This window comes from Lycorma delicatula, chromosome 7 (genome assembly GCF_047948215.1).
Source record: "Lycorma delicatula isolate Av1 chromosome 7, ASM4794821v1, whole genome shotgun sequence".
In the NCBI taxonomy this organism is placed as follows: domain Eukaryota; kingdom Metazoa; phylum Arthropoda; class Insecta; order Hemiptera; family Fulgoridae; genus Lycorma; species Lycorma delicatula.
In genome coordinates this window covers 31,378,945-31,451,033 of record NC_134461.1, presented here as the reverse complement: position 1 = coordinate 31,451,033, position 72,089 = coordinate 31,378,945, and the positions used below count along the sequence as shown (strand labels likewise).

Here is a 72,089-nt window from a genome sequence, read left to right as displayed (position 1 = left end):
TATTCTTGACATAGATCTAATGGCTTTCTATTGCAGTTTAAAAACCCTTTCTAATTTTCCTTAGCTGATGAGCCCCATAACCAGTGGTGGCTTGTAGCTAAAATTAGTGGGGGTGCTGTTCAAGAAAATTTTTTTTGGGCCTTTTCAAGGCCATGGTTAAAGTTTTCTGTAAAATAAAAGAACCAAAAAAAAATGAATCAAATAGAATAGCTGGTGGCAGGATAATAATCTAATTCTACACTATCGCGTTAAAGAATATGATACACACAATATGGTTAAATACAATGTGCTTAAAAACCGTATTCGGTATAACTGAATAAATAAAAAAATTTCAATACAGATAATATTTTTTAGTATTATTAGATAATAACTTAATAAAATATCCACTTAAAAACAATATAGTCCAGTGGTGCTTAATTTAAATTTCTATGTACACAGAAACAAACACATATTTAGTTTTTATTAATTATCTTCTCTTTCACCCTTCCAGCGTGTTTTTGGACAGATTTGGCAATCAAAGAGCCCTTGCTTACCATCATCTTCTGATCACTACTGAAAAAACAACTAAACTGCTTTCATATTCCTTCCACCGACTAAACTAGAAAAGGGAACGAACAAAGAACGTTCCAAACACACACTGAGTAAACAAAAAACTACCTTCCACCAGCACGCCAGGATCGGCACTGCAGAAGCAACAATGCTCTCTCTCCCTCACAGCCGCGCATGAAGTTTCCTATGTGCCCATGCGCACAACAGCCAAACACCATGCTGCTGGAACTGTAATGCGCACAGTTCCATACAACAGTTTTTGTATCTTTTTCATAAACTGGTGATGCCGACTGTCATTAAGCTAGAATTATATATTATACAAGTATAAAGAAAGAATAAAATAAAAAGCGACTCATTATATTAAATATTATCGATATCAAGTGGAGATATAGGGTGCTGCAGTTCCACAGTGCCTATACGCGAGCCACTACTGCTCATTAACAATACTGTGTGCTGCACATGGGAAGACTATCATCACTTAGACTAGGTATTACTCTTGGATAAAAATATTTGACATTTTGAAAATGATTATTCCATGAGAACTGGTTATTTCAAGAGAAGTTATTGTTGATTTGAAGTTTGAATGATTAGAGACAATTATGATTAGATGATTTATGCAGTATTTATTGATTGAATTACATTTTGTAAAGATACATTTTTGATTAAATTCTGGTAATCTTATTTGTCGTAATTGCATTTTAGTTTAACACATTGAATATATTGAGTAGTATTAATGTAATAAATTGAATAGATAAATACATTGTATATAACCATACTATTACATATCATCATGTCTTGTGTGTCTACAATTGAGTCAGCTGAGCGGCGAGAAAAAGAATTACGACAATTAAAACTGCCATTACAATATTATTAAATAAAAACAATATATGACATTAAAATGTAACATGACTGCTCGCCAAAATCGGCGGATTTTGAATATAAACTATTGATATTGAATATAAACATAAATAATTAAAATATAAAGAATGTAATGTAATATAATGTAATGTAATGTAATACAAATATGATACAATTTTGAACAAAATATAACTGACAAATAATACAAATATTAGGTAGTATCATAACACTTAATAAGATATACATAAGTAATAAGTATAACAAAATGAATACATATAAAAATAACATTGAATAAAAACTTAACATTTTAATTAATTATCTGATAAGGGTAGCATTTATGTATTGGTCTACAAATTACACCATTTGATGTACGAATGTCAGCAACTCTAACTAAATTATCAGAACGCATGAAAGCAAGAGTAACAATTCCAGATTTCCAAAATAATGGAGAAGTATTGTCATCACAAATTAAAACTAAATCGCCCTCACAAAGATTTCTATTAGGAAAACGCCATTTATTGCGTTGTTGCAGTTGATGTAAATAATCTTTAGACCATCTTTTCCAAATAACTTGAATAAATTTCTGCAATAATTGCCATCTACCTAAATGATTTTCTGGAATTTCGTAAAAGTCTGGGACAGGAAATGAAGTAAGAGGAGAACCGATTAAGAAATGGCCAGGAGTAAGCGGTTCAGAATCTTTAGGGTCATTAGAAATAGCAAAAAGTGGGCGAGAATTAAGACATGCTTCGATTTGAGTTAAAATTGTATAAAATTCCTCGAAGGTAAGAATCATCATTTTTTACCCATCATAGAAGGGTAAAGTATCATCCCAATTGACTAGCCAAAGGCTTTGCATAAAATGTTTGCATCAAAATATAATGGGTCCAATAAAACGTAATGGATCATAGATACTAGAAATAATTGATAAAATATGTTTTTTAGTGAATATTTTAACTTTCCTTTGATTGACTTCATAAGTTAATTTATCTAAATAATTATTCCATAATATACCTAAAGTACGTATGTTTTCATTTTTATTTAATGATATAGGTGTATTTAATAGTACAGTATCATCAGTGGAGAAAACAATATTTTGACAATTGGAGAACCACTTATGAAGGGGAAAGCCATACTGTTTTAATAAGTTACATACATCAGTTTTTAACTGCTTAATTTCATGTACACTATCAGCTCCTGTAATAAGGTCATCAACATAAAAATCATTTAATATGGCTCTGCAGGCATTAGGAAATTGATCGTTATTGTCATTTGCAATTTGAACTAAACAACATGTAGCTAAAAATGAGGCACTAGTTGTACCATAAGTTACTGTTCTTAAGGCATAATGCTTTAAGTCTTGTTCAGGGTTTTCAAGCCACAGTATTCTTTGTAAATTACTGTCCTTTTGAGTAACTAGAATCTGTCTGTAAATTTTTGTGATATCAGATGTGATAACATAATTATGGACTCTAAATCTTAAAATTATTGAAAATAAGTCTTGTTGTACTGTAGGTCCTATCATTAGTGTATCATTTAGAGATAGACCATTGCTGGATTTGGCTGAGCCGTCAAACACAACTCTTAGTTTGGTTGTTAAGCTTGTTTCCTTGAAAACAGCGTGATGAGGTAGATAAAAAACTTCTGAGTCAGGTATCAATAAATCCTTTGAATTAAGTTCAGACATATGACCTAGGTCTATATATTCATTAATAAAATTAGAGTATCCCTTCTTAAAACTAGAGTCTTGAATAAGCTTACGTTCTAAAGACAAAAATCTATTTTTGGCGTTGTTAAGAGAATCACCAAGTTTGATGTTATCTGATTTACGAGGTAATGTAACTATAAATCTACCATCCTTATTTCTAATTGTATTTTCTATGAAATTCCTTTCGCATATTGAGTTACCATGAGAGGTTTGTTTGACTAAAATAGGTTCTTCTACCTCGCAGAATTTTTCTATCTGTGATGAAAGAAGTTTATTGTCATTACGAATGAGAAAGGAAGAAACAGAATTGTCGCAACAATTAATATATATTAGCTGGAAAGGAAGGTTTCCAGCTAATATATATCCTAGTCTTGTTTCTTGTATCAAGGGAAAATGCTGGTTACGTATAAATTTATTCGGCTGAATAAGGTTTAGGAAGTACTGTGCACCTAAAAGGACATCAATATTTGAAGAAATGTTAAAGTTTGGGTCCGCAAGAAATAAGTTTTCAGGTAAATTAAGATGAGATGAATAAAATGATTCAGCAGGAAGATTGTCAGTTAGGTTCGGTAATACAGCACAAACAATGTCTAATGTAAAGTTTTCATAGCGAGAGTATAGTTTAACTGTGACACTGTAATTTAATTGACATAAGGAGTTGTTAATTCTAGAAATTGGAAGATTATTTTTTGTTAAAGTTAGCCCAAGTTTACGAGCAAATTCCATTGTGCAGAAATTGGCTTGACTGCCTGAATCAAGCAACACTCTACATGTCTGATAATTTCCATGTTTGTCCACAGTATTGCACACAGCAGTAGACAATAAAACATTTTTATTTGTTTGTAATTTTAATGCACGATAAATATTATTTTCAGGCTTAGAGCTAGATTTATTAATTTCTTCTGTATGGCTTAAGGAATGATGCCTTTTGGAACATGTTTTACATACATGCTTATTCATACAATTATTTACAGAGTGACCTGTTCGAAAACAATTAAAGCAACACTTATTCTGGACTAAAAATTCCTTGCATTCATCTACTGTTAAATCAAGAAATTTTTTACATGTATATAAATAATGATTGGATTTACACATAGTACATTGAATAATTTTTGAATTTGCATGGTAACTAACTAAATTTCTTCTGTAAATTTTATTTGTATTGTTATATTTCCCTTGACCTTTAAAGGGTTTGTTAAATACTTGTTTGTTAAAAGAGTGAGTGTTATTTGATTGCGAATTATACTCAAGTTTAGCTGCAACATTTTCAAGTATTTGTCTTCTATTATTAAGAAACTCAACAAAGTTTTTGAAATTAAGAAAGTTTTCATTAGAAAGTCTTTCCTTCCAATTTTTGCAAGTATTTTTGTATCAACTTCATTGCCTCCAATGAACTTATACAAGAATTAATTTTATTAATAAAATGATTTAAATTATCTGCAGATTCCTTTTCAATGAAACCAATTTTTAAAATATTTTGAATAAGATGAACAGAGATTATGTATTTATTATCATATCTTTTTTTAAGGAGATTTAAGGCGACTGAATAATTTTCCCTTGTAATTGGTAAGTCTTTGATGATATTAAGGGCCTCATCCCTTAAAGATGACTGTAAGTAGTATAATTTTTGAATATCAGAAAGGTCATTTCTAGAATGAATTAAGTCATTAAATGTACTAAAGTAATGCTGCCAGTCAAGTAAATTTCCACTAAAACATGGCAATTTAATTGGCTGTAAAAACTGCATTTGATTATTAATTGGTTTCATATCGGTAGGATCTGATTTATCAGGAGGTTTTATAGACATTTTATCTAACAAAGATTTTAATTTACATTCTATGTTACATAGATTGTCTTCAGTTTGTATTCTGTCAGTATCCTCATCAATAGCTTCCAACTGAGACTGAATGTCATCATATTTAACTTGTAATTATAACAAATTTCTTAATTTTATTTGTAAAGAATATATTTAATTTTTTATGTGGTTAAAATTATCAGCATAGGTATTGATTCATGTGATTGATGCCTTAATTATACCACGTCTTTTAAAAAGTTCCTTGCTATTAGTCTACAAAGTCTTACTGTTGACTGTCTCCTGGTCAGTCATTTTGAATTTAATTATATTAACGTAAATATTAATAATAAGAAATTAGACATAATAATAAGAAAAGTAAAATTAATTAATAAGATGAACAATGGGTTACACATATGATGAATGTTGATATCCGTAGCTCCTAGTAGATTGTCATATACTCGGCGAACTAAGATAACATATGAAAACACTATTCAGTTCAAACTGGAAATTTCCGACACATCGATTCCACTATTGCTTACTACACCTTTATAGTTAAATTTCACTGCGTATAATGTTTGTATGCATTACAGTTTTTGGAGTAGCTTGTATAACTATACGAATAAATGTCTGTACGAATTAAGTCCATTTTGAAACGTACAATTTAAAATTAAATACGTCGTATCGAATACGTCACTGAAGTTCAATATCCGGATTGAAGGACCAATAAATATGCTGATTTGAAGTTTGAATGATTAGAGACGATTATGATTAGATGATTTATGTACTATTTATTGATTGAATTACATTTTGTAAAGATACATTTTTGACTAAATTCTGGTAATCTTATTTGTCGTAATTGCATTTTAGTTTAACACATTGAATATATTGAGTGGTATTAATGTAATAAATTGAATAGATAAATACATTGTATATAACCGTACTATTACATATCATCATGTCTTGTGTGTCTACAATTGAGTCAGCTGAGCGGCGAGAAAAAGAATTACGACAATTAAAACTGCCATTACAACATTATTAAATAAAAACAGAACATGACATTAAAACTTATCAGTTATTATCGATCATTATTTCTAACTTCATTAGTTTTGACTGACATGTACCATTATTACTAAAGTGTATCATATTATTTTCTATTCAGGTATGTATATAAAATTTAATTTATTCTCTTTTATTACACTGAAACATATGTTGAGCAGCTGAATGTATATCAACGAAAATACCTACAGCAGGCTCTAGATAATCTACATATACCAGGCAACCCTGCAGGTTACTGTGGGAGGCCCTGTGTCGGATTAATGTTATTACCCTAATTTCAATGGAATAATCAACAAAAAACATTAAGTACTTTCACATGCATTTACTAATATGAATAACTGATGTAATTTGATTAAGAAAATAACAATAATACAACTAACTACTTATTTGACAGAAAAATAATGGTCAATAGGTTTTTGTTCCATTCTTGGGTGAGATCAAACACGACGTCTTGAAGAGAAGATTTGTTTCTTTTAAACAGTTTAAATAGGCATATTTTCCGATTTACTCAATACACTGTACAATAGACTGTTTTGTAATTTGTTTTAACCATCTTTGATCCATCAACTGAATGAATGATAGCCATAACTTTTGGCGGAAGAGATAAAACCCATAGAATATTATGGGCTGGCCTAGTTGTTTACAAAGTTCAGCTTTGGCTGAACTTTGTAAACATCTAGTGGTAGTGTACTTCCACTTTGGGGATGAGAGACATAAACGAGAGGAGGGTCATAAAACTTCGGTCTGCCCAATTTGTGTTAAACGCATACATCTTCTGATGGATAATCAGCTCTCTTTAAATTGTAAGTATTGTGCGTGTTATGAGAGAGCTGTCATAATGAATTGCTGTCAATTCTACCACATATATTTCCCAATAACAATAATAATAACAAGTTTCGTGTGTCATCCTATAAACAATTTGACAATCGATTAATCATCAAAGGAATAGAATATCCCGTTTGTTTTAAAGATGTTGATAAATTTGAAGCACAAAACCCAAATATTGGTGTTAATGTCTTGTGTTATGATATTGAAGACGACAAAGAATCATTTAATCCTAATGATGTATATATAAAACGTGTGAATAATAATCGAAAAAATGTCGTTTTGTTATTATTATTAGCTAAAGTTAAATTAATTCGCTCCCATTATACTCTAATAAATAAGACAAACGAATATAAAGGTTTGTCAAGGATGTTGATTGGTAACAATAAAAGTCGTAGAAATTGTGAATATTGCCCCTACTGTTTTCATTGTTTTTAAATCATGGTCAAGTGAAAGGGAAGGTAAAGAAAAGCTTGCAAAACATATTGAAGATTGTAAAGAAGGAAATGTTAAGAGAGTTACAATGCCAAAGGAATGGATTGGCGTAGGAGAGAATCGTAGACGAGGAAATGTAGTATCGTTTAAAGACTATTCTTCAACATTACGGGTGCCATTTGTTCTATATGAAGATTTCGAATCATTTATAATTACAAGAAGAGATAACCCATCGAAGCGTTTTATGATGATTTAAAGAGAGAAAACATCTTTGATTATGATTATAGACATGTGCAAAACGTTTGGAATAGTTTTAAAATTGTTAAAAATATAATGTATAAGTATCATGGGGATGAAATTAGTATTGAGTGATTTCTAAATATTAGGGTGATTTGGAAGATTATTATTGACCCTAATGATATGGGGTAATTTAATATAGGTGATAGGGATTATATTTGGGATAATTATACATTTTGTTAAAATTCAGTAAGTATTTTAATGTAAAATATTAGTTTTGGACACTAAAGATGATCTTTCGTTACTGATGTTTGTTTAGATAAATTTTTTTTAAATTATGCTTTACAAGACCGTTGTTTTTTTTTTTTTTACTCTCTTAAACAGGTTTACTTATGATAATTATTGTATTGTCTATATATTGTCTACAGTATTGTCTTTTGGTTTTAGAATATTCGTTGATATATTCCTTTTTTATTTTTATTCTTATAGGTTATTTTATTTATGATTATTATTTTCTAGTTGTTTATTTAGTTTTTGGTGTATGTGATGCTGATTTTTTATCTAAAGTTTATATTTTTTGTTATTTTCTTTGATTTTGGATTTTATTTTTGTTGATTTATTTTTCGAGTGTAGATTGATTTCTTAATGTTTATTAATTTTTGGGTGAGGTTAACAGTCTGAACGTTTAAGAGCATGATTTTTTTAAATTTTCTATACCCTTTTTGGTTCTTTCCCAATTTTATTTCAATTTTTTATTTAAACAGCGTTTATAGTTATTTTAATTATTTATTTTTTGATTTTCTTGTTAATAATTATTTAATATTTATTATTTTATTTTATTTTTTAATTAAGTTTCCATTATTTGGATTTCATTAACCATTATTTAGGGCTCATGTAGAGACTCCTACACCAGGTTCTACAGTTTTAGCTGGTGTTGTATTAAAATTAGGGGGTTATGGAATTATTGTTCAGGTTATATTTATTATTTTTAAATAGATATGGTTATTTTTTTGTTAGTGTTTGTTTATTTGGTTGTTTTTATAACAGATTATTGTGTATAGTTCAAAGAGATTGAAGGTTCTTTTGAACCTTCAAATTTGCACTTAAATGCAAAGGGGGATGGCATTGCGCAGATTTAAGATGGCGAGATCGCCATGCGTAGGGGTTTGGATGTTGTATTGTTGCAACATCCTCTGTTGTATCCGGTGAACTGCTAAATTTTTCTGGTTTGATAAGTTTTTATATTTGTCTTATATTTGTTTTGTTTTGTTTTTATATTTGTCTGCTGCAATGTGCAGAAAGGAACTTCATTCGACAGTTTGCTAACGATCATAACATTGTTGACCGTGTGGATGAACACACCTTGCATCTGTATGTTGCAAGTTCATATTTGCGATACAGATATCCTGCTGATCACCATATTGAGTTCTGGTATAATATACTATGATTCTCAGGTGCCAGTCGATTATCTGTTTGTGTGGATGCGAACGCTATGATATAATTGAGGGCTTTTTTGCACAACATCATTTGGAGGTAAGTAATGTACCTGGTGAGTGTACCACGGTGTTTGGCTGTGAAGTGGCAAGTGGACGTAACTTTTTCTCAAACACGAAAAATATTCCAAGTCCTCATTGAGACAATCATAAGGGGGATCACTTTTTCTAATTTATCTCACTTCATGTTCGTCCCAGACCAAAGCCCTCCCTGATCTCTACCGATCCGGGCTTCTGCTATCTCCTGAACCCAAATTCAAAAAAACCCAAAAATTACCCCCACCCCCAAAAACACTTTGCCAGGAAAAATCTTTTCGTTTATAGGAGTTTCACGCCATTTCTGACTTATCCGATCATTGTCCCAAAATACCCTACCCAAAAAAAAAAGGTGAAATGCTTTGATACGACAAGATATGGCCTGGTGAATATTTTTTTGGGGGAGGGTGGAATTTTTGGGTTTTTCTGGATTTATGGTCAGGAGATAGCAGTGGCTCGGATCGGTGGAGATCAAAGGGGGTTTTTATGTGCGATGAACAGGAAGTGAGAAAAATTAGAAAAACTGATCTCCCTTATAATTTTCTCTGTGAGGACTTGGAATATTTTTCGTGTTCGAAATATCGATATGCCTACTCGCCGCATAACCATTTAGCACGAGTGTTCTGCATGCTTGAGTAGCTTGGACTTCAACCTCTGACCACGACCCTCCTTCTACCAGCAGGAGACCACCCTCAGCCAGGTTGTTGTCTTCGAGATGAGTTCTGAATTATTTTAAGGCGTCTTATTGTAGGGCAGATTGTTTGGTGACTTCTCTTCGCGTAAGATCACAGGTTATAGATGTTCAACGTTGTTACAAATGCAGCCAGTTTCGACACGCAGCTGAACTGTTAACACTGTTACACTGTTCTGGAGACTAAAGGTCATGTCTTATCAAGTACCATGTAAGTCTACGGTTCACCATTCTCTTTATTACTTTGCATAAGATGATAGTCAAGGAGATAGGGCGTTAGTTTGAGGAGATTGTTTTGTCTTTACAAGGTTTAAGTACTGGTACTACAACGGATTCAGACTTGTGCAAAGAACAAACCATTATAATTGCTCAATAGGCGTTGTAACACCAAATGACAATACTCCTATCAACAGTTTCACTACCGTAAAGCGCTTTTAAATGATGAAAAATATTCGTAGGATTTACATTATCTGCTGTTAAAAATTCTATCACTGTGCGCTCCTTTAACCGTGTTGACATATTGGCCGTACTTGACTCCATTTTAACTGCTACTGAAACAAACCGGTGAACCGATTTCAACGCATTATCAAAGGTTTGTGGAGGGGGATTTTTGCTATCATGTGTTGCCACGCCCAACTTGATAGTACATTTCGTTTCCGTGTAGCACGCAAGTGTACAAAATTTATCAGCTTAGCCTCGTATTATGAGTAAGATAAATGATTTAGTTTTTATAAATTACACAGTTAAAGTACAAAAATATTCCAGACTTTAAGTTTCATAATTTATGTAATAATTATTAAAAATAAACAAGTATATGTTATAATAACGGAATTATTGATAATTTACTCTGAAATTAATCAAATTTTTATGAAGTCAAATGAATGGTGAAGGCTATGTGAAATTCTATTCAGATATTTTGAGTTGACAATGCCTATCAACAATATGTTAATACATCCATCTATCACTGGACGCCTTTAGATTTGATTTTAAAATAGATAAGAGCATTAGAAATAATATATGTACGAGGAATAGGAATTCAGGATAATGAATGTAAATAAATCAACTTTGAAAAACCTTAATTTATTTTATCATATAAAAAGAGTGATATGAATTAATTTACTAATTAACAGTTATAAATAATTAATTATGCTAAAATGAAAAATGCAATGGTCTAGATGAAAATTAATTTAATTTAAAAAAATAAAAACTATATTAAAATTAATTTATTATTTTATTTACAGGTATTATCATTAACAATATATATTTTTTCTTTTAAATAAGAAGGTAAATAATTAATTATTTAATAAGACTTGTTATAAAGCATAGACATCAGAAAAAATACTCCTATAGAATAATATAAAATATTTGAAAGTTGGCATCATTGTTAATTTTTTATTCCGTACAATGATATTAATAATTTATAGAATAGTTTTCAAGTACCCACACCTTTAATCAGTTTAAATTTTACCCGATGCTGAATTATTATGCAAATAAATGCGTAGAACATTTCAGCCAGTTTAACCCGTATATGAACCTTTATTATTTCATGTATTTATTATTATACGACTTATTTACGTTATTATAATATTAGGCCTATTAAATAAGATATAATATTTATAATGTCATAACAGGCTATCTTAACATTAATATTATTATATACACACAATAAAGAAGGCACTAATAAACACACATATAATTGAAAAATAAGTATAAAACTAAATTTAAAACATATGACTACAAAAAAATCCAAGTGTATATAATTTTAAATATTCAATACTGGTTGAAAATTTTGAAATTGTTTATTATAAAATTATTTTTTATAAAATAGAAGTATTATTTTTAATTATTTAATTATATTTATAAAAACTTTAAAAGAATACATTTGAGTAAATTAAGTTCATATAATTATAATTCAATAAGAAGACTGCCTACGCTATTGTTACAACCTACAAACATTGCCATAGGATTGCCAAACCGATTTATATCTGTAATGCATAAAAAATAAAGTATTAGAAATGCCAGTCAATTTCTGTTACTGACATTTATCTGGATGATTCAAGAATGCCTAAGGCTGCTTCAGCAAACTGTGATTTACCAGATTCCTTAGTTGACTGATCAGTTTCATTAATGAGGCATAAGTGTAAATATAAAAAACTGGTTATCAGTATGGTTCTAAAATGAAACTAGTCAATGAAATATAATTTATTTTTTTAAAAATGATTTAATATTCTATTTACTTTACTCTTAATAAAATAAACTAATCATTAAATTTAATACAATAAAAAATGTTTTTCCTTCTACCTTATAATTTCTGTGAAAGATTTATTTTAATATAATGGCTTAGAGTAGCTTTTAATTCAATTATGTTGCATTTGGTCTTAATTATATTTAATTTGAGCTTTTACACTATTAGAGGACTGAAAATTGAACAACTGCTAAGTATGTATAAGAAATTTTTTTTTAAATCTGTTGGTAAGTCAGTTAGTTATAATAAATTTTTCATTTTGATTGTACAAATTTAACATTAGTCTCTTATCAAAATATTTCTATTCCAGTAGTTCAGCTATATCAGATTCATCTCTATTACCCAGAAAGTGTCACAGGTATTCAAATTCAGATATAAACAACAATTTACTTGAATGTGAAACACCAGGGAGTTGTTTAACAAAAATCATAATATATATTTTTTTAAACACACCTGAGACCAGCTGATCTAGAAAAAATTACTTAACATTTAAACACTTAATTTAATATTAAGTTAATAGAGTAAAGAAAAACACACAAACTTTGAACTGATTTGTACAATCAGACATAAATTACAGACTGGAAAATATATGAAAATTTTCATCCTGTTTAATATGGATGCTTATCTACAATTTGTGTTAAAATTTTATTCTTACATTTCATAAAGCTAACTGAATAAATTGACTTAGGTGGAAAATTCACTTTTAAAATTGTTTTAACAAAGATTGAAACTAAGTTCAAATTAATCAAATACAAGTATTATGACAAGAAATTCTGAAATATGTAACTTAAATAAAAAGAGTTTAAGCAAAAAAGGTTCTCCTGATATCAAATGGCAAGTCAGGTAGAACCTAAAATAAATAAATCAACCCTTTCAAACAGCATACATATATTGATGAAATCAATCTATGTATGTTGAGATGAACCAGGTTTGTATAATTGTATAAGGGTTACTCTTTTTATTTATTATTTTTTATTCTTTATCAAATTTATCCTGATTAAGAATTTAAATTGTTAAATTCATAAAAATAAAGTGACAAACAAAAATAAAATAAAATAAAAATTCACAAAATAATCTTTACTTTAAGGTTACTACAAAGTGTCTATAGGTACTTTTCATTTAATTTTATTATAAAAATAAAATGACATCACAACCAAAAGTAAAAAAAGTAAAATTGAAAATTACCATTTAAAGCAGTTCATTTTTTAGATATGGTAAGCAGATTGATTGAAACATTTTTAGATTTTTTGAGGTTGTAAATTTTATTTTAAACATTTACATACTTCATAACTTTAGTATATAATAAATTGTACTTTAATAACCAGTTTTTCTGTACAGGATATAAACAGCACTTCATAATATTCTAGAAAATTTAAATAAGGGTATAAAAATAAGATTTTTAAAATTAAAAAAAGTCAAGAATTCTTTTTTGCATACATCTACTTACAAATACACTTATAATATACTTTGTGGATATATCTACTTACAAAATTGATTTGAAATAAATAGAAAACCTACAAATTAAAAAATTCATTTAAAATAATGTGATTTAATATTTTTAAGATTTTATCATTTACATTCAGAAACAGGATTAGAAAAAAAATACATACCAATTAATAATGCATAACAATTAAAAAAAAATTAAAGCAAGTACAACAGCTATAGGTTTCTTATTTTTATACTAAAAAAAAAAACGATGAGGAAAGTTTTGTATAAAAGAAAAGGTTTGAGTCTTGATACCACTTTTGTAAAAATAGTTGAAACTAAATAAACATTCCTTATAAAATGCTTACATTCTGAAAATATTACATAAATTTTTTCTTGGTAAAATATTTAATAATTTAATTTTTTATTGAATTGAACTTAAAATAAAACACTAATTCCAAATAAAAATTCTATTTTTCTTATTGTATCTTCAATATTAAAAAAGGAATATTCATATTATAACTTACTAGGTGAATATTTACCGAATTTTTGACTGAATATGTTTATTATATATAAACTGAGATAAATCTCTTTTAAAAATTTTAAATATATATTGTTATTTTCAAAAATTACAACAAAATTTGAGAATATTCAAATATTTACTGCTTTTCAGTCTACTTCATAGTTTATTACAAAGACGATTTCAAAACAGAAAATGAAAATTATATTAGAGGATTTTAATAAAATTAAAATTTAGCATTTTTGCATGTAAATGAAAAGACCTAATATGTTTTTAAAAAGGTGCAGGCATATTAAAAAAAAACAAAAAAAAAAACACATATAGATAAACACTGGTGTTAAATGGTACTGAAATAAGTAAAAATTATTCATAAAAGTAAGTAAATTTGATTAATTTCAAATTGTCTTTACAAGAATTATATCTAATCTATGGTCCATAAGTGACTGAACAAAAAAAAAATCAAGCCATATCAGAACGAACCTTAAAAGACAATGTCACTGTATGATTGAAAGGAATGATCCATTCTACTGTATGATTGGTGGATAAAAACAAAAATCATTCTCCAATAAGTGACAAAAATTTAGTATATATCCACGGGTTTAATTATAGTTATTTATACAGATACTTAAATAGTAGTATTTTTAGTAGAAAACAAATTCATTAACGTTTTAACAAATCAAACTTTTGTGGTCTCCCTAAAACCATAGAAACTGTCAGCTGGCTCTTTTTTTGATTAATTAGCAATAATTTAAATTATATTTAACAATTTGAAAAAAATTGCATGCTGTAAAACATGATGCAAACATTTTTTAATAAAATAAATTGTTTAAGGTTTCATCCATTTTAAAAATTATCATTAAGCCTATGTTTATGTAGTCTAAATTATATGGGAAAATTTCAAAATGTAGGCACTTATGATGGTAACCACTGTTTTTGGACAAAATTTTTTTTATGTACCAAAACACTACAGTATTAATAGTACTTTGTATTATACATTATTTTTACTCTTAATATTGTACATTTATAAATTCATTGAGAAGATAAATAAATAAATAAAAAAATAATAAATTTTTAATTTTCCAGTTATTTTAGGATGTATTGGTAAAGGTGTGGTATATACCTGATAAATATCATACATCTGTTTGAAACTTCATTGAATTAAATGCTCCTGTTAACACAGCTAAAATTTCATGTAAATAGGCTGTGGTTTTTTTGTTTTCTGTCTTTTTATTCTTTTAGTGGACCTCAAAACTAAATTGACAATTTGCTATATTTAAGTTGATATTACTACAAAAGTTATTATTTATAATCCTTGGCTTAACTTGCTATAAATTTTCCAGATTCTAGCTGGGAATACAGCCCAGGACCTTCGTTGTAGCAGGAATACAGGAATACACTAACACCGTTCCTGCTGAGGAGCCAGTTACAGTTTTTTAAAACTAAATTATTTCTAGTTATTATTTTATTAATTCAAACAAGATATGTTTAAAGTAAATTTACACATGATGATTACTAAATTTAAGTAGGTAGTTTTTACTGTTTTTAAGAAATATATTAAAAAAATTAACTAATAGAGTTTAATTTATTTCCTTAACACATTTTATTATCTTTATTATTAATTCCCTTTCTTGTTTGTTAAAATCTTAATAAGCATTTGTCTAAATCCAGTAGTCACATCACAATTTGTCTAATTTCATAATTTTCTCATATAAATAAATTTGATCATTTACTATATTTTTAATAAAAAAAAAGTAACATAAATACAACAGGCATGTATAAAGCTTATATTAAATAAATATAGCCTAATATAAATAAATAATACTGAAATAAGATAGAAATTAATTAATATAAAAACTTTAAACTATATATATTTTTTTTAATTACTGTTCCTAGAGTTGACAAATATATAATTATTTGTTTCTTTATTCAGTTTACAATGAAGAGGCAATACTTTAAGTAATAAATAAATTAAAATAATAAAATTAAATGTTACTTAAATATTAATAAATTATTTAACCTAAATAATACGTTTATATATATAAATATATACATTAATATTATTTCATGCATATAATAATTAAAATTAATACAAAACTAATATTAAAAAAAAAAATTGAAAATTATATAGCCTACACATGTATATGTATATTTTTTTAAGTATCGCATCTTCAATGTAAACAATATTCTAAAACAGCATTATATGGCTGTATTAACAAAAAAAAAAAAGAAAATGTTACAACAAGGTCGCTTATTGATAGTCAGTAAAGCAGAGCTTGTTGTAACATGGCATAATGTGCAGTATATAATTATTAAATCCTTCTCTGGTCACAAATCACATCACATCACAAGTATGTCACTGCATCATTATTAATAAATTATCATTATAATCAACATCAAAATCATCACGGGTTTGAGCTCTCTCACAATATCCATTTTTTTTCTTTTTTTTTTAATTTTGAGTTAATTGTAATTTCATTCAAATTGATCACACAAAACAAATTATATTTTACTAACACGCACAACGCACCATTACATGGAAAACTATGATTTATCATTATTATCATAACCTTATTCCTTCTTCACATTAGGCCATCATTTTTCTCGGTGTCATCCATTTTTTCATATAATAACTGAATATAGTCGTAATGTATATAAGTATAAGTAAAGCACATGTTACGCCTAATGCAAGGACTGATGTCTTCGTTGGACAAGGTTCGACTATTGTCACTGTTTTATCTGAAAAAATAAATTAAAATTCAGTTTAAAAATATATATGTACATAGTTGCAAATATAGTAGTTATAGGATGGAAATAGTAACAACTTTGACAGAAAAATAATAAACAGAAACAACTACAGTGCACTCTAGAGATACAATTTAATTATTTCACAGCAATATTTTTGTTCAACATAATTTGTTATTAGACATTGATTAAATAATGCATTTTCTGAAAATGTATCATTTAAATTTGTATTGCTTGACTTCTACACTTGGAGCTCTTTAATATTATTTTAAATGATCTAAGAGAGAAACCAAAAAGTACTACACATTTGAAAATTGTAACTACATAAAAATTAGGACCTGAAGGTGGAAACACTTGAAAATTGAAACGTAAGATAATCAGGACTTTTTTTCTGGGCAAACAAAGCTTTCATGTTATTATTGCCCAGAAACAATATATTTATTATAAAAAATAAATGTTAAACACGGACAATTAAAAATTAATTAAAAACTAATAACCCAAAAATGCAAAAATATAAAAAGCCTGTAATACATGATAAAAGCAAAATAAAAACACAAAGATGAACAGGAGAAAGTATGAGCCCATTACATTTGAATCATTAGGGTTCCAAATCTATAGTATATAATAAATATCTATTGATGTAATAAATGAAGAACATAGCTGATTTCTCCAAGATACAAACCAAAAAATCTATTGGAAAATCAGTTTTAAGTTCACATGCAGTATAGCAATCTTTATTTAAGGAACACATTGTTGATGATTATCTGCTAAATGCATTAGCATTTTAAAAATGAAATTTAATTCAATCAGGTTTTTTTTCTAATCAATTTCATTGCCTTATGTAGTAAATCACTATGGGGAAAAGTTACAAAAGTATATAAGAGCTTGTAAATATGTATTGTGTATACATTGTATACACAATACATATTATATTGCGTATACATATTTGTATATGTATTCTGAGTTTTTGGATGTACTTTAGTTTTTTCTTTTTTAGGAGGATATGAATAAAGCACCATCCATCATTACAAGAAGATTTATGTGTTCTATTAGATAATTATTATTCCATTAGTACTGTGAATTAAAGATTCAATTATTCAGTTAATGATAATAATTAGTCAATTTTACAGATAACACAAAGAAGAAAATAAATTAAAGAAAACAAATAATTACCTTTATCAAATTCTGAGAACAGAGCTTCATTTGATTTGAGATACTGTGATTGTTTCTCATCTCCAAAATCAAGTACAAGTATTTCTTGACTAAGTGTCATATCTTCCTCACTGTTTGATGAATTATCATTATTGGCTGTGGCTGATCTCTTTCGGCGACCCCATGATTCAACTGATTCTCGTCCCCATTCACAAACAGCCTAAATAATAAATTAATGTTTAATTACTGATCTAATTTAACAATTAAATAACATAAATTATTTTTTCTAATAGCTTAAAAAACTAGCGAAGTACTGCATGACTTTCCCAGCTATTAATAATACAAACTATTGCCAAAAACAAAAAAAACAAAATATATATTTTTTATAGGTCAGAAATAGGTTTTAAGAAAACTTTTTCTAAAAAATATTCATATGTAGGTTAAGATTAACAATTTGCTTAAAGTTTTCTCTAAATCTAACAACCCCTTTAATAAAGGCTAAAATAAGAAAAAGAGAAATTAAAAAAAAATGTTTTTTTCATTTTAGGTCAGGGATCTGTAATTTAAAAAAATTGTAGACAGTTCTTGGTAGCTCTATATATGAAGTATAAACTTCAAACATTTTTCTGAAAAATATTTAGACTGAAGGGAGGTAGAGCAAAAGAACAATAAAAAAACCAATATTTCATAAGCATAAAGCTCATAAAGCATTAAGTTTTTGTTGTTAATGTAGAGATTGAATCAATGAATATTTCACATTATTATTTCATAGGCATTGTTCTTCTGTTATTGCTCCTGAGGTTTAGATAAAAGACATCATTAAGTCATAATGCCTGTTCCCTTGTTACACTATTCTGCAGTAACAGCATTATGTATTATATAATATATGTATTAATACAGTTTTTGTTAATTGCAGAACTATGTTATATTTAAAATGGTATTTAAGTTTAAATTAATCAATTAAATCTCTAAATCATAAGAACTTGAATATTAAAAACAGTAATGACAGCTTTCAATCAAATAATACCTAACATAATGCTATGTAATGGTACATAGAAATTTTGAATCAGTGTTATTGAGTTAATCATATACAAATTAACAAATTATTGGTAATTTATTTTATGAATAATTGAGTAATGCTGAAAGAAATTTTCCAAATCATTTTAATAAATGAAAACTACCAGTAACACCATAATTAGTTGAAATTGTAAATACATTTATATACTCAATTTTTAAAAACTGTGTCTTACTGTGTTAACAATTCTTTGAATATAAGTGCTATCTTTTGGCAGAATAACCTTGTAACTTTTGAATTATGCAAATCTCATTTTACTTTAGTAAATTTTAATCTTACATCATACAATCTGCAGGACTGATTTACTTTTGCCAACTTTTATTATATTTACTACCTAACTATCTTGTAAAAAATTTAGACCTTTCAACTATATTTGATAGGTCTGTTTGAAATTTATTGCTGTTTGGTCTACACTTTTTTTTGTTAAATCATTTGATCTAAATCTGTATCACTATTGCTCTATAAAACATCATCTGAAGAGTTGTTTAGATAATAAGAAATATAATTTTAATATTAAAAATGTTACATTAATTTTTTATTATCTAGACAGTAAAAAAAGAATAAATAATTTAACTTTTTTTTTCTTTTGTAGAATGAAAACTAAATTTTAAACATGATTATACATACTTTAATGTTACAGAAACCATTTTATAAGCCACTAGAAAGAGAAAGATATAGTGCATGTATTCTAACCCCCAGGTTGGTCTAGTGGTGAACATATCTTCCCAAATCAGCTGATTTGGAAGTCAAGAGTTCCAGCGTTCAAGTCCTAGTAAAGACAGTTACTTTTATTTGGATTTGAATACTAGATCATAGATACCAGTGTTCTTTGGTGGTTGGATTTCAATTAACCACACATCTCAGGAATGGCTGAACTGAGACTGTACAAGACTACACTTCATTTTTTCAAATACAACTTCACTTTTCTTTCAAGTTTTGAAATAAGTGAATCTTCACAAAAATCACAAGCATTTTTATTAATGACTATAATACAATGATGACTGATATGTTGAAAGAAACCAGTAATAATTTATTAAAAAATATACTATAAAATAATATAATGAACTCACTGGCTCACATGGACCAAGGCAGTATTTAACATTACACTGGAATATTACACCGTATGATTCAGTGAATCTAAAAGCTTCATATACAGATTGAAGAGCATTTCCGTCTGGAGTAAATGCTGGGAAGATACTTGGGTCAACTGGACATCTGTAAACAGAAAAATAATTAAATATCCAACATTACATTGTATAGAATTTCATTAGCTTTTTTATAATTTTAATTAGAAAAACATATATGTTGCCAATGTAAGTTAATGTAAGCGAATCTATCATTTAGTATCTATGTGTTTTATTAGGTTCATTTTATTTTCTCAAAGATTTTGGAATATACATTACTTTACAATTTCTCTTTGTCTAAGAGAAGATTGCCTTTTCAACATTTTCTAACTCAGGATTCATATTAGCAATAAATCTTGAATGGATAAGTTAAGTTAATTGAGTGGAAATGAGATATACATCAAATTCATCAATGAAGAGACCAAATGATGTCCCAAACAGTAGATGCATGCATGTTCAAATAACTCCAACAGGTATAATCAGACCGTAAAGTGATTATGGTGTTTTGGGACATCAAGGTAATTTTTTTACAAAATTCATGAATCCTAGAATGGAAAATGTCAGAGGTTTATTATGAAATGCAGAAGAAACTTAATAAACTGAAATTAACAAAAAAAGTTGATCATGAAAGATGTTATTTCTAATTATGACATTGCAGACTCCACTTTGCAGGTAAGTTTTTACGTGAGTTGTTTAGGAAGGCAACGCTTTAGCATCCTTCTACATCACTGATTCAGTGCTAAGTAATGAAATTTATAATGCAGTGTTTAGAAATAATATCGAACTCATGGATAAGTTTAAAAGCTGGCTGGGTACCTTGGAACCAGAGTTTATTGTCAACCGATTTTTTGTCATAATAAGAGTTTTTTTTTCAAAAGCTGATATATACAAGTGCTGAATAAGGGTGGTAATATACGAAGAAGTAAAGTGAATGATTTGAGATCTATTGAGAAAATGACTGAACTTTATTTTTTTAATCTTTATTATTAATTTTATGTATTATTGGTCCTTCTCCCCTTCTAAGCACTTCCCATCCCTATTCACACGCTTTTCCCAGCGGTCTTTCTACTTTGTGAAGCAATCCTGGGTAGCTTCATCTGAAGTGGTCTTTAAGATCCATGATGAATTTGCTTTAATGTCATCAATAGTCTCAAAATGGCGTCCTTTCATCACTGATTTTAATTTTGGAAATGAGAAAAAATTGCAAGGATCCAGGTCTGGCAAGTAGGGAGGCTGAGGGAAGACAGTCATCTGATTTTTGGAACAAAACTGACAAAGCTGAGTGTGTGGACGTGCATTGTCATGCTGAAGGAACCATGAATTGTCTTTCCACAACTCCGGTCTCTTTTTGTGGATTTTTTCATGTAACTGTTGCAGAATGTGTTGATATTATGCAAGGTTCATAGTTTCACCTTGGGGTAAGAATTCAAAATGCACAAATCCATTAAAATAAAAAAAAGCATCATTTTGACAATGGATCGAGACTGATATGCTTTCTTAGGGCATGAAGATCCTTTGGCAATCTATTGTGATTGAATTTTTGTCTCAATTTTGTAGCCGTAAACCCAGTTTTTGTCTCCCATTATGATTCATTAAGTGAATGTTTCGTCATCATCGGCTTGTTCAAGAAGTTGCTGACAAATGTCCACCTGATGTTCTTTTGGCTGTTTGGTCATCAAATGAGAAACAAACTTTGCTGCAGCTTGATGCATGTTCAATTTTTCAGTCAAAATGTTATGGCATAATCCAATTGAGATGCTAGTTCTCTGACAGTCAATCAGTGATGATTTGCACACATCAGATCGTTGATTTTCTGATCATGGGTGTCATAAGTTGAAGTCAAAGGCCTTCCTGGTCAAAGGTTATCTTCAACTGACAGAAGACCACTTTTAAATCATGGAAACCATCCGTAACGTAATGCACGACCCACAGTATCATCTCCGTAAGCTTGTTTCAAAGTTGAAATGTTTCTGTGAAAGTTTTCTACAGTTTCACCCAAAACTGTACATTGTACTGTTGCTCCCGAAAATCAAACATTAAAAAAATTGCTACCAACAATTAAACATGTAGCACTCAAATAACAATATGAAAAAAATGGGATATCAACAATCAAAGAACATGTGATTACAGAGAAGGTTATGCGGAATATAATGCTGCCAACCACATGTCACTAAATATCTACATTGGCGCATAATTAAAAATGTTAGGTTACTTTCCGAACAGACCTCAAGTTAATTGTGTATAATTTACAAATAAACAAAACATTTTTTTTGTCATTTTTTACCAGAAAATTTGAAATCAATTTTAGAATAACCCTCTTATTATTAATAAGGCAATGAAACAAATATAAATAAATATTGTACAATATAAAAATTCACTTACCCTTCATCGTCAATAATTTGGAATGTGCTTTTAGAATCTTTAGCCATTGCCACACAACTTCTAGCAAATATTCCATATGGAGCTGGAAAAAAAATTTTTGGTTAAAAAAAAACCACTGTTACTAATTTTTTAAAGTTAAACTAATAATCTAGGTGCTGGTACTTGAATTAGGCTCAAATGGTTAATTTAATTTAGTTTGATACCTGAATCAGACTTTGGTACAGTATTTCTAATGAATAAAATTAAATCAAGAATTATAGCCATTCAGATTTCATTGATTAATTTGTATAGGGCTATATAAGAAAAAACCTTGAATTTTTTCATTAAAAAAAAAAAGAAAAAATTGGTTGAGAAGTGTCATTTCTAATATGGCCATGTTTTTTAATTATCTGTAATATAAAAGTACCGAAGCTTAATACTTAGAGAATTTGGAAATATTTGATTTCAAAATTGATCTTAATTTTGGCATTTCTTTTATCACAGATACTAAACTGTATTCATAATAAATAGATCTATATGTTATTAAATATGAACTAAAGAAAAACAATTGAGTGGATTTTTGCTCAAAAAATACAAGCATATGAAATTTTATTAATGTTTACAAAAAACGTTATTAGTCTGAATATGCTAGAATATTTAACAGTAAAATATAAGAGTAATAAAATCATTACCAAAAACTATTTAATGTATGAAAATATTAATTGTAAATTTAAGTTAAAAATGATCATTTCTTAAATATAGAGCAGTATGGTCTTAGTATTTTAACAAAGATATTGATCACACCAAACATTCAATATTAACAGCAGCTAATTTAACAGAATGGCTAAATAAGTATTATAAAAGAAGATTGTCAATGGTAAAATAAATAGATTGCCACTCAAATGCTAAGTTGTTTATCCATTAAAATTGAAAAATTCAATAAAGTATTTTAACAAGTATTTTTTTATTTTATATATACTTTACAAAAAACAATACAATTCTAAAAATTGGAAATTACATTTGTTAACTACAATATTACACTACATATTAGATATTATACAACTACATATTACTACACTCATTCACACATGATCATCAGTAACATCAACCCCTTATAATTTAATGAAATTCCATTATATCCCTACCTAAACAAAGTTAAGAAATGTTTCTGGTGAGTTCTAATATGATAATTCACTCTACATTGTAATTCTGTGCATTTCAATTTGTAAAATTTCAAAAATCTGAAATAATTAAATGGTAGAAGTAGTTAATATGGTTACTGAATAATATATTTTTTTTATGGCTTGTTAAACTCAGGATTCTTCTTTTACAACAATATTAATTAATACATTAGTACTTCTTTAAAAAAAGCCCCTTAAGTATAGTGCAGAGTTTAATATTAGTTAAATAAATAATTTAAAAAATATACACTTACTGTCTTCTGGTATTTCAATTCTGAATGTTAATTTATCTCCAATTCGTACAGTCTCAACTTCTCTGCTTCGTGTATCCAAGATACGAATACGAGGTGGTGGAGCTTCAGGAGCTGAAGTAATACTGATCATTTCTGGATCTCTGAATAAACAGATAATTATGAAATAAATAATAAATATTTTTTAAATTAAAAGAGCAATAATAATTATAAGTGTTTGTTGATAATTTTATGTAAAATCTTTACATAAATCTTTACAGTGATTTTTTACAATTATATAAAAAATAAAAGTAAACTCATAGATACAATAAGCTCATTTAGTCAACAATTTTTTGAAACATTACACATCTTTTGCTTTCAAATATAAAATAAAAATTTTAATTCTTTTTACTCTTAATACACAATGGTACATGATAAGTTGACACATTTATAAAGTTGATTGTAATTAAATGTTTTTTACCTGGTGTTCATATTGTGCACGCATAATACCTATTTGTTAAAAAATACCAATAGATGTAGCTCTTATTCACTTCTGATTCTGCAACACAGTTATTCTTGAGCTATGGCCGATCACAGCTGTTTTTCTAATTCACAACATGCTAAAGTTGTGCTTCTTTATGCTGAATAAAAAGTATTACAGTGACTAAGCACAATTTCAAGCTCATTTTAACACTCTATGAACTCCACACCATTCTCCATTTATACTGTAAATTTGAGAAGAAGGTAGCATAAAAGAAGAGGAACTACCTAAAGCTGCTTCTGTTTATTCTCCAGAAAATATCAAAGCACTCTGAGTTGCCATGCAACACAGTCTGGGAAAATGTAGTCACGGTGAGCTTCAAGAGAAATGGGAATATCTTATTGTAGAGTGCAAAGAATGTTACACGTGATCTCAAGATGTTTCCATACAAATTCACTGTCCTGCTTGCGTATTTTTTTCCTGTTTAGTCTCCGGAACCATCGTAAGGTATTACTTCAGAGGATGAATGACGATGATATGTATGAATGTAAATGAAATGTAGTCTTGTACAGTGTAACAACCGGGATTGTCTAGTGGTGAATGCGTCTTCCCAAATCAGCTGATTTAGAAGTCGAGAGTTCCAGCGTTCAAGTCCTAGTAAAGTCAGTACATGGATTTGAATAGTAGGTCGTGGATACCGGTGTTTTTTGGTGGTTGGGTTTTCAATTAACCACACATCTCAGGAAGAGACTGTACAAGATTACACTTCATTTACACTCATATATATCATCCTCATTCATCCTCTGAAGTATTATCTGAACAGTAGTTACCTCTAAACAGGAAAAAGAAAGAAAGTCTTATACAGTCTGAGGTCGACCACTCCTGAGAAGTGTGGTTAATTTAAAACCCAACCACCAAAGAACATTGGTATCCATGATCTGGTATTCAAATCTGAATAAAAGTAACTCTTGAATCTTAGAACTCTTGACTTCAAAATCAGCTAATTTGAGATGACAAGTTCACTACTAGACCAGCTCAGTGGGCTGTCCTGCATAAGTTAAGACAATCTAATGTTCAAAAAAGAATTGAGCTTGTACAATGGTCAGAAGAGATAGATGATGTTCTGTTCAACCCCTGGTTTTCAGATGAGGCTTATTTTCATATTGATGGATTTGTTAACAATATAAACTTTTGGGCAATGACAAAACCACAAATCGTGCATGAAAAACAACATGAGCCTAAGTACTGTTTCGGCAGCTTTATGCAGTCAGGGATTGATAGGGCCTGTGTTTTTGCTCAACGCTAAACGCTATTTGGATATGTTAGAGAATGATTTTCTACCCAAACTGCTTGCAACCCCTCAATGGTGCAACCCCTCAAGTTTCAGTTTTTAGTAATTGTATGATTTCAAATTGCTATTCAGGCCTACAATGGAGGTTTCTTTTGGCCACCTTTAACCCTGTTTTTAAATCCTTGTCACTTTTGTTATGGTAATATTTAAAAGAAAAACTTTTCTTGTTAAGACCTATAGATCTTATGGAAATGTGTGCATGGATACATCTGTGTAAAAAGATTCAAGAGAACTTGTGTAGCAGAATCATCAGAAACGGATATGCTTGCTTTAAAGAGGTTATTAGACCTAACAACCGCCATATTGGCATGCAGTAAAAGATTTCTCCACATACACTGTAATTTGTATGTAAAATTGTTATCATACTGAATTTAAAAATAAATATGTAATCCAAAATTCAAATGTATCAACTTATTATGTGCCACTCTGTATAATGAATAAAAGTGACCTTGTAAACAACAATTTTGATATCAAGATTTGTAGTAGTATAAATCTAAATGTTAAGCTAAATTTTTAAACTAATTTGTTGAAAGAAAGAACACTTTATTTTAAATAAACAATAAAAATAGATTTCTAGTTAGTTTTCTTAAGTCTAACAGGTTAGTTTATCAAAGCATTGTACATGCTTAAAAACGCTGTTAAAAATAATTTTAATATATAAGTTAGGTTTAATTGCTAATTTTTATAATTTTACGTAAAAAGTATAAATAAAAAACTAAAAATCCAAATACTTCAAGATCTTAAAGTCAACAAAAAGATTATTTCAATAAAGAACAATCACATCTATCTTGAAGCTTCAAACTTCATCAGAAGTAATACACAATTTAGTCAAGAATGCAGAGTGTGCGCTGATTACCAAAATTCTTGTCAAATCTTTATTTAGAAACAAAAATTTTGAACATTACTCTGATACACAGAAGAAACTCATTTCAAAAGAAGTAAGACAGATAAAACAAAAATTAAGAGATTCAAATTTATTGTCTATTAAACAATTATCAATTTTTTTAAATTAATAATCTGAACACTTTTTTAAATTTATACAATTTTTTATTTTCTTTTCACTGATGCAATTTCAGTTAATTGTTTAAAAAAGTTATAGTAGTATGGCTACAAAATGAAAAAAAGAAAACATGTATATAATAGTTTACTTCAGCAGAAAATCATGGAATGCATATTAATTGAAAATATAAACTGATATTTTGGATTTTGATTCATTAACAATGGTTAATGTAAAACTGCTGCCAACAAATTATAAGTAAACTAATTGTTTTTTAATTAACATTTTTTTGTGCAATGTATAGATTATTACAAATGTTTTATATGATATACATATGCACAATGTACAAGTACATATATTATGTAGTTTGTTCTCTCTTTTTAATGACAAATATAAAAACAGAATTACTCATATATTTTCAATTATATGGCTAAAAAAATTATATTTTTTATAGTTATATGAACATAAAAATTACTTTTAAAATATCCTTTTAAAAAAACAAAGCACATTTTATATAGTCCAAATGAGTGACTTTTGAAGTCACTTGAAGTTTAGAATCAAGAAAAATCTCATCTTCAAAATGTATTTTGAAGATTTAAAGATTAAAAAAAAATGTAATTTATTAAAAATATTTAAAAAATGAAGTGTTCTCTTTATACAATACAATTTTTAAAAAATTTTTCTAATATAAAAAAACATTTTTAAATAAAAACTGCAAACCTGATAGGCATCATTCCGAATGTAATGTTCTTTGAGGACATATCGTAAGTACATTTAACTTTATATATTTTATCTGCTTTAGTCATTACAACACTATGATGTTGTAGTACAACCGTATTAGAATAAACACCAGTCTATAAAAACAAAAATAAAATAAATAATAATAACTTGTAATTATTTTTTTAAAAAAATCAACTGCATTTTTTATTACTAGTATTAAAAATAAATGAATCACCAATTAAGTGAACAGAATTCACCAACTAAGAGGCACCTTTTGTTATGTATATCATTGCAATTTCAATTTTTATTAGTATTTACATATAAATGTTTTGAATTAATACAACATACAAGGACTATAAAGGAAAGTAAGGAAAAGCGTATAAATTTAATAGTGTCAAACATAAAATTATGAACTAAAAAGATTTTGTTTAACATTTGAATAAACGTAGAGGTATAAGCAATGAAAAATCAAAAAATAATAAAGCTGGAAGAAAAAGTTAAAAGTAGCGGATTTTGAACCGTAAACTAAAGAAGAATATTGAAATTTAAGGCGAGTGGAAAAATTTGAAATAATGAACTTAGATCAATTTTTACTAGAAGGGTTAAAAGGAATCAGTAATAGATCATGGAAACTAAGTTTAATTAATTTAGTGGTAGTAGGATAAATAAGTTTAAAATTGAAAGATTATTTAGAAAAGAAAGATACAATGCTAATTAAATTAAAAAACAAGACTGAAGAAATTCAGCAAAATCAAAACAAGTCTCTCAACTGGTGAATTCTACTTACTGTTAATAATCTTCTTTGTGATTAATTTATTATTAGTATTTTACTAAAACAAAGTGATATATAAAAATAATACAACAATAAAATAAAAATAACAAAAAAACAAACAAATCTAAGAAGAAAAAAGAAACATTATAACTTGATGTACTACATTCATTGTTTGAAATTATTTCAGTTAATTACTTAAAGCGTAATAAAAAACTTCTCTAAAACTATTTACTTTGTGAAGGTGTCATTGAAAACTGTATATGAATTTATTTAAATATTTATACATAGCGTTAAATCATTGTGCTATGGTTTCTCGTGATGCATCAAATGGCTTGCTGTAATGGTATTTATTTAATTTAGCTTTCAATATATTTTGTGCTTTGTCATGTTTTTCAAGATAAGTTCAGGTTAAAGAAGTTCATTACTTAATTTGTATAAAGAATTAAATTTTACATGCTTTTCGTTTAGTTATTTTACAAGCACTTTATTTTATACCCTTCTCTCTACAGATTTTAGTTTTGTTGTCACTGAATACATTCTCCAAGTTCTGTAAGAATATTTTTGAGTATATATAAGGGCGGTTCAGAAAGTAACCTTTGTTTGGCTATAAATAAAAAACCTGCTAGATAAAGATATTTTATTATATACAACTTAAAACTACATCTTTTTAACTATTTTTCAACATAGTTGCCACTTAAATTCAAGCATCTGTCATAGGTTTTACTAATTTACAAATACCTTCTTCATAAAATTCAGGCACCCGGGTTTTATGGCATTTTGAAGTTTGTCGTCGTCATCGAAGTGCTGCCATGCAAGCAGCTACTTCAGCAGTCTACTGTGAAACTGAAGAAACTTAGGTTAGCCATTGAAAATAAACATTGTGGTAGGCTGTCATCCGGTGTTATTTTTTTTTTGCATGACAACGCTTGTCCTCACAGTGCTCCAAGAACTCAAGAACTTCTGAATCAATTCCATTGGGGACATTTTTGATCATCCCCTTACAGACTGGACTTGGCGCCAAGTGATTTTCATCTCTTCACTCACATAAAAAAATGGCTTGCACTGCAGCACAAACTTCAAAATGCTGTGAAAGGTTTGTTAGGTACCCAGGTGCCTGAATTTTATGAAGAAGGTATTTCTAAATTAGTGAAATGCTACGACAAATGCTTGAATTTAAATGGTAACTATGTCAAAAAATAGTTAAAAGCTGTAGTTTTAAATTATATAAAATAAAATATTTTTATCTATGCAGGTTTTTTATTTATAGCCAAATGGAGGTTACTTTTCAAACCGCCCCTCATACCTGATAATCCTTTTAATAAGAAAATTTCTTTCTATTCATCCTCTCAAGGATAGACTTAGATATGTCTATGTCTGAAAATGATGTCTAATTTATGTTTTCAAAGATAGAAATCCTTCTCTTTTAATATTAGAAGAGAATTTAAGATATATATCATAACAGTATTAAATTAGAAGTATGAGTAATTTGTTCTTAACACTAGCATTTTTTTTTTTTAATTTGTGCATTTGTTTTTATTATTAATTAAGTTTTATTTCACGTATTTTCAATTTTCAATGGTTATAATACAAATGCTTTTCTTCTATTTTCAAAATGATGTATATCATCACTGTATTCCATTTCTTCCAAATTATCCATTCTTTTTAATTTACGAGGTACTCACTTAGTCCATTCAAATTAAATAAAGATTAATACTTTAAAATAACAATTAATATTTTTAATTATAAATAATTTAAAGAAATACTATTACTTACAACAGATTGAGTATTGCAATCTTGTCCGCTCATTGTAAGATCCAGTCTAAATAAATCGCTATTTAATACATCAATATTACAAGTTTCTGAACGTCCTAAAGCATAAATACGACCATTAAATGGTTTATTTGTACGCACTTGAACTGCAATGCGAGTGTCTTTACAATGAACAGATACTGAAACAAGAGAATAATATTGTCTTAGAAATAAATAAACAATAAATATAAAACAGAATTTATTTTAAAACATTAAAAAATAAAAATAACAAGTTAGGCAACGTGAATTGTTTCATTGTCTAGTACAAAATAACTGATAGTAATATAAACTAGCCAATAAAAAGGTTAAAATTAAAGAAAAATAGTAAAACATGAATGACAATTTCTATTGATTACATTTTATACAAAATAGATACAAATCCATTATTTAAATAAATAAATGTCTCGTAAAAATTATATGTATAGCTTCTGGTAATATTAACTATAGAAAAAACAACGTTTTTACCTTTGAAAGCCATCTGTAACATATTTTTTACAGTTAGACAGCAATATGTGACTATTTATGGTAAAACCATGTTAATTAATTTATGTAATATAATCAGGTGTAATTAATTTATTACAACACTTGCCCAAATAAAAGATCAGATTCTGATGCAGCTTGTGCCTGATGATTAATAATAATTACCAACATACTTTTAGATAGTAATTGAAATGATATGATGAAGAATTATAAAGAAAATTTATTAAAAATTTGTTCAAACTAAAAAGCAATTCAGTTACATCTGAGATATATTGAATTTATCAGCTGATTATATAACATTTGTTCCATTTACTATTTGATATGGCTAATAGTTACAGGTTTTGACATACAGAAATTTCTTCAATAATTATTTCTGCTGAAGTTTAATTTACATTTAAAAATAAGCCTATTTGGTAAGGCAAAAAATAAAAATAGTTATTATAGGCACTTCTTGACTAAAAATGAGTATACCCATTTTTCATGCAGTCCACTTCCTTGTCACAAAAGTCTTGAAATGAAAATTGAGTTTTTATCAATATTGCTAGATTTTTACTTATTTTAATAAATTCATACTTTTAAACTTAATTGTATCATTATTAATTTAAAAAGCAATGAAAAATTAATTAATACAAATTTTGGTTTTTCAATTGGAATAAACACACAAGAAGAGAATAATGGAAGACAGTTGGTCCCAAACAGCATTTCTGAGTTATCCTATTGACAGAAAAAAAGTTTGCCCATATAGGACCATTGCAGGGGATTCAGGAAGCAATACAAGATGTACAATCTTGTAAAGAAAAACTGGGAAAAAAGATGTCATTAGGTTCAACGATGCAGGAAGTGAAGAAATCTGTAGGATTTCTGTATAAGGTAAAGTAAATCAAGTAATAAATGAAACTAACAATAGTTAAATTTTTTTGTTAATAAATTTTAAATATTTACCATCATAACAAGTTCCAGTTTTATCACAGTTAATATCTGATCTAGTTAAGTTATTGATTGATGGATCATCTGTAGTATCAAACACAACTGGCAAATGCTCGTTTCCAGTATTAAGTGACTCTGTAAAAAGAAACAACAATTTATTGAAATATATTATAATGAACAACCATAATTTACGTTATTTATAAATTTGAAAATGAAAACTATGAAAACTCTTAGAAATAAATTTATCAAAGAATTTTATGAACAATAAAATTTTTTCTGAAAATTTACTTTGTATAAATTAATTCTATATAATTTTACAGAACTGAAGGAGAATTTTGTAAAACCAAAGTTACAATAACTTTGACTGTTGTGAATCATATCACAAATAATTATTAAAATATTTTGAGATTATCTTATAAATGTAAATTAATCAATAAATAAGAGTTTATTGATTTAATCTTGTTTTATAATTATTTTATCTGAGAAATGCATATACTGTGTCGCACCATAAAATCGCTACATATGAATGCCAGCTATTCTGATTAGACATTAAATTGTTCTAATACTTCAATCGTAAAATGAGCAAAATGTTTCTTTCATAATCATTTTACATTCTTATAAGCATATATAATCGAAAAGAGCTGTTGGCATCATTGTTTCATAATGAAACATTTTCAGCAGTAGCCTTTTGCTAGTGCACTGCATAACTATTGCATGGATTTTTTTCCCTAATTATCATAAATCCTTGAATTTGCTTTAAAAATTTTAAAACTTAAAGAAATCTAATCCAGGAGTTTAGTTTAGTTATTAAGAACAATATTATTGAGATGATAAAGGCATTACATAATAATCAGTAAATTTAATACATTTATCATGTAACCTAATGTTCAAGTTTAGATAAAATAATACTTATTTATAATACTTATTTACTTGCTTTCTACATTAAGACATGAACCATACCATAATCTTCAATTTCGGTCAACTATTGCCAGAAAATATAAAAATCAAATCTTTTAAAATATAAAAATTATATAAAAAATATTTCATAAAACAAAAATTTCTAATATGCAGGTAAACATTTACCTTGCAATAATGTTAAGGTAACTTACTCTCACAATAATTTTCATAATAAGATCCGACTCGCTGACCGTCATCAATTAGAGGTCGTTCAGCGTTAAGAAATGTACTTGGACCATCAGGAAGAGTTTTATGATCAAGATGGAAAAGCTGACAATTGTATTGTGTACCAATTGGTGGACCTTTGTAGACAAATGATCGGCATAAAAATTCATTTTCTATTTCACAAGCTAGTTTACATGCACCTTCACTCGTTACCTAAATTAAACATAGGAAAAAATGAATAAGTAAATTTACAGATAATCACTTAATACACAAATGTATATTACATTCCTTAATATGAAATATATAATTTAAAAAATTTATCTCATGTTACTTTCTGTTTTAAAATTATTCAACCATTTGGTTACATTTGGTTTTGTCAACCTAAATTAGTAAAAAAGGCAACAAATTATATACTGGCATTTAGTAAGATTTATTTTATATAATTATAATCAAATTTCTATCATCTTAGTATTTCTTTTCTTCTTAAAGGATGAATGATTAGAATGTATTTGCTATTTTAAGCTGAGTATCTGAAAATGCTCAACAAAGAGTAAAAGCAGTAAAGTTTTTATCATTTTTGACTTTAATTTGTTGTCATTGAGTTTTTAAAAACTTTTCTATTTATAAATTTTACTACAACTTTATACTTCAATTATATATGAGATGAAATATCTACTAAACATTGTAGATGAAATATGGGTTATCTATACATTTAAAATGCAATAGATAGTTTTGTGTGTGTATGTATATATATATATATATGTGTGTGTTTATGTGTGTTTATGTGTGTGTGTGTGTGTGTGTTTGTGTCAAGAGAAATATTCTCAATTTACTTTAGGTTTTTTGTCTGTTGATTTGTTCCATATCTGCTAACAAGAGATAAATATTAAGAATGAAAAACACAACTGCCAAAAAAACCATTGCCGGCAAACATTGCTCTTCAATGTAGAATAATTACTAATACAGGATAATTAAAGAGCGTGCGGGTGACTATTTTGTAACAAACAAACAAACATATACATACATTTTTTTCTGTCTTCAGTCATTTGACTGGTTTGATGCAGCTCTCCAAGATTCCCTATCTAGTGCTAGTCATTTCATTTCAGTATACCCTCTACATCCTACATCTCTAATAATTTGTTTTACATATTCCAAACGTGGCCTGCCTACACAATTTTTCCCTTCTACCTGTCCGTCCAATATTAAAGCGACTATTCCAGGATGCCTTAGTATGTGGCCTATAAGTCCGTCTCTTCTTTTAACTATATTTTTCCAAATGCTTATTTCTTCATCTATTTGCTGCAATACCTCTTCATTTGTCACTTTATCCACCAATCTGATTTTTAACATTCTCCTATAGCACCACATTTCAAAAGTTTCTAATCTTTTTATCTCAGATACTCTGATTGTCCAAGTTTCACTTCCATATAAAGCGACACTCCAAACATACACTTTCAAAAATCTTTCCCTGACATTTAAATTAATTTATGATGTAAACAAATTATATTTCTTACTGAAGGCTCGTTTAGCTTGTGCTATTCAGCATTTTATATCGCTCCTGCTTCGTCCATCTTTAGTAATTCTACTTCCCAAATAACAAAATTCTTCTACCTCCATAATCTTTTCTCCTCGTATTTTCACATTAAGTGGTCCATCTTTGTTATTTCTACTACATTTCATTACTTTTGTTTTGTTCTTGTTTATTTTCATGCGATAGTTCTTGCGTAGGACTTCATCTATGCCGTTCACTGTTTCTTCTAAATCCTTTTTATTCTCGGCTAGAATTACTATATCATCAGCAAGTCGTAGCATCTTTATCTTTTCACCTTGTACTGTTACTCCGAATCTAAATTGTTCTTTAACATCATTAACTGCTAGTTCCATGTAAAGATTAAAAAGTAACGGAGATAGGGAACATCCTTGTCGGACTCTCTTTCTTATTACGGCTTCTTTCTTACGTTCTTCAATTGTTACTGTTGCTGTTTGGTTCCTGTACATGTTAGCAATTGTTCTGCTATCTCTGTATTTGAACCCTAATTTTTTTAAAATACTGAACATTTTATTCCAGTCTACGTTATCGAATGCCTTTTCTAGGTCTATAAACGCCAAGTATGATGGTTTTTTTTTCTTTAATCTTCCTTCTACTATTAATCTGAGGCCTAAAATTGCTTCCCTTGTCCCTATACTTTTCCTGAAACCAAATTGGTCTTCTCCTAACACTTCTTCCACTCTCCTCTCAATTCTTCTGTATAGAATTCTAGTTAAGATTTTTGATGCATGACTAGTTAAACTAATTGTTCTGTATTCTTCACATTTATCTGCCCCTGCTTTCTTTGGTATCATTACTATAACACTTTTTTTGAAGTCTGACGAAAATTCCCCTTTTTCATAAATATTACACACCAGTTTGTATAATCTATCAATCGCTTCCTCACCTGCACTGCGCAGTAATTCTACAGGTATTCCGTCTATTCCAGGAGCCTTTCTGCCATTTAAATCTTTTAATGCTCTCTTAAATTCAGATCTCAGTATTGTTTCTCCCATTTCATCCTCCTCAACTTCCTCTTCTTCCTCTATAACACCATTTTCTAATTCATTTCCTCCGTATAACTCTTCAATATATTCCACCCATCTATCGACTTTACCTTTCGTATTATATATTGGTGTACCATCTTTGTTTAACACATTATTACATTTTAATTTATGTACCCCAAAATTTTCCTTAACTTTCCTGTATGCTCCGTCTATTTTACCAATGTTCATTTCTCTTTCCACTTCTGAACACTTTTCTTTAATCCACTCTTCTTTCACCAGTTTGCACTTCCTGTTTATAGCATTTCTTAATTGCCGATAGTTCCTTTTACTTTCTTCATCACTAGCATTCTTATATTTTCTACGTTCATCCATCAGCTGCAATATATCGTCTGAAACCCAAGGTTTTCTACCAGTTCTCTTTATTCCGCCTAAGTTTGCTTCTGCTGATTTAAGAATTCCCTTTTTAACATTCTCCCATTCTTCTTCTACATTTTCTACCTTATCTTTTTTACTCAGACCTCTTTCGATGTCCTCCTCAAAAATCTTCTTTACCTCCTCTTCCTCAAGCTTCTCTAAATTCCACCGATTCATCTGACACCTTTTCTTCAGGTTTTTAAACCCCAATCTACATTTCATTATCACCAAATTATGGTCGCTATCAATGTCTGCTCCAGGGTAAGTTTTGCAGTCAACGAGTTGATTTCTAAATCTTTGCTTAATCATGATATAATCTATCTGATACCTTGCAGTATTGCCTGGCTTTTTCCAAGTGTATATTCTTCTATTATGATTTTTAAATTGGGTGTTGGCAATTACTAAATTATACTTCGTGCAAAACTCTATAAGTCGGTCCTCTCTTTCATTCCTTTTGCCCAGCCCGTATTGACCCACTATATTTCCTTCCTTGCCTTTTCCAATGCTTGCATTCCAATCTCCAACTATTATTAAATTTTCATCTCCTTTTACGTGTTTAATTGCTTCATCAATCTCTTCGTATACACACTCTACCTCATCATCATCATGGGCGCTTGTAGGCATATAGACGTTAACAATCGTTGTCGGTTTAGGTTTTGATTTTATCCTTATTACAATGATTCTATCGCTATGCGTCTTGAAATACTCCACTCTCCTCCCTATCTTCTTGTTCATCACGAAACCTACTCCTGCCTGCCCATTATTTGACGCTGAGTTAATTACTCACATACTTTACATTACTTACATACATACACCTTAAATACATTACACTCCTTTTTGGGCAGTTGAGTATATAGTATAATTTTTTTTTTTTTATTTATTTAAATATATAGCATATGACACTTCTGGTAATGTAAGGATTCCAATGCTGGGTCATACAACTAAATTGGTTCAGTCGTTGTGCTGCTATGATGGAACAAACATACATACACCCTAATATATTTCACTCCTTTTTGGCTAGTCATGTCAAAAACTGGCTGAACCAGAATACCAGTACCTTTATCTTAACCTAAATATTTTGTTCCATCTCTGTAAAAAAAAATGCCTGAACATCATCTAACTTGATAGTCTAAAGATACCACTACGTTTATCTTAATCTAATTTTAATGCTAGGCAGTAGCGGTCTTTAAAAGTTTCTTTTTAATAATAAAAAATTTCTATTTGGAGCAAACCACCTCTTAATGAAAAAGTAATATTTTGTTTTCTCACTTATGTTGCATCTTTGAGTTTGCATACTTCACAATAAAATTTGTCATTATTTCTGTATTTAACTATTTTGTATTTTGAAGAAAGACTGTTTGGAAAAAATCCTCTTGTTAAATATTTAAATATTATATAGAATGGGGCAAAGTTTTTTTATAAATGAAACTAATGAAAAGATGCTTCAATTACCCTCGGTTTTTATAATTTAAGTTATATCAATTTAATTACATTTGGTAAAACCCAAGCGTAAGTTATAATAGACATTTTGCAATTTCATTGATTTAATGAATTTCTTCATCATGTACTGTATGAAATCTTTTTACTAAGAATGGCATTAAGAAAAAAAGGTTTATTCATAAAGTTTATACAACTTTCAACACCAACTAAAATATTTTCCAAGTTCGTTTCTTGGTTTTAACACCCTAATAATGAGATGTAATGTTTGTCAATTTACTAAACTTTTATTTTTTAATATTAATATAATAAAAATGGTATTAACAATTAAACAGGAATATGATTTGGTCTAATAATTTTTTTACTGGGGTAGTACTTACTAAGCCAATAAGATGGCTCAGATGACATGGTTTTGCTGTGTTAAATGCAACTTTACCCTGATTTATCAGACATTCTTTGTTATGAAACATGTTGTACATCGTAACTGATATAACATGTAGCCCATACAATGATATTCATATGCTCCTCTCAGTAAAGTATGTATTAACTATTTAACAAATGCCTACCTGTATTTGTTTTTTTTTGTTTTTTTTTTTATTATTATTAAATGATTTTTAGGTAATTGTAATACAGTAAATAAACTAAAAGGAGTAAAATAGTAAGTAAAATTGATTAAATAAACAGTGAAACTAAAAAGATTTTTCAGACTTTTCTTTTAAAATTTTATAAAATAAACTTTGAAAACAAAATGTGGTGCTGTTTTATTTACAAATTTTATCTGAGTTTAAAGAATAGGGGAGATCAGTTTTTCTTACATTAGAGAATAAAATTCAGCTAATATTTTGTCTATCACTTACAATTTGCAAATGAATATCATTATGAGCTTTTTTGTTCATTTTCTCAGTATTTGTTGTTATTTTTAGTTACCACTGGTCAAAAATATAAAATTAAACATTTTTAGGAATAGGAAATTGTGATAAACTGTGATAGGAGAAATAATTCATTTTGCAGCTTGCTCACAAATTGTTTTTAAAAAACTATGTTTAATACAGGTAAAAAAATATCCTCACAAATGTTAAATATGCTTGTTTTGCAAAAAGGGAACTTTTAAGTGTAAAAAAAAAATAAATTTTACTGCATGTTTTAGGAAGACTGAAAAAAAAAATAAAACTTATGAAATTTTAATTACTGGTGAAAGTAAAATATAATCATTATTAGGAATGTTACATACTACTTAGCATCAAAGATGTTTAAGGATGAAAGCGCTATATAGATCTAGCAATGTTACGAGCTAAGATTTATGTTTGTGACACATTTTCTGATCAAAATGTAATGATGATTTGGCTCTTATCAGTACTTATATACAGTTTTTCAATGCCAACTTTCCTCCAGCTTTTCTGAGATTAGGCAATAGGGATTTATTACACACTCCGTAATGCCAATCCTCTAAAAAAAATTGAGGTATTGACATTGTAATACATAAAAATGCCATGCTTGACCAGGATTTGAATTTACAAGTTTCTAGATGAATGGTTCTTAAATCACTACTAATATTTACCTGCAATTCTTTGTCAACATAATAATGTAAGCTGGCGTACTGTGCAACTTTATCATCTGCGACACCAATTCGTGGTATCTGATATACTCTATTTGCTTTACAAGCTTGATTACCTGTAATAAAAATAATTATAATAATATTTATAAAATTAATATAACTAAACACATTAATAATTAGTCTAATAATTATCATTAATACTGTAAATAGCAATTAAACAATATAAACATTTTTGTCAATTAATAAGTTATCATTAGAGAGATCCAAATACTTAAATTCTATTGGATTACTAAATAAAAATATAAAATATTTATCTTAATAATGATAAAAAAGAAATAGCAAACTTCATGGTAGTATAAACTAACCTTTCAAACATAAATTTTCAAAATAATCAACTCCTTGAGCATCAACAAATTGAACATATTGGCCAGTAGTACGACGATCAGAATCACTGAGGTGACATTGTAACGTAACGTAGTTGTATTCAACTGAACGACATGTGAATCGATGCTAAAATATAATCAAGAAAATTCCGTATTAGAAATTATTATAAATAAAACAGTTTATCTGCATGCATTTAGATATTTTACTGTTTTATTACATAACTTAACATATAACTAACTATAAAATAGTAATTAAAAATAGATTCAATGAAAATATACATCAGAATTTTATGAAAAAACATACATTTTGAGTATTCATTTAAATTACTACGAAAACTAATCTCAATTACCAGCATATTGGCGAACAGAAAATCTAAGAATAGTTCAGTTCACACTATGCAATCAGTGGATCAGTAGCTAATTGTAATGAACGAATTGTATATAGTAAGAAAAATTGAAAATGTCTTTTAAAAATTACTGTATTTCCTCAAATATTTTTTTCTCAAGAAATAACTGTATCACTCTGAAAACATTTATTTGAATATCTGTATTTTAGGAAAGATTAGAAATCCCCTGGCTTTATGAAATAGGCACTTCAGTTTTAGGCTTATTATACAGCCATCAGACTGTAAACGTTTCCCAAGTTGATCCACAGAAGTCCGCTGCCAAATAACACCAAGGATGCACAATGATGCATAATCTCCAGCATTAAACTACCAGAATCAGATCTACAGCCTCAAACCTAAAACTGGAGAAGGAAAAGTAAAGGGTAAGGAAAAGGGTGGTGGGTGAAGAAAAAGTTTTCTTCAAGAAAATACATATTCATCTCCAGGAATAAGTGTTCATGTCATAATTCCTCTGAATCGGGGTATTTTTACCTAAATGGGAAGAGTAAGGTTAATAATCATCGACACTGGATTGAACAACTTAAATGTATGATACAACAAAAATCACTTTTCTTCCAGAAATTAAACAGTAACTTAAGAATAGGTTCAGAGTTTATAAGGAATAACCTTAACCATTCCTGGAACAATTTACAGCATGTGAAAGTATCCAAAAAAAAAAAATTGTCTAGATTCTTCTGAAAGTTGCTGAAATGTAATGTAACTATTGAAATAAAAATTTAATAAATTCATGACGACTCATAAAAATTTTTTTTATAACTAAGTTATGATGCATATATGTTTTTTTAATAAGTAACTCAAATTTACACAAAGTAATGAAAAGAAAAGATTAATCGCATCTAACCTCATTTAAACAGGCTGCAAGACAAGCTTCTTTTGTAGATGTATAAATTAGTGCATTGTCTAAACCTCTGATCATTTTATTAGGAACTCTTTCAAAAGCCCATGGCCTCAAGCACACATTGTCTGCAACAATATAACATTAATATTAAAAAAAATTATTTTTACCAACCTATTCAAAAGGTATCAGATAAAAAATGTAATAAGTGTCAAATAATAGAGGTAATACTCTATTAATATAAAAAAATTAATAAATATTAAATAATAGAACTAATATTCTATTACTTGATATTTATTAAATTTTTTTCATTAAAGGCTGTAAATTAATATACCAATTATCTAATCAATTATTACATTCTCTTTTGATAAACCCCTGTATAACTGGATTTCATTAATCCTGATTTTTGGATGAACTTTTAAATATATATTTTTTTCATAAAGAGCAGAAACTATGTAGAATGCAAAATTTAATTTTTTTTTACAAAGATTGTATAGTTCATTTGTAACCATACATAAAGAGGGACTAGAAATAAAACAACATCTATAAAAAAAAATTAAGGTAAGACTGTTCTTGTTTGCCATTCATTCGTGTTTGATCCTTGGTGATTCCAAAGGAGAATGTTCTCCCGATGTGGAGAACATTTTTGCCACTGGAATTTTCCTGTCAGGTTTTATGGGTGGTTGGCCACTGCCTTGCCAATCCTCCTCCTTTATTCTTTTATCCTATGGAAAGGTGGCTAAATTTACTCAAAATAAAAACATTATGATGATCTTAGCAGAAAATTCTGCCAAGATCGCCATAATTATTATTAAAATAAATAACAATTCTAATTAGTTTGAGTGTATTCTTGATTCATTAGTTTGCTAATTTGAAATTTAAAATTTACAGAAAACTTTGATTTTAAAACAAATTATGCCAAGACCTAGAAGGCTGTGGTTAGTTTTGTTTTGTAGAGCTTGATTTGCTGGTAAGGTTATATGTTCTTCTATAAGGTTGAAGTGTTGAAGGTGTTGAAGTACATGTGTGATTTAGATTTTGTTTGTGTTAATGTTTTGGAAAGTGACTATTAGGCTGTTTGCTGTGCAACAGTTCTTTGTTATATTTTTTCACAAAGTAATTACGATACGATAACAAAACCTAAAGGGCATTTAAAAAATTGAAGAATAAAGTATCAGCATTACAGGACATATTCTGTAGTTGCTGCTGACATTGTAAATATTGTAAAAAAAGACAAGATGTTTCTACTCCTCCAAGTTTATCTGAAAAAAGAACTTGACAATTTTGATGTGAAGTATGAAAATATCACATATATGAGTAAAATAATTTTAGTTGTAAACTGTCAAGGGGGGACATAATTTTGTCAGAAATTTTGAGTGCTCGGAATGGCTTAGTTTGTAAGTTAACTGCTGACAGTAAGAAATGTAAAGCTAGCAAGCATTCAGAAAAATATAAAAACAGTGAAGTTTTTGAGACATGTAAGTTTTTTTTACAGATTGAGATGTGTAGGCAGTGGTTTTATTGCAGACCGAACATTATGCTGTATAATGAATCTGTGTTTTCCCCTGTAATAATAATAATAAGTATATGGAACTTAAAAAGAAAAGTGCAGAATACCTGACCAAAGAGTCTATGAAAGCTGCTGCAAAACCAGTTGTTTTGAATTATGGGGATTTTGACGTAAGTGTAGCTTACAACTGTACATGACAAAAGAGGGATCATGTTTCTAATAATTCTTGTTCATCGGTGACAAGTGTAGACAGTGGCAAAGTTTGTAATTGGTTGTAAAAGTATAGTCATACTATTGTTGTTAAAAAAGGTTCAATTTTATAAAGAAAAGTGTAAAATAGATTAATTTTACATCATCTTATATCATCTTCAGTCAGATCATCCAGTTTATTATTAAATAGTAATTAATCTTATCCAAATTATTAATCGATTACCCATATCTTTGTTTATCAGATTACTTTTGGTTATGTTTGATCTTGTTAAAGAGGGTTTTAATTGTACTTATAGTTTTAATTATCTAATGTATTCTTAACTAAGTGATTCAATTTAACAGAATTTAATTTCTACAAAGGAAACTTGATAACTTAATGTACTTTTTTTATAGTCAAGGAAAAAATTTCCAGTAGACTGTTTTCTTAACTACACTCATTTTCATTCTTTGATAATTGGTCTAGATTATTTTACTAAGAATGGTGCTGTTCTGTTTTAACTCAACCTTAGGGCATTTCACCTTATCTTATATGTTTGTGATGCAGTTACAGCTAAATCTATTTTCCAGCATTTACAAAATTTGTAGAGAATTCCTTGTTAGTTAGGTGAAATGACGTATGTAAAACTATACTAATAAAATTTTTAATAATGAAATGATTGCTAGTACAGCTTTAAGTTTTGTCATTTGAAAAATCATTATCTTTAAAGGAATTGCTTAATGATTGAACTGATTAAATTTTTTACTCTCTTTCTATTACTGAATTAAATGTTTTATAAAACTGCTTAGATAATAATTATGTAGTTTTAAAGATTAACTACTTTTTATGGAAAATGTGCTGATCAAATTTACTTTGTCTTAGGTTTATTGCATTTTTTTTTTTAAATACAGTAATAAAAATATTTTGAAAAATGCAAAATGTATTAAGTCGTAGACAATAATCAGTCAGTAATATCTAGTATCCTTGTAAAGAGTACTTAAAACACTGATAATCTTGTGCAATTAATTTTGGTACTGCTAATCTTTGCACAGTCAATTATGATTGACAAATCTGTTTTGAATTTTACTTTAATTTTCAATTTACTGACCAGTTTCATTATAAAATGTAATTTGTTAAATTTAATTGAAATTAGTGATCTACTACTGATATGGTATCAGTGATAAGTTAGGTATCTCAGTTTTTAAAAAAAAAAAAAAAAGAAAAAGGCTGTCATTACTTACATATTAACAGGGATTTACTCATAAATTTTTCAGTACTGGAAGTTTGATTTTGTATTGTAGCAGGACTGCAAGAATGGAGTCCACTGCCACAGCAGTTGGCTACATCACAATGTTATGAAAAGTGCACATGAATTTCAATGTTTACATTGATAAGAAACAAAAATTATGGTTTTCACATCAAATATTTAACTTTTTTTCATGGAATAGATTTTTAGTGACTTATTTTGTCACCGTTTGCCTATTGATATCCAAAAGAAAGGGCCATTTTCATGCATCTGATTTTTATAATTTAGGTTACATTTTTTTTGTTAAAATAAAATGTAGGTCAGAAAAGTTTTATGTGAAAGAACAATTTTTTATTTCTCCCAAAAAGGGGTACACCACAATGATGTTCCAACATCAGTATACCCCTTTCTTACGATACTGCCTATAGGAAGTTGTATAGGGAATTGATCGATTGTATTATATTCTTAATAAAGTGACATAATATAATAATAAAAGATTGGAGGTGTATGATTGGATATTTAACTTTCAAAACTATGAAGGAAAAATAATATTTCTGCCCACAGACTTAAAATATTTGTAAAACTTATTGGTTTAAATATGCTCTCCAGTATTTTCCTATGGTTTTCGGGTTCTTTTAGACCTGTAAAAATGAAAATTATTTTTAAAACTATTTTATAGAATACAGGAGACTCTCACGATGGAGGTGGCATAACATACATTGTTTATGTGTTATAAACATATTTCAAGTACTAATGTACGTTTTAAAATATCTCTGATAATCACCGTTTTTTAATGTTTTTGTACACAGGTATATTTAAATTCATACATTTTGTACTAATGGACATATCTAATAATATACAATATAATTATGGATAATAAGCCGAAATAACTACATGATTATGACTAGTAACATTAAATAAACTTATGACATGTTTAAGTTATAAAGTGCTCTAGAACTACAGCTGTCAGTGTTCACATTGCTGATTTTTTGTTTGTATCCACTGCTATACCCTCATATTATCTTTTGTTGATAAACAGTCATTATAATATACTGACTGACAGTTGTCATATCGAAAAAGAATTCTTTAAATGCAGCTGTCTTTTCTGGTACCAGTATATTATCTTTTTTTTTCATTAAAAAAATAATAAATAAAAACAGAAAAAAAATAAAGTTCATAAGTTATTTTGAAGTAACAAAATATTTTTTTGCCAAACATTTATTCCAGTCCAAAATTAGCACTTTCAAAATAATTAATCTTGAATGTTATAAAATCATACGAATGATTCTTTTATTGCAATACTTTTTTAAGGTAGTAAAATTTAAATTATTTAAAAACTTTCTTGTGTTATATCTGATTCACATATAATCAGATATACTTTTGGATTTTTTCTAACCACTTTAGGACTGGTAAATTAAACATAAGTTAAATTTATTAATGAAAAAAATGCATTAAGTAAGCTCTAAAAACTTGTTCAGGAAGAATGATTTCGACATAATTTAAAAGAAAGTTATTAACTATTTTCATAAGTTTTTGTGTTTTTTTCATGTTAAATAAAAAAGCTTTATTATATGTCTTAAAAAAATTAAGTAGCACCTGAACTCAGTACTTTTTCATTTTACGTCCCCCACTTTTTTCACATAAATTTACTTAACATAGCATGTTTTATAAGAACTGATGAATAATACATTAGAGAAAACACACTAACATGCTGTTTTTATACCGGTTATTTTAAATAATCAAAACATTACTATTAATTAGTCAACGTTAGCAAGCATAGGTTAAGTTTGGTTTGATTATATTTATAATTTCTTAAGGCGAATTTCTCCAAATACCAACTGATTTGGTAGAATTCTGCCTCTATTGTGCTTTCTTTTTGAAAGTGATGACTTGTTTATTTCTACCATCATTCGTGGACCGCTACTTTTTTTTGGGTTTTTTAATAAATGATCAGCACAAATACCTCTCTCAGGTTTTTCCTATTTGTTATTGCTTCACTTGACATTAACCTATGCTCATTTCACTCACTAATCTTGACCTAATATGTTAATATGTTTTAAATACCAATACAAAACAACATCTTAGTGTGCTTTACTCATCAATTGTTATAAAACATGCTATATTAAATCATTTTTATGTGAAAAAATGCAAAAAAAAAGTGTGGGGGTGTAAAACAAAAAAGTACCCTGAACTATTCAAATTGTATTACAACAAAACGTTTGAAGTAAATTTAAAAATTCTTCTAAACCTTTAATGTTACATTATAAAGGAATTTTGATTTTTGGGTGATTTATTGATAAAATACGATTATTTTTTTTTTAATTTCCCATCCTTAAATCTGAATTTTTTTAGAATATGACCCACAGGATATTATTTATAATGAGGTTAATATCAAAAAGGAAAAATTAATTTTACATTTCATTTTGCTGGCAACATTATATTAATAACTGCTAAGTCACTGGATACATTTCATTCTTCCTGTTAAGGTGGGGTGAATTTCCAGTTTTTATCTAGTTAATAGCTGAGGGCTCCATCTATAACCAGCCTACCATCAGTTGAAATTGTAGAAGAAATGTTCCGGGAAGAAAGACTTCCTTTCTACTGTATGTAGTAATGGGATATGGCTAGAGCTGTTCCTTATGGTAGCGATTTCCCTTAGGATTATTAAATGACTTTATAATGAGAAACCTTTTATAATATTGTTAAATAATGAAATCTGATACATAATAAAATGTTTATCTGCTAGTCAGCTTATGTACTGAACTCTTTTTGCTTTATAATTTTGATGAAACATAACTTATTAGAAATGAATTTGATATTAAATATCAAAATTAAATATTCTATTAAAAAATCAGTTTAAAGAATTTTTTTGCCAATTATTTATTTACCACTTCCCTGAAATATGATTGAATATTAAGTATTGAATAGTGTTCATGAGAAATTTTAAGGTGGTATCACATATTTTACACTTCTGAACTTTTGTAAATTTTTTTTAAGAAAAAAATAGGCTATTTTAGAAATGAGTATGAAAGTCAAAGTTACATAAAATCAATCTATTTATGTTTGAGATAAAGTTATAAACATTTTTAATTAAATGTATCAAAATACTTATGAGAAGAGTAAAAATAAAGCATAATTTATTTATATTATATTCATGTTTAGAAAACAGTATTAACATAAATGTGCAAATGGAAATTTTCAGTATAACACTAAGTTAAATAGTATTTTAAAAGTTATTTTAAATCTTTTGAATAAAACATTACCTGATCTGATTTGTAATTTGACCATATAATATAAATTAACAGATCTCTGAGGTGTAGCAGCTGGATTATTTGCTGATGATTCATTTTGTAATTGACATAATGTTTCTTGTACAGGCGTTAAAGGATTTAATACGAAACTGAAATATAAAAAAAGACATACATAAAAGCATGTATCATACGTTAGTGTAATATATTTGACTAGATTAAAAATATATTGTTAATGTTTAAAAAAAAAAAATTGTTAATGTTTTATCTTTTTATTTTACAATTATTAGGTTTATTAGATTATTATTTGTTGCTACTTATGAAGCTCTGTAAATAAGAAGCTGAGTAAATAAAATAACATATATGACCAAATATTAACAACTAAATATTAAATATTAAATTAAATATTAACAAAAAAAGCAATTAAAACAAAAGCTCAATTTAAAAAATTAGATTCCACTTCATCCCAATAAATAATAAAAAAGAAAAAAACTATTCACATAATAATAATATTATGGATGCCATAAATTTGTACAGAAGGCATTAGATGCTAATAAACATTAATGAACAGAAGGTAAATAGATTGCCAGTTAATCATTTAATCTGTCAAACATCTACTTGGAATGTATTTCATCCAATATCAATAAAATTATTGTTTTTAGAACTATCACTGAAACTGCCTGAATGAATTTACTGCTCAATAAATTATATGAATAATAATAACTAATGGACATCAATGTGGGAGGGGGAGACAATTTAGAGGCTGATTGTAGTCCTAGTAAGTGGGAAGGAAAAAAAGTGCAGAATAACTGTGATTTGTTATTGAAAGAAGCATCTTGAGAGATTTGATCAACATCCTAATTCCCACAGTCATAAAAATTCTGTATTAAAGTTTTACAAATTTTTTTTTGAACAATAGATGATACAATTTAATTACAGGATTGCGGGGAAGATGTGAAATGTCTTCTTTTTTATAATCTGTTTATTAGTTTCAACTGTAAAAAATGAAATAAAATATGTTACTTCGAAAATAAAATAATGTTTAGGTATTCTAGATTTTTAAAATGGTCTTATGAATTAAAAAAAGGTGTTTTTCATTATTTTACACATAAATAAATCTTTATGTTGATTATTACATTATAAATTACATCAGGAATGAAAATAGGTATAACGGTCTATAAATAAACAAAAGGAACTGCCCAATATTTAACTGGATGGATCAAGGGGAAACAATAATGATCACAGCAACATTACAAAAAAAAAAAAAAAACATATATATATATATATATATATATATATATATATGAGGTTAAATTTCATATTAATAATTTAAAATATAAATATATGATGTATGTATTATTAAATTAAATACTTGAAGACATTAAATGTACATAATAACTACAAAATAAATCAATTCAGAAGGCATTAAAAAATTATTTAGGAATACACATACACGTTAAATGGAAATATATTAAAATCTAAATTTTCTGCAACTATTAATATTTTTTGAACATTCATAGACAAGCGTTTATGAAGAAAGTTGTTTCAATAAAAGAATAAAAATTTAATTTATTTTAAATAAATTTGTAAGAAAAAATTTTAATCGGTTCAATAATTTATTAAAAATGTCAAAGGAAGGATAAAAAGGTCCTTTCTCATAGCCTAAAGACATTAGTATGATTAATTATGCTGTTTTCAGAGTTAGAATTACATTAAAAGTATTTTGCTGTTCTATTTAATAAACTAAAAATTAGAATCATGCTCTAAATTTTTTCAGTGCATTAGTGCTGTGAAAATTAATGTAAATGATACATGTAAATTTTGTGCACCATTTGGCATACTTTCATGTGGCAGTAGATGATCTAACATGAGAAAAAAGTCACTTAAAATAACAAATTAGGGCATAATTGTTTTCACTCATAACAAAAATCCTGATTTTCAAAGAAAAGTGAGAAATGAAGTGGTTTCCTATTTCCTTCTACAGTTCTAAAAGTAAAATGTTTATTCTATTCACCATAGCCAGAGATTGATTGTTTGTAGAGATCATTTATTATGCACATCATTTGTACTGAGTACACTGACACTAAGTAACCAAAAGTAAGAGAAAGACATGAATTCCATTAGCACTGATATCCGTATCAAAAAATATGGTACAAAGGGTTCAGAACTCCCTACTGGAAAGTGGTGGTCATTTCCAACACTTGCAGTAAGACATTACCAGTTGTACAGCTATGTACAACTGGTAATCAAATCAAATGAAATGTATGCATTATAGTCCGTAGTGGAATTATAGTGAATAGTATCATGATGTGCATGATAAAATGGTCACACTATATATATTAACCTTCATTGCTATCAAGGAAATTGTTCCTGGTAGCACACTTGTTCCTCAGGAGCTTTCATGAATCTACCTACAATCATAAAAAAGGCTGGGATAAATAATGTAAAACAAAAAATCTGATGTGGACAACTCATGACTTCCTTGTACACCTATTAAATTACATTTACACATTTAAAAAAAAAATGAAAAGTACATAAAATTATATTTCATTAAAAACTTATGTTATTTTTTCATATTTTTTTTGTTGTTTTTATTATTGAATTATTATTCATTGTAAAAATTTGTTTGCAATGAGAGATTAACAATTATTAATAAATCAATATATTTAAATTAAAAAAAAAGGAGATGAAGTCTGATTCGAACTGATGTGCCTTCCTCTCTTAAGATCCAAATATTTCATTAATTAAAATTTTATTTGGCTATAATTCTGAAACCAATAAAAATAAGTACTACTTATGAAAACTTCAGTTAAGAAAAAGTCCAAAATCCAAAATTTTGGATTTTTTTTCACTTTTGGTTCAATCAAAAGGGGAAGTGCACAACTCGATATTATAACTGTCCTAAATACAAAATTTCAACATCCTACAGCCAATTGTTTTTGAGTTATGCGAGATACATTTGTATATACAGACATCACGCCGAAATTAGTCGAAATGCATTCAGGGATAGTCAAAGTGGATATTTCCATTGAAATCTGAAAACCAAAATGTTTTGCAATCATAATACTTCTTTTACTACAAGTTATTGAAATGTTAAATTACCTAATTTTAATTCATAATATAAAAACAAAAATATATTTTTTTTATATATTCTTTTTTTAAATTTAACTCAAATGTCAATCATACATTTAGTATAATTAGAGCCTGAATAAAATACAGAAAGATTTTACCACACTGTAATACTTATGGAGCAAAACACTTAGGTGGTTCGGTGGTTTTAAGGTCTAATGATTCCACATTATTTTTTGTTAAAAAAAACCTTTTTGAGTGGTCTCATTGTTAACTATGACAAGGAAAAGCTGATCAATAAAACTTGATTGCCTTGTTTGTGTTGTTAACTACAAATAAAATTTTAAAACATTGCTTATAAAAATATAAGCTACATTTATTTTTTTTTAAAGATCTAAGTTATTTTAGTTATATATAACACAATAATTCCCTTTAAATTCAATTATTTTCACTCTTTTTTATCAATATTAAAATAATTTTGTAAGGAATATCTAAAAATATTTACCTGAATGATGCAGCTTGGCAGTCTGGTTCTTCTCTACACCATCCTTGGCACTCATATAATGATAAATTTTTAAGAGTAAAATATGTGTTTCCTCTATAATCCAATTCAGTTAATTTTTCAAATGCAACTCGTCCTGTAAAAAACAAACAATTAACTAAGATTGTCTAAGAAGAACTTATAAAAAATATATAAAACATAAAATAAGATGCTACGGAATAGTAGCTTCTCAATCTTTCATTTGGAAAACGCTAGTTCAAATTCTGGTCAATGATGATTAATTTGTTACGTATAAAAGTTTTATTTTATTTAGCTTTACTTTTATTTAATATAACTCTTAGGAGTATAAAAATTGCCTGCCCATAAAAATGATTTGTTCACAGAAATGCAAAATGTGAGAAATATCCATGTTGATAAAATTAAAAATTAATTAAATAAAAATGAGATACTAAGTGCGAAATCTCTTTATGGTGCTGGAATAAGTATTTTTAATTTACATTTTTTCATCCTAATAAGTTCAAAATCTGTTATGTGCTCAAAATGATTCTGTTAGTTACTTAGTTCTTAGATGACACCACTGAAATGCTATATTGAAACAAGAAAATAAATAAATAAAATTATAAATGTGATATAACCAAACTTAATTTACGCTCGCTAACTTCGATTAGCAAGCGAAATGAGCTTACGTTAAGTTTGGTTAGATTATATTTATAATTTTATTTATTTGTTTTCTTACTTCAATATAGCGTTTCAGTGGTGCCATCTAAGAACTAACTACAGAAGCATCGTGGGCATATAACTGATTTTGACCTATTATAAATTCATAGAAAATATGTGATTAAATTTTTTTCTTCAAATAATTTTTAAATATATTTTTTTACTTTGTGTATGTTAATAAAACATTTTCCAGTTAAATATCTAGACGTTTCTGTTTAAAAATATTTTGAATGCAAGTTTAAATAACTGCTATGAAAATGATCTAAAATAATATTACATCTATAGTAATCAAATACCAAGGAATATTGACATCAAACAGATAAAAAATAACTTTTTATCCAGATGAGTAGTATTTACTAATCCAGATTGTATTCATTACATATGATTGTGGAGTCAATTGTATTTCTTCTAAAGTAAATATTTTGTAGAAGTTTCTATCGTTAAGTTTTCAAGTCACTTCATACTTTGTAAATATAATGTAAGGGTCTTTTTTGTTATTCCTCATCAAATGTTAAATTTTTACCGTTTTTAATATTATATTTTTTATTTATAACTTTAGTTTTTTTTTGTGTTGGGTGTTTTATTTTATATATATATATATATATATATATATACTAAATCAAATTTAAAAAAAACAAATATACGTTCATTTAATTAATTGAACTATATAATTATTATTAATAAATAATTTACTTTATTCATTAATTTATTAACTACTCAAACGTGCACCTAATTACCAACCACCTATACATTTACATACCATAACTTTTTTTGATGGTGAGTAGTTAAAAAACTGACAGAACAATAAACAGTTACGAAAATTTTAAATAAATATTGGCTCGATAACGTTACCTATATGTATTTCAATTATTTTTAAAAACACAGTGTACAGTATAAAAAAATAATAGTTCCTGAAAAAAAATTATTTGTGTAGAATAATTCTCAGATAGACTATTAAACAAAGACCAGATTTAAATTATAACTTAATTAATTATTCTATAACGGTAAATATTAAAAGTAATTAATGAAGTGAACGTTGTGAACAAATTTTAAAACTATATTTTCCAATTAATTGATGGTAGTCGAGACTATTTAAAGAAACGTTGGTACGTATAGTCCGATTTAACAACGACTAAGTTTAATGAAGTAGATTCTATTTTAACGGGTCTTTTTTTTTAAAGAATGATGTAGATGGGAACGACTGACCTAGTCTCCTTTATTGTTTCTTTAATACGGTACGGTCAGAATGAATATTCAGCCGGCCAGTTAGTTGTCAAGTGCGATGCGGCGAGGACATTGTGCAGCATCGGCGACGATGCGACCGATAAAAGTTCGCATAGTTGCATTAAGCAACAGCGCACCTACAGGCCACCGACCGCACTATAATGATCGGTGAGTGGCGTGGCCAGTGTCGGCTCGGCCGCACTGCACGTTAACGGTATATAGTTGTCGAGGAACCCCTGCCTCGAAACAACTATTTAACTGCTCCTTCTGTTACCAATCTATAATACTAGCGGCTTGACTTCTAATTCCATTCCTACAATGACATTATTTTATTTCTTATGAGCGAGCGGGTGAAGCGATTTTTCATCACAAAAAATGAACAATCCGTTTGTTTCTTCGCTGTTATGTTTTTAACCGCTGTTACGTTTTAATGATAAACCTGCTCGATGCACAATGCCTGCAAGACCGAATGCAACTGCACCGTGACTTTTATAAACAGTGGTAAAACCCTACTTGAAACGTTCAATTACATAAATACCGCTGCGGTCTGCTATGAATTATTATTACGCATCAGCTGTCTGAATAATAACACATAAACAACGGTGATGAAAAAATTAAATAAATAAAAACATTACTGTAATTCAGAATATCTGATGCCATGTTGCCTTATCATTTTTTTCCTTATCTTCGTGTCGTGGTCGTAAAGTTTCGTGATATACCGTCACGGTGGGTAAGTGCGAATCAAGCTTGTAGTTAAACTAGTTTTAACTTGTTTTAACCTGGTTCCATTGGCTTCGCATAATCTTATTTTAAATTGTCCTAGGTCTAGCTTTCGTAGATAGATATGATTATTATTATTTTTATAATTTTTTTATTTTATTTTATGTTTCGCTCACGTAAGTGGTAGCTGTCTTACTAGCTCTTAATCGAAAACCAAACCTGCATTTTACATAGATCGTTCAACTAAAATGAAAACCCAATTTAAAATATTTTTGAAATCGCTTTAATTTTATACCTATTTAATTCAATAGAACATTTCTTTCATTAATAAGCCTAGAAATAACACTAGTAGAGTCATAATTAAAACGTTTGTTGGTTCAATTAAATATTTCAACACGCCATACAGTTTTCGATATTGGTGGGCGTTCTCCTTATGAATGTCTAATCCTGTTCTCAAAGTTACTGTAACTGTATCTGTATAACTGTAACAGCTTGTTATAATATATATATTTGAACGTAACATTATGAATCTATCCTGGATACGATAACACGATCTATTAAAGGATGGGAAAATATCCACTGCCTGGAACATTCCTTCATGACGTTTATCCTGATTCCACAGCCTAGAATCATCCCTTCCTCGCTATTTATTTTATTCTTGGTGGTATGTGTGATATTTGGGTTGTGTAATCATTATCCAAATATCTAAAAATCAATTTCTAGATTGTGTGAAACCTCGACCTTGAAAGGGGTAAAGAAAGGTAAAAAATATTTCGAACAATGATTGCAAATTTTCCCCCTTTTCGACTAAACTAACCGAGATATTCACTAGATTTGGGTTTGCAAATATTCTTCAGATGAATAGTTAAAAACCTTTATCGAAATTTTTTTAAATTTTAATATTTTTAAGGAAAAGAAAGAAAATGTTTTTTTTAAAGATTTTTCCCGTTTTACGCTTCCTCTATTGAATAAATTTTTATGAGATTTGGTAACATTGTGGTGTTGTAATTCTGATTGTAACATTGTATGTTTGTAATTCTAATTGTGTATTTCGCGAGTAAAGCCGCGACGGAAAATCTAAAAACCAATTAGTGAGTCCTTTTTTTTTATTTCTCTGGTTAGCCTTCGGAACCACCGTAAGGTATTACTTCAGAGAATGATATGTATGAATGTAAATGAAGTGTAGTCTTGTACAGTCTCAGCTCGACTGCTCCTGACATGACTGGTTAATTGAAACCCAATCACCGAAGAACACCGGTACCCACGATCTAGTATTCAAATCCGTAACTGGTTTTACTAGGATTTTAATCTTAGAACTCTCGACTTCGAAATCAGCTAATTTGGGATGACGAGTTCACCGCTAAACCACTAGTGGGTAATTAGTGGGTCCTATACTGACCAAACTGTTGCTCTGAAGAAATTACAATACACTGATAAATTGAATAGTGTTTAATCTTTGTTTACCATTATTACTCTCACAAGCATGCGTTTAATGAACTAGACAGGAAGGGCGAGTAAAGAGCGCCCTGACAGGCTAAACATACCCTGATCGCGACGGGAAACGCAAGTAACCACATAGCACAACCGAAACCGCGATGAAGATGCTAGTTTATATATAGTATATTAGTATATATATATATATATATATATATATATATATATATATATATATATATATATATATATATATATATTAAAATGCATTTATTTGAAAACATATTTACGAACATATCAAACAAAGACGCGGAAATACAATTTTTTTTTCTAATTAAAATTACTTAACATTTCTTAATTAAAGTCTCTTTAACAGAGTAATATTGTTTTACAAAAGAAAATTTTAATTTTTAAATAAATTTATGGGAAAATCCTTCAGAAGGTTCGATAATCACCATCCTAACACCATCAAAAACACCACCGTAAGCATAATAAGAGCCTTTCTTTTAAATCTAAGTGTTGTGTTAAGTTATACGAAGACAGTTACGTTGTCAGTACCTTTTTCTACTTAAACCCCCTTACAAAGTATAAACATAATAGCTGTAATGTAGTAATTTAGTTATGATATATATTCTTTCGTTCTTTATAAATTCACTGGTACGTTTTACGATTGGTTGAATTCTACTACCTCTATTAATCAATCATGTACGAGTTGATAATTGATTGGTGATTGGTGATAAGAGGTAGAGAAATATAAGTTAAGAATATGCCAGTCCATCACGGATAATTGATGACTTATACTTTTTGAATTGATTGCATTGAACATGGAGGGGGTTCGATTAACCAATAACATTTTTGTGATGTTTCATTCTATTTTATTTATTTATATTTTAAGGAATTGAGTTTTAATAAATTTTTTAATCATCGTCAATGGCAATTATTATTTTTCGATTGTATCTACAAAAGAAGTATAATGTTCAAATAATAATAAGAGGATTTTTCATTGGATCAAATTACAATTATTTCAATTGTCTGACATTTCTTATAAAAAAAAGAAGCAAATGGTGTGGTTTATATTTTACATACTTTTAATTTTACATACTAATTCTTTTAAGAATTAGTCGTTTGAGCTGGAGAAAGAAATTTTAAAGTTCATAAAAATTTTAAACAAACGAATATTTAAAAAAAGAAGACTTTTATGGAAGACTGTAATAAAACGTAATTGAATTTATATAGGAATTTCTAATATTTACTCTTTTTTTTATTTTTTATTTTTAAATTTATCTCAGCTTTTCTTTACATAAAAATTTATCAAATCATTCTGTAATTGTTTTTTAGTTGTAAATATACTAACTTTTTTATGAGCGAAACAAGGGAGATTATAAAATGAAATGCGAAATTGATGAGCTCAACCAAAAAAATACTTTAATTTAGTTTTATTAATTCAAATTAAAATAAAGATGATGTACATAATTGTACTTTTTTAATTATTAGACTATATAATAATTAAATTGATATTTTTTTACAACTTCACTGGTATTTTTACAATTTGTACAACACTTTATAATATTTTTATAAAATGAACCATGAACCGACGATTTTAACTTCGTCCGATTGTTTTGTCTAAGTACCACAACTTTAATGATTATGGTCGACCTGAGCTGAGTCAAAAATCATTCAGTAAACCGTTTTCAAAAAAAAAATCAGTATTCCGTACCGGGCGAGGTATATAGAAGTAGGTAATGAAATATTTTCCTGTTGCCTTCTCCACTGAACTGAATGTAATATTACTTGTTAACATACTAAGCCAAGCATGGCCAACATACGGCCTGCGAAAAGTTTTTCAATATTAGCTTTTTTTATAAGCAATTGAACAATGGAAAGTACGGAAATTTAAAAACTTAAAAAGTCACATTAGTTTTTTTATTCATTTATTTATCCCGTTAAAGCCTATCAGGGCTTCGAACGGGAGGGGGGGGGGGACGAACGGAAGCGTAACAAGGCGGGTATCTTCCCCCGACGAGGAAATTACTTATATTTATTCATAAACATCGTTTTTGTATTTAACATTTTTTTAATTTTAATATTTCGTTCGGCCCGTGAAAAAGTTTTCTTTACAATTCGGCCTGGAAACAAAAACTGTTGGCCATGCCTGTTCTAAGCCCAACTAAATGTAGGTGATATTTCAGCCTTATAAATTACACCTTTATTTACCATAAATTTTATATTGAAAATAATTACTCTAAGAGAAAGAGATTGTAATTTAATATATTTTTTTTACTTCGGTCGTTTACAAAAATCACAGCCATAACAGAGATTGGGGTGATGAAAATAAAATAAATTTATGTAATTTTGTCTATTAATAAATATTATAGCTTATTAATTCTTAAACTTTATAGGGAGCCAAGTAGATTAAATAGATTTAATCAATAAAACTTTAAAAATATTTTATTTATTTAAACTCTAATAGATTCTGTTGACTAGATATTTATTATTTTATTTAAAATAAAAAAAAATTAATAATAATAATAATAAAAAATAATATTTCAATACAAATTTAAATCTTACAAATCTTATTGTTAAAATCGAACAATTATTAAAAAAATTTATACGTGGAAAAAAAATTATTTTACAACAAAATAAAATGTATATTCGTGTAGTCCACATATAGTGTTTATAAACTGTATGCGTTTACCGCAATGAATTTCATAGTAAATGTTATAAAACTAGTAATGTTCTGGTGACATTGGTAAACCTAGTCGTCTGTTGCAGATACCGAATACCAACCACGTACAGTATCTATAAACGTGACTAGTAAAACAACAGAAAGGTAAAAAGATAAGACCTTTGCATAAGGTCTAAGGGCAAATCCGTGCCTTGATGAGACATAATATAAGAGTGTTGTATGGCAACAACAACGGGTACCATTATTTTGTTTTGCATATATATATATACATGCACACACACACACATATGCGCGCGCGCGGGCAAATTTTTATGTACGATGTATATAAATAGACTTTAATTATATTAATTAAATTGCAAAAATAATCAATAAAAAATTAATCAATTAAAACGTTCCGTAAAAGAATATTTAATTAACAGTTAGTCAAAATGCATTCAATTTTAGGAAATGCCATGAATCACGATTTTTGTTTTATCTGAATAGACAATAAAATAGGTCATTAAACTCTAATGTCCTAAAACTTTTCGATGTCATTCGAATTAAAAAATCAACAAATTCAATATTAGAAAAAGAAATCTTAATTAATTTATATGTAATTTTAATATTAAATAAGTCGGAATAAATACCATCTATTTTTATTTTATATAAATAAAAACTGCATTCAAGATTAAAATTAAATCGGATCTTTCTATAAATCGTAGGCGTGGTTTTATTATATAAAGTTTTATATAATTTTCTATTCGGAATATTTTTATAAAATACCATAACCTAAAAGGAACTTACAAAATTTTAAATTAAAAATAGAAGATTAAACATTTTTCTTTTGTATTTTTTATCTGTAATTAAAAAAATCTAATGAGGACACTATATGACTTCCTTGTACGCCTATTTTATTACATATACACATTTTTTGATGCACTTCATTTAAACTTATTTCTTTTGAAAGTGAGATACGATCATCCAATTCTTTAATAAAGTTGATAGATATACAATTGTATTGTGGTAGATACCACATTGCATCACATTATTTTGTGGTGTCCGCATCTACATTTTATATTAGTTTTTTTTCACGTCGCTCAAGTAGTTATGTGGTGTAAGTGAGAACGTGTCAGATCCGTAACCACGCACAAATCGGTTCGAAAACGACTTCATATACATATATTTTTTTAACCCTTTTTTTAATTTAAAAATATTATTAAAACAATAATATAAAGAATTAAAAAAAGGTAATGAAGTCAGATTCCAACCGATGTATGCCTTCCTCTTGTAAGATTCAAATATTTCATTAATTAAAATTTTATTTGAGTATAACTCTGCAATGAAAATAAGTATCCCTTACGATATATCGTTGAAAATATCTTAATAAGGGCTTATTGCTGCAGTTAAGAAATAGTCCAAATTCAATTTTTTTTTGATTTTGGGCATTTTTGGTCCCGTCGCTCAATGCAATCAAAAGGGGAAGTGCACAACTAGATGTTGCAACAGTCCTAAATCCGAAATTACAACATTCTATGGCTAATAGTTTTTGAGTTATGCGAGATACATACGTAAGTACGTACAAACGTCACGCTGAAACTAAGTCAGAATGGATTCAGGGATGATCAAAATGGATATTTCCGTTGATATCTGAAAACTGAAATTTTTCGCGATCACAATACTTCCTTTACTTCGTACAAGGAAGTAGAAATAGTATAACCGTTCGTTCGACATAAAAGCTTTATTGTATTTGAATGTTTTCAATTTATAATTAAAATAAGACGTTTTATTTTATTTTACATATATGATTTGAAATATTAAATCATATCGAATGTATTTACCAATCTGTTAAGAGTTATTCTTAAATTTTTACTGAGATAATAGGTTAGTTTTTTTTTTTTTTAACTGAATATACTGTGGTGTGGTTACAGTTTATTGTATTGTATTCCTTGACGGATTTTATTTATTCAGATTGCCTTTTTTTTTTTTTTTTTTTTTTTTAGAAGTAATTAATGAAATTAAATCTGTTTTTAATGATAGGTCAAAGATTTTTAAATGTTTATACGAGTTTTGAACACGTACGAGATCAAACACCTACCGATATTTGATCACGTAATGTCTACTATAAATACATTAATTATCGGTTTTGTTTATTTACAGCAAGTTGAAAGATAATTATGTTTTTAAAAAATGTAATTAAAAAAATGAATTACTAGTCAATAAAGACTCGCTTCGCTCACCCGACCTAGCCAGGGAGCTCCGCCCTTTGGACCGTCAACGCATACGTATACTCATTGAGAGAATATTAAGTATTTTATTGATATTCATTAAAGGAAAAAGATTAGTAATTTTAGTTAATTATATTTCTGTTACCGTGGTGAGAAAATAAAATGTGAGCACATAGAGCAAACAAACAACGCACCTTACTTTTTTATTGGATAGATATAAAATGAAATCTTAATTATTTTTGCTGCTTAACAGAAATTCTTAATAGAAGTGTTATTTATTGAAAATTAGTTTACAGCTTCTGTTCTAAAAATCTATAAAAAGCTTATTCTAAAATTTATAATTACTTCTCTTTTTATATTTTATATAAGGATTATATAAGGTGTCCGTATTACGGGTTTTGCTGATGATGTGTCTGTAGTGATCATCGGAAAGATGGAGGAGGAGGTGATGCGAAGAGATAATTTGGTAATCAGTATGGTGGACAAGTGGTTGAGAGAGAAATCTCAGTATTGCGGCAGAGAAGAAAAGGTTAGTGGTAATGGCAGGGAGGAGGAGTCTGGTAGTAATTATATTAACGGTGAAGCCGATGAAGAAGGCAAAATATTTGGGAGTTTGGATTGACTCCAAACGCACCTTTCAGCCGCATGTGATTGAGGCAGTTGATAAGGCCAGTAGGACTCTAACAGCTGTCTCCAGGCTTATGAGTAGGGTTGGCGGGCCGAGTACATCCAAACGTAGGACGTTAGCTGCGGTGATGCGGTCCGTCAGCCTGTATGTGGTCTCTGTATGGAGTAGAGCCTTAGAGAGGAAGAAGGCAACCAGGAAATTGGAGGGGCTGCAGAGGCGGCTGGCTATAGGGGTACTTTGTGCATATCGCACAATCTCTACGGAGGCCGATTTGGTTGTGGCATCGTTGCCTCCTCTTGAGTTATCGGCTATAGGAGAATGAAGAGGTCGAAGGGGAAAAGTAAGAAGACTGCAACAGAAAAATTGTTAGAGAGGTGGCGATGGGAGAGAGCAGAGGTCGGGCAGTGGACGCGGAGGTTGATCCCTTCCATTAAGCCGTGGTATAGGAGACATGGGGGGCTGTCATTTCAGCTCACCCAATTTCTGACGGACCACAGCTCTTTTAATAGTTAATATTTAAAAGGAAGAGGAGGAGGGTCGATGTATCTCTCTACTGTATTGAAGAGGATACAGTAGAGCATATAGTTTTTCATTGCCAGAGATTGGATGAAGAGAGGTAAGCATACCCACTATGCGATAAACCAGGAGGTTTATCGCATAGTGGGTATGGTTACCCCAACTAATATAGTAGAGGCAATGCTTCACGGGAAAAACAATTGGAGGGTGGTAGTGAGATGATAAACAATATCCTTAAGAGGAAGACAGCGGAAGAAGTTGAGGATGTAAGGAAGTCAGATTAGGACTGGACGGACAGCCCCGTTCAGGAGGAGGGAGATGCTCCTGCGTTTCATTTCCGATGAGTGAACGGGTACTCCTGGGGAGGATAGGGAGGGTTTGGTTAAGACCGGAGTCCCGGCGGAGAGGCCCTTTGGGGCAACCCCATTTGAGGCATGGCAATTAAAGGATGTAGACCCGGCGGATCAGGTGTTACTGCCGAACGGCATAGGCGGGTCTAGTTTGGACATCTGTGATGTTAGAGGCTTTGTAGCCTCTGGGGGTAGGGCTGCCACAAGGCAGCCCCAAGACAGAGTAGTGCCTGATGGCGGGGACAGTCTTGGGAGGTAGGGGTTATTAAAAAAAAAGAGTACGTGTTAGTATTCTATATTCCTAGAATTACTGCTGAACTTCAATGTGTTTAGAACTGCTTCAATGAAGTTGAACAACTGAATATTCTAAAAAAAATTTAAAATGTATAAAACCAAAAATTTTAACGAATTAAAAATGGACGTGACCGTTTTAAATAAAAATAGGTTGTAGGAAATACGCGGGGGGGGGGGGAAGCATAATCAATAAAGGTATATTGATTTCAATTTTTACGTTACACTTAAGATATATTTTATCAAATTACCATTGTCTTTTTAGGAATGACAAGCAAAGTAATAAAAATATAAAAAAGTAATAAAATTCTATTAAATTATTTTTTAAAAAAACGAGTTAGTAAAATTCACAACATGGAGTCCAATAATTTTGTTTATTTCTAACTTACTGCAGCAATCAAATTTATTTTAAAGACCAACGTATTTAAAATAAAAGGATATAGAAATAAACAAGAAAGACGACGACAGAATAAATAAACAAGAGATCATAGAAGTTGGGGGTAAAAAAAGTAGTACAGTTGTCAAAATGTTTAATATAGCCAATTCACAAGTGTGTTCTTGTCATGCATAAATAATCTTATAATTGAAACAAACCGCTAAAAATAACGGGTACAGTTATTTAAAAAGAAAAAAAAATATGATAATCATATTTGAACGATAATAAAAATAAATTTTATGCGGAGAGTCAGGTATATACTTGAGTATATAAAATAAATTAAAATTTATGTAAAAAATCTGATGTGGACACCACTTGACTTCCTTGTACTCTTATTAAATTACAAATACACATTTTTTTAAAATGAAAAGTACATAAAATTTTATTTCATTAATAACTTTCGATATTTTTTTTTGTTATTGAATTTATTATTCATCGTAAAAATTTGTTTAAAATTAGAGGTTAGTAATTATTAACAAATCAATATATTTAAATTAAAAATAGAAAGTTAAAAAAAAAAGGACATGAAGTCTGATTCGAACCGATGTGCCTTCCCCTAAGATCCAAATATTTCATTAATTAAAAATTTGACTGTAACTCTGGAACCAATGAAAATAAGTACCACTTATGATACATCGTTGAAAAGCTCTCAATGAGAGCTTATTACTGCAGTTAAGAAAAAGTCTAAAATGCAAATTGTTTTTGGATTTTGGGCTTCTTTGGACATTTTCGGTGCAATCGATTGCAATCAAAAGGTGGAGGTACACAACTAAATGTCTTAGAAGTTCTAAATCCAAAATTTCAACATTCTACGGCTAATTGTTTTTGAATTGTGGGAAATACATACTTACGCACATACATACTTAACGAATTAAAAATGGACATGACCGTTTTAAATAAAAATAGGTTGTAGGAAATACGCGGGGGGGGGGAAGCATAATCAATAAAGGTATATTGATTTCAATTTTTACGTTACACTTAAGATATATTTTATCAAATTACCATTGTCTTTTTAGGAATGACAAGCAAAGTAATAAAAATATAAAAAAGTAATAAAATTCTATTAAATTATTTTTTAAAAAAACGAGTTAGTAAAATTCACAACATGGAGTCCAATAATTTTGTAACGAACGGCATACAACCGTTTACAGTCAACGTTTTTACAGTTAACGAAAACAGTCAACAAAAAATAGACCGACATTTTTCTTGAATTTTACAATTCTTAATTTATTATTTTTTAACTAAAGTGGTAAATGAAACGTCAGATCTTTAAAGACCCTAGATGAAAAATTTGATCTATTATCATAGAATTATTTTTCTCTTATGTACATCTACACCATACAATTATATAGCCGGAAAAGTAAAAATGGAATTAAAGTTTAAATATCCATATCTTTTTTACTTTAACAATCATTCATTTATAGTTTAAAAGTCTGATAAAGAAAGGAAAAAATAATTTTTTCCAAATATCTAAATAAGTAAACAATTTTATGGGAAAATGCTGAGAGTTTTTTAAAAATTAACATCAATTTTTTTTCTCTGATTGTTGCTTAACAAAAAAAATTACCAAAACTATGTTTTTTTAGGTATTATACTAATTTGTTCTTTCTCAAATTTTTGGTAATAGTTTTAAATTGTCAAAATTATCTACAACAATTAAAAATTGTTCTAGCAAAATATCTTATATAAAGTTTAAAAATAATAATCATTTCTAGAATTTGGTTCCGTATCCCTTTATTATATCATACAAATAGTCAATTAACAGCCAAATTTCTAAATTAATATTAACAAAATAATAAATAATTACTATGATCTTTTTAGAGCATAATTTTATGATTTTTTTTTTTTTAATCCAACCAGTTTTCCAGCTACTGCCAGGTTGGGTATGTGTGTATAGGCAAATTCAATTACTGCTACCGGCTTGCCAGGCTAACGTAGCAGCAGCTTAAATCTGTAAAGAGGCTTAGGTTGACCACAGACATGTGGTTAATTGAATCCGAATTAAACCACAAAACGTCACAGTCTAGCATTCAAATTCATATAAAAGTGTTTACAAGGACTCGACCTATAGATCTCTAGACTTCGAAAATTCAGCTGATTTTGCGATAACGAATTTAACCACTAGACTATCTTGGCGGGTTAATTTTTTTATTAATAAAATTTTATACAAATTAGATAATACTTCAATTTATTTATTATTATTATTTTTTTTAATAATAATTTTTGAAAATGATATGTTACTGAATTTTAAAGTTTATTTGATTCCTTTTAAAATACCGTTAAGTTTATTCATTTAACTATATGTTAGGTTATTTATAAAAATAATTATTTTAAAATATTAAAATTATCATTTTTATAATTCAAACGCAAAAATTGTTTTATTTTTAACAATTACTTTTGCAACTACTGCATTCAGGTCATTAAATCGTAATTTTAATATCAAATTGAAAAATTATAATAAAATATATTTTTTTCCTGTAGAATCATTTTTATTTTTTATAATTTAGGAAAAGTTGCGACCTAGATACTTCCATCATTATGACCCGAATTTCCTCGTTCCTCTAGTTCACAAATTATTAATGGAAAAAAAAATTACTCTAATTTAATGTTATATTTTTTTATAATTTTAACGCAATTTTTTCAAGCAATATTCTAAACCTATGTGTGAAAATAACCTTTTAATAACCATAAGACATAGGTTTATGAAACATTATGCAAAAAACAAGAAAAAAAAAATATATATATATACAATCCAACGCGATATCATTTTAAGAAAGCAACAAAATTTTTTTAATTTTTATTCGTTAACTATATATATTTCTCATTTAACAATTTTTTTTAATGCATTTCAAAAAAACCTTACTGTGGTTCCAATAGAAATCAATGCACTTGGAGAAACGGAAGGCAAAACATGAATAATGAATTAAAATTACGACACCAAATATTGTCAAGAGTAAATTAATATGCCTAAGTGAAACAACAATTTAAAACAATTTTTATAGTTAGTGGTCAATGAAAGTACCATTCGTAACACGGCACATATCCAGCCGATAGAATTCATCACATACTTTAATCAGCAAGTCTAGAGTAATTGATACGACAATCAATTACTCAATTATTTTCAAGAATGAAGATTGCTTCAATCTTGTGTCTCAAGATGGATAGATCAACTGGTAACAGTGGCACATACACTTGATAATTTGTAAACTCCCAAAGAAAAAAATCACACAGGGTCAGAGCGGGCGAACGTGAAGGAAAACAAGACCTGCAATCTGGATCCCGGTGACTAGTTCAGTGATTAGAGAGAATTTCGTTCAACCGATCACGTACAGCGTTATGACAGTGAGGAAGCGCACCAACTTGTTGTCAAATAAAGTTCTGTGGTTCGTATTGCACTTATGGAAAGAGCCATAGTTGTAGCATATCAAGATAGTTCATTCTAGACACACTTGCTTTCGCGAAAAAAACCGTCCAGTAAACTTTCCGTCGGGATACGCACGAAAAAACATTCAGTTTTGGGGAGTATCGTTCACACTGTAATATTTCGTGAGGATTTTCTGATCCACATATATGCACATTATGAGTGTTTACTTCTCTATTAACATCAAACGTTAATTCATCACTGAATATGAACTATATGAACGCACTTGAAAGCGTTTCCTTAAAACCCTCCATATAGATGTCACTTGAATTACTAATTCGCGGCTAGCTTTCCTAACGGATTCCCTAGGATAAAAGACTACCTTACGAGTTCAACATTGTCTTCGGACACACTCAGTCATCCTGTAATCTTCCCTTTACAAATACAGCCAATAAGGGAATCCTGAAGATTTCATGAAGGCGACTCCAGAATCAGTAGCATATATTAATTTTTTAAATCTTTTTTTTGTAATTTTGACTGTAATTGGTGTTGTGTTTTGGTTCCATACGCTAAATAAATAAATACAGCCAATGGTTTCAAAACGTTTACACCATCAATAAATGACATTGTCACTAGGGGGATCAAAGAGGAACTTCAAACGGAACGCATGTTGAACGGCAATTACAGATTCACACATTGCAAACTGCAAAACAAAGAACGCTTTCTGTTAGGGGATCACTCACTATCTTTGCTACTAGCGCTTGTAAGTGAAAGGTACAGCAAACAGTTTATGAGCATGGTAAAGCTAAAATTGAGTAACTCTTTCATTTTATATATAATTAATCGTCGTGAAACTTTAGAAATATTACATAGATTTAAAACCTAGATATTCATTGTGAAACACACGTTTTATATATATTAAAATATAAACTCTTTTTGAATTTGTATAAAACGATCATGACATGATTTCATTGGTTTTTAGCAAAAAGATAACTATAATACCCATAACTTTTTTTCAATACTGAAAGCTTTATTATGAAGCGTTTATTAACGTTTTAGTGTCATCCACACATTTTCTTTATTTTTCCTGAATTTTCTGTCTCTATCTCTCTTTCTTTAGCTTCTTAAGTTATATGAATATTAATTATATCACTAAACTAACATGCGTTTTTGCTTCCTTCTACGAAGTAGAGGAAGTATTGTGATCGCGAAAAATTTCGGTTACCAGATTTCAACGGAAATATCCATTTTGACCATCGCTGAATCCATTTTGACTATTTTCGGCGTGACGTCTGTACGTACGTATCTCGCATAACTCTTTCCTTTTTCTGTTTAGCCTCCGGAACCACCGTAAGGTATTACTTCAGAGGATGATATGTAAGAATGCAAATGTAATCTTGTACAGTCTCAGGTCAACCATTTCTGAGATGTGTGGTTAATTGAAACCCAACCGCCAAAGAACACCAATTCATGATCTATCTCGCCTAACTCATAAATGATTACCCTTAGGATATTGAAATTTTGGATTTAGAATTGTTGTAACATCTAGATGTGCAACTCCCCTTTTGACTGCAATCGACTGGAAAAAGCATCCAAAAAAGGCCAAATCCAATTTTGTTAGATTTTGGACTTTTTCGTAACTGAAGTAATAAACCGTCATTTAGAGCTTTTCAACGATTTATCCATAAATGATATTTATTTTCGTTGGTTCAGAGTTATAGCTACATAAAATGTTAATTAATGAAATATTGTTATCTTAAGAGGGGAAGACACATCGGTACGAATCAGACTTCATCTCCTTTTTTTTAAATTTAAATATATTGGTTTATTAATAATTATTAACCTCTAATTGTAAAAACATTTTTACGATAAATAATAATTTAATGATAAAAAAAAAAATTAAAAAATTTTATGTACTGTTCATTTTAAAAGAATGTGTATATGTAATTTAATAGGCGTACAAGAAACTTATGTGGTGTCCACATCAGATTTTTTTTATAATCTCTAGACTCAAAAGACAAATTCTAATTGTATGATTCATTACAGTAGCATGTCATTTTGGTTATGTATTTGAGCAATTTAATTCAGGAATGAGGAATAGTAAGCCAAATTTGATTTTTTCAACAATCAAATTTCTTATTGATATCTTCAGGCTGGGTTAACCGATCTTTACGAAATTTCGTAATATTTCTGAATATGAAAACTGATGCTATTTAATTTTGGTTATAGTTAATCAAGAAGATGTTGGGGAGATAAGGTCATCATGGGTCCCGTATCTTAAAATTCTACTCAAAGAGTAGAATAGTTTTTTTACATAAGTTTTTACTTGTGTACTTACGTTACTTTAATCGCATACTTTTCCTCCTATATCTGTCGACGCGGGAGCCCTCTGTTTATTTTTTTGTTTTCTTTTTAACAACTTTAAAAGAAAAAAATTCTTAAAAGTAACTTTCGTATTATTAATTATTTTGTTTATTTTTTTCGATATGAAAAATCTGTAAATAATAAAACTAAAAAAAAGCATAATTAAAATGAACATATGTTCATTAAATTCAGCAAACTGGTTTAATTTGATGTTGTTTTCATAATTTACCACATAATTACATTTACTCTACCTCAATATTTATGTTTTAAATATCTGAAAGGTAATGGAGAGATATTTGAAGTTTATAGATGTATAATGAAACAAGTGGTTTGTTCCCTTTAGCATAATTAAACAAGTCTTTCACTTGTTATCTGACCGGTTTTATAAGGTGCATTCACATACACACATTTCCATTTGTTATAACCCTTGCAAGCCGGGAAACTTGGTGTAGATGCGGGCCGTATCTATCATCAACTCGTATCATTCATTCCTTTAAATTTACCTCGAAATATGATTTTATTACCAACCAGTAATATCAATCGTAATTTAAGATGATGTAGATAAGATTGATACAAATACAAGTCTAGATAAACTTTATATGATTTATTTGATGGAAATTATATTTTTAATATAACAACGTTTTATTAGGGATCACTTTTCAATTTGTTGTATTCATATTTATAATAGGATAGATTAATTATTGATTTTAATCTTCGGATCTACGAAATATTGCTGTAGTTTTTTCTCATAAAAAGCTTTATACTGATTGGATACAAAAAAAAAAAAATGATTATAGGTAGATTTTTTTACACGACTGCCCTAAAAGAAGTGTATTATATTTAGGGTGTATATATGTATGTTTAACCGTAGTAACTCAACGGCCGAATCTATTTAGATGGATGAACCCGCGTTGTAACCCTCACGTTAACGGGAGTGTCATAGGTTATATAAATATATATATATACGAATGTTTTTAAAATGGTGGGTTGACTATACTTTTTCGGATTTCACTTGTAAAACAAAAAAAAAAAAAATCTAACACAAATGTCCTTTGAAAAAATGGCAATTTCTCCTTCGTCTCCACCTGTCCGCAATTTTTGAAAATCGGTCAACAAATAGTCGAGCTATGGGAGAAAATTGATGTAATTTTGTGTCATAATTGTTAGGTCTATCATTATGAGAAAATTATTATTAATTTGATACTAATTAAAATACTAGAATTAACAATAAATAAAAACAATATTTCATCGAATTGAACGTAAAGTGGTGGACATGAAAATAGACGCATAATTACAACATGAATTTTCTGCCATAACTCGGCTATTTATAAACAGATTTTCAAAAATAAAATGTCATTTTGTTCAAAATAAAAGGTTTAATATTTTAGTAACAACATTAATTTTGGTAAAAGTAATATTTATGGAAATATAACGGATTAAAAATAAACATGGCCACCATTTTGTAATTTGCAAAGGTATTTAAGTTCTAATTTTTTGCTAATTTTAAAACTTTATTACCAAGACGCTTACAAAATATTAATGTAATTCGTTTATCCAAACTTGAGATATAAATTATTATATAAAAATAACAAAATGGCGGACAGGAGGAAAACGAAGGAGAAATTACCATTTTTTGTAAGGATATTTTTTGTTTAGTTTTACAAATAGAATCCGAAAAAGTATAGCCAGCCCACCATTTCAGAAACATTCTGAATCTATATATCAATATATATATGTATATACAGAACGAATTGTGAACTGTGAGTCTCTCTAACTGTGTTAGCTGGGTTTGAATTATTGAACGATTCAAATCAGTCGAATGAGTAATATTACAAAAATAATAGAATTAGAATTACATTAATTAAGATAAAATAATATTAAGTAAATTCTAAAAAAAAATCTGCTTAATGATAAACAGTCCCCATAGATTCCCGTGGGACTGCGTGTGAGGCTAGAGGTAATGCGAGCACCTCGTGCGAGGCTAAACCAATCATCATCAACAGATGGTAACAAACCATCTGCAGCGTCCCTGGGGCGCTGCTTTGGGAGGTGAAATGGGGTGGTGCTCTTATAATATCTCTGCAAAAAGTCGTCCGATTATGAAAATTCAAACGAGGTATTTATTAGGTTGAAGGCTAACTTTTACATATATCAGGCACACTCTCGATCTAACAGATCACGGTTATTCGGAAATGTTATATCTTCGCAACCGATTTTCAAAATTCAGTCAGAGTATTTGCTAGTATAATACAAAATCACGATAGAACGAAAGCAGAACAAAAATTAACTGATATGCTCAGAAAAATTGATTGGCCTATGCGCTACGCCGAGACCAGCTTGAGGCCGGCGAGCTACCACAAACTGTCAATCAAATTTTTTAGACAGCTTTAATTTGTTTAAATGTATTTTTCATGTGTAAAAACAGCAGGCATTTAAGGTTGTCTAATGATTAACTTCTCACCAGGTCTTACATCGATAAGAAAGTTTTATCCTTCAACGAAAATATTTAAATGCAGAATAATTACTATTCAAAGTTCTTTAATATAGAACAATTACTATTAAAAACCCCTCCCCCCGGGGCTGCATTTAAATATTTTAGTTGAAGGACCAAAATTTTCTTATCCACGTCCTGACCTGGTAAGAACATCAACCTTAAATTCCTGCTATTTCTACAACGTGAAAAATATATTTAAGCAAATTAAAACTATCCGAAAGTCGGTTGGTCACCAATTATTTTATTTAATTATGTACTGCATAACGATAGTTAGTCCTTTATTTCCATACCTTGTTTTCTTATTTTTTTTTTTTAGTTCGATTTATCGTCGTTTTTTTAGTTTAGTTAATTTTTTTTAGTCGTGTTTTTTTAATTTTTATAATTGTTTTTATTATTTATGAGAAAAATTTATTTTTATGTATAATTTTTACCGGATTTTTTAAAAGGTAACAATTTTAGATAATAAGTTTATTTGTTCATCTGTAACACTAGAACGTGTCTGCACCAATTTTCATGAAATAAGTATATACTATTCATCTCAATTGCATGAATGACAGTGGATATATGAAAAGTTATTAAGAAAAAACATATTATAGACGCCAAAGTTGTTTTAAACTTAACAAATCAACTTAAGAGTGCTTGAAAGGAAGATTTTCAAATATTTGTTTCTTGTAAGTGTGTATGTATATATATGGGTAGTGGAAAGGTTTGTAACTAAAAAGGCTTTATAATTTTTTTTAGAGTATAAAAATACCATGTCTAACCGGGATTCGAAACGGGTCTCTCCCGGATGATATGTATAGGCGCTACCCATTCTACCACAGAGGTCGACATAATAGTTAAGTATTTTATGAAACAGTTATTGAGATTGCAAAGATATACGATAATATATGTTTATCCATATAGAGATGAGAATGGGGCCGACTTTATTATAGAATATAAAATTGCACCGTACAAATAGTCATGCTGCAATTTCAAAGTATATAATACTATAATAGATTATATATATGACATAGTATGTGAAGCGAAGAACACTATTAATACATTAAATCAGTATATTATTATACTAACTACATAATGCTAGATTATTCTTATATGGTCGTACAAGAATTTATTATAAAGAATACATCTTAGTATCTCCAATTGAATGATAATATTTCAGGATTTGGTCTGGAAGAGCTAACAATTTAAATGTATATTATAATTGAAAATTTGTAACTGAAATAAAACGAATCAAATTTTAGGTAGATTTCATGAGAAAGCTACCTATTGTAATGGGTACCATGATTCAACTTTCGGAAAATTTCCACGTATCTTCGCGTTTCAAATCCCCTAGACCCCAAAACCACCGTCAGCTCAAAGGTTTATATATTTCACTTTCTTGTAGACACGACAACTGCCGTAATTTTGCGCCAATCACTTTCAAATTGTTCCTTAAAAATAACTCATACCAAAATTTCGGTCGAGTTCGTTAACGGCCAAAATCGGACCATGGGGGTGGAAATGGGGGATTTAAAAAAAAAATCGATATAACTTTCTTATTAAGTAAAATATCGAATTAGTTTAAAGTTCTTACTATTTTTTGGATAAGGGCCTAAAACTTATCTAAGTAAAGTTTTTTGATATCACCAACCATTGGCCCAGGAGGGTGAAAAAAGTGGAATTTTGAAGACAAAAAAATCATACCTCCCTTAATAGGCACAGCATCAAATCGGTTTAAAGAGGTCATTAGTTCTCTAAACGTACCCTAAAACCTTTGTCTAAAACAATTTTTGATATGACCAACCCTTACGGCAAGGGATGACCAAAATGTTGCTGGAATTGTAACAAGATGGGACTTGTATGCTAAACATGTGAAACTTTTTTTAACATGCAAATCATTGTCGTATTGAATAAATTTGAAGTTTTTCTTAACTTTAAGGTGGAAATCTTTTTTATCCCCAACATAGCACCGGTGAAATCTACCACCGCTTTCCGGCGTGCCGAAGGAATTTTATGTGTTGGGTAGGAAATAAAATTGTAGAACGGTTAAATACCAATATTTATATAATAATAACGGTTTTTTTTACTATTAGATTGATTTTTAAACTTAGACGAAAACAACTGAAACTTGATTACTCACCTTTCTATAGCACATTAACATTTAACATCAAATATTTGACTAATTTGTTAATTTTCCGTTTGAAAGAAGATTAATGTAATCTTCTAACTGTTCTTCCGAATTATGTTGAATAAAAATTAAAATATTTACACCTGAGAATATTAATATTATTTTCACTTCCGTGTACGAAGTAAAGGAAGTATTGTGATCGCGAAGCCCTTATTGAGAGCTTTTCAACGATATATAATAAGTGGTACTTATTTTCATTGTTTCCAGAGTTATAACCAAATAAAACTTTAATAAATTAAAAATTTGGATCTTAGGGAAAGGCACATCGGTTCGAATCAGACTTCATCTCCTATTTTTTAACTTTTTTTTTTAATTTAAATAAATTGATTTATTAATAATTATTAACCTCTGATTGTAAAAAGATTTTTACGATGAATAATAATTCAATAAAAAAAATTTTAAAAAAATGAAAAAATACCAAACGTTATGTAATTTTCATTCGGAAAAAAAAAGTATAAATATAATTAATTAGGTGTGCAAGGAAGTCATTGTTGTCCACATCATATTTTTTTTTTGTTGTAATTACTATAAGGTTATACACTACTGTTTATGAAATATATTGCAAGAGTTGTTCTGGCTTGATGAATTGAATTCTTGAGATACTGAGGACATTAAAAGATATTTTTCATAGTTTTGACAGAGTTAAGATCAGTATGCTTTAGAAAGATGAAAATTTCAGATGAGAAGATTATTAATTATTTAAATGGATTTAATTGGAAAATTTTAGCTGATTACGTAAAAGGGGCATTACTCTATAAGACGCACTTTC

The 72,089-nt window shown here is 28.5% G+C and overlaps 2 protein-coding genes across 2 annotated transcripts; both read right to left on the bottom strand.

Moving 5' to 3' along the window:
* Positions 1 to 2,312: 2,312 nt before the first annotated feature.
* LOC142327965 (uncharacterized) lies at positions 2,313 to 3,841 on the bottom strand. Its single transcript, XM_075371390.1, has 2 exons — positions 2,564 to 3,841; positions 2,313 to 2,321 (listed from the first exon to the last, which is right to left on the bottom strand). The coding sequence occupies exons 1-2, from the start codon at positions 3,839 to 3,841 to the stop codon at positions 2,313 to 2,315; spliced, it is 1,287 nt and encodes a 428-aa protein (XP_075227505.1).
* A 12,333-nt stretch (positions 3,842 to 16,174) lies between these two features.
* On the bottom strand, positions 16,175 to 52,326 carry tyn (trynity). Its single transcript, XM_075371389.1, has 15 exons — positions 52,302 to 52,326; positions 49,729 to 49,861; positions 46,170 to 46,306; positions 39,970 to 40,091; positions 38,704 to 38,848; positions 38,342 to 38,454; positions 32,385 to 32,610; positions 31,291 to 31,410; positions 29,833 to 30,008; positions 27,288 to 27,421; positions 23,763 to 23,902; positions 22,349 to 22,430; positions 19,913 to 20,057; positions 17,789 to 17,987; positions 16,175 to 16,609 (listed from the first exon to the last, which is right to left on the bottom strand). Exons 1-15 carry the CDS (start codon positions 52,324 to 52,326, stop codon positions 16,458 to 16,460), a joined length of 2,049 nt encoding a protein of 682 aa, XP_075227504.1. The 3' UTR covers positions 16,175 to 16,457.
* Positions 52,327 to 72,089: the final 19,763 nt, after the last annotated feature.

What these genes read in the sequence shown, in the direction of transcription:
- LOC142327965 (XM_075371390.1), bottom strand. Translation starts at nt 3,841, where the DNA reads ATGGAATTTGCTCGTAAACTTGGGCTAACTTTAACAAAAAATAATCTT.
- tyn (XM_075371389.1), bottom strand. Translation starts at nt 52,326, where the DNA reads ATGGCATCAGATATTCTGAATTACA. An exon ending in TGAAAATTTATGTTTGAAAG is followed by an intron (nt 38,455 to 38,703) that starts GTTAGTTTATAC and finishes TTTTTATTACAG; the next exon opens with GTAATCAAGCTTGTAAAGCA. An exon ending in TTCGGAATGATGCCTATCAG is followed by an intron (nt 23,903 to 27,287) that starts GTTTGCAGTTTT and finishes CTGTTTATTCAG; the next exon opens with AGATCCAGAAATGATCAGTA.